Here is a 72,089-nt window from a genome sequence, read left to right as displayed (position 1 = left end):
TTGCTTTAAAACTGGTTCTTATAGGGGTGCCTGGGTGGCTCAGTCAGTTAAGTGTCTGACTTCAGTTCAGGTCATGATCTCACAGCTCGTGAGCTCAAGCCCTGCATGGGGATCTTTGCTGTCAGTGCAGAGCCCGCTTCAGATCTTCTGTGCCCCTCTCTGTCTGCCCCTCCCCCCCCAGCTCCCTTTGAAAAATAAATAAACATTAAAACAACAACAACAATAACAACAAAAACTGGTTCTTATAGAGGAGGCTGGGTGGCTCAGTTGGTTGATTGTTCAACTCTTGATTTTGGCTCAGGTCACATTCCCAGAATCTTGGGATTGAGCCCCATGTCGGGCTCTTCACTGAGCTTAAGCCTACTTGAGATTCTCTCTCTCCCTCTGCCCCTTCTCCCCCACTTACTCTCTTCTCTCTCTCTCTCTCATAAAATAAAAACCAACCAACCAACCAACCAACCAAACCAAAACTGATTCTTATTAGCCAGGAAACTTCAGCCTCATCTCTGAGCTGAGGTTTAGCTCCTGAATGGGTAGCTAGTGACCCTGAGTAAGTTGTAAATGAACATCTTGCTGGGAATGAAGGACTAGGGGAGGATTAAGTGGGAGCAGTATGTAAAGTAGCCAGTCTAGTGGAGAGTGAGAAGCACTGGGGCCTGGGTGTCAGAAATGGGGCAACACTGGCTTTTTAGAGAACCCTGTTCTGTGCTGGTTTTGTTTAAGAATTTTTCCAAAGGCAGTGTAAGTGTTGATGATTGTCAGAGCTGGATAATACATCCATTAGGGTTCATTAGAACATTTTTTTCTAATTAAAAATATATATTTAAAGTTTTTCAGAATAAAGCCTGTTTTAAACAATTAAAAAATAAATATACAAACAAGACTATTCAAAAAAAATAAAGGAGTGGTGCCTGGGTGGCTCAGTCGGGTAAGCACTGGTCTCTTGACTTTGGCTTAGGTCATGATCTCACAGTTCATGAGTTCAAGCCCTGCATTGGGCTCTGCACTGTGTGGAGCCTGCTAGGGATTCTCTCTCTCCCTCTCTTTCTACCCCTCCTCTGCTTGTGTGCTCAGTTTCTCTCTCTCTCAAAATAAATAATTTCAAAAAAATAAAAGGAAAAATACTAACCAATGTTAAAAAATTTCCCCTTATAAGTAACACAAAAATGCAAATGGAAAAAAGATGCCTTTTCACTTATGAGATTAGTAAAGATGTAAAATGATAATATTCAATGCTGTCAGGGATGTAGCATGTTGAGCACTATGCTGATAATTATGACAATCTGTACAATGTGGAAAGCACATATAAAAAATTTCAGGGGTGCCTGGGTGGCTCAGTTGGTTAAGCATCTGATTTTAGCTCAGGTCATGATCTCACGGTTCATGAGTTTCAGCCCCACATCAGGATCTGCACTGATAGTGCAGAGGCTGCTTGGGATTCTCTTTCTCTCCCTGTCTCTCTCTGCCCCTCTCCCACTTGTATGTGCTCTCTCTCTCAAATAAACTTAAAAAAAATTTTTTTTAAATGTGTTCTTACTCTTGATGCAGTAATCATATCTTGTGAATTCATCCCATGGAAAGAATCAGAAATCCAATGATTTATATCCAAAGATGTTCTTTGTAACATTGTTTATGTTATTGAAAATCTGGATAGTCCAACAAAAAGTTAAGTAAATTAGGTCACACATGATTTTTGCAAAATGTTTTCAATAACATGGGAAAATTATTATAATACATTAAGCAAAATAAAAGCATACACTTAAAAGACTAAATGGAAATAAAACAAACTATTAACTGTGATCCACAAGTAACAGTCCCAGGTGGACACAGATGGCACACCTAATAGGGTTTAGCTGAAGAAAGTTTAAAGGGATGATTTATAGAGGTGCGGGAGGGTTAAGAAACCATCCAGGGACTTAGCAACAGAGGGTGGTGTGACCAGCCTTAGTCCCAGGCAGGCAAAAGCAGGGAACAGTAACCAGAGCTGAAGCTGGGGAAGATCCTAACCTCGCTCTTTTCCTATCCTGTGATCTGATATCCCACTAGGCACAGCATATGTGAAACCTGGTAATGCTGTCCTTAGAGATCAGCCTTCTGAAGCAGAGCAGGGCAGAAAATTATGGAGAGTGGATCTAGAGGTCCAAACAGAAATTAACCAGCACAAATATTATCTCTAGTTGGAGGATTGTGGGTGTTTATTATTTTCTTTGTATCTGCTAGTTTATGAAACTCCTCACCCTGGGTTGAACACCCACTGCCCACAGAAGGAGTTTGGAAACAAAAGGCATGCAGTTTACATACTATGTTTTCTTACACAAGCTATCATGTTAAAACAATTTAAAATGTAAAATTTGTGTTAAGAGGCATATGCTTATATTTTTCTAAGTAACTTGTTATAACGTTCTTCAGTAATTAATCTCTCTCCCTCCCCATAACTCCTCTTTTCTGATTTTCTATATTGTTGTGCTTTTTCGTACATGATTTGTGTATTTATTAAGTAAACTTTTTACAACAAAAAAATCTCAAGGACTGTCTGCTTTATGAATAGCTATGACTGCATAAAGCACGGTACTGTCATAGCAGCACGGAACTAACAGCTTTGAAAGCCACTGCTTTCCTTTATCTATCTATCTATCTATCTATTATTTATTTAAAATGTTTATTTATTTGTTTTGAGAAAGAGAGCATGTGTGAGCAAGAGCAGGGCAGAGAAAGAGGGAGAGAGAGAATCCCAAGCAGGCTCTGCACTGTCAGTACAGAGGAGGGCTCAATCTCACGAACCGAGAGATCATGACCTGAGCTGAAATCAAGAGTTGGTTGTGCTTCACTGACTGAGCCACCCAGCTGCTCCTGCTTTCCTATTTTTAGAACCACTGTGACTATAATGCTTGTTTTGTCTAGAGCCGCCCTTCAAACTGGTCAAATGTTCATGCCCTATAATTTGGGAGAACAACTATAAGATAAAACATTCAAATTCATTTCAGCTGAGTTTAAGAACATATTATTGGAATACTTTTATTTGAAATGTGTTGATTTTATATAAAGTAACTGGTATGAAGCAGTGAGTATATTTCAAAATATGTCTTTTATTGAAAAAATGTTCTTCACAAGCCCTAGTATTAATTTAATCAGGTAAATCTGATTTTTATTGTAGACATTTTGTGTTTGAAAAGCAGTCATATTTGAGGTGTGTAACGATATATCATTTTGGCCTTGACAAGCTAATATGAAAAAAAGATTTTAAAAGAAAAAAGGTATTTTATTCACTTAGAATTTTGAATAACTTTTTAAAGTATAATTTGAAATGATTAAAATAACTCATTACTTGCTAAAAGGCTTGGGTCATGTGTATTTTGACTTAAATTATTTTGCACATTGACGTTAATTTTGATCATTTGCTCACTATCGAGGCTTCTCTGTGAATATTATGCAGCAAAGCCATTAACAACACAGATTCCAATTCAGAATGTTAAAATTCATTGAAACATTGTATGTGCATTTGGTGCATTGAGAAGTTCAGTCACGATCAACCTGTCATGGCTTATCTCTTTGGAGAAACACTAATTTTCTCAAATGGTTTGGCCTGTTTGTGTCAGGAACCTGGATTCCAAACTCCCTTTGAATGCATCTTTCTAAGTTTTAGTTCTATTTAATCAAGCATCGTTTTGAAAATATTGTTTTGGAATAAATTAGATAAAAGAGATGCTGATTTCCTCCCTTTTCATTTTTTTCATGTTATCACATGTATTAGTTCTGACCTTATCATTCATTCATCTAACTCTAATCAATAACTTAAATAAATGTGCTGACATAGTGTTTATCAATTAGCTCAACCGATAAAATACTTTTTTAAAGACACAGCATGTAATTAATAGCCATAACTTATGTATTATCTGATAAACATGCACACAAAATCAGAATAAATCAAATGTCTCATCTGACTTCCACAAAAACCATGTAAAGTTGCTTAGTTATCAACATATTAAAAAAGGTAAAAATTTAGCATTTAATTTTATAAATAGATCAAAATAGAGACCTCTAATAAAAATTAATATACTGAATTTGGACACTGGCTAATTGAGTTAAGGATAAACCCAATGAAGAATGAGCCCAGTTATATATGTATATGTGTGTGTGTGTATAATATATGTGTATATATGATATAATATGATACGATATAATATAACATAAATATATGATGTGATATGATATAAGATAATATAAATTACTGACATTTTGCCTTTACTGAATACTTACTTAAGAACACTAGATTTCAACACTTGCAAAAAAGACCAATGTAGGAGCCTATACTTGAGAATGCCCATATATCACAAACATGTACAAAACACATTTAGTAGGGAATACATCATGGAAAACTGCCACTAGGGTCCATTGCTTAACAATAGCATAGCAAATTACATTAGGTTTTAAGTCCTGAAAATAGTCATCTATAGCTTCATGTTCCACGTCTGGGTTCAAGGATGCCTCCTGAATCCATGGCTTTACCCTTGGATCAATTCTTCCTTCATTTCCTTCCAGTGATGTCTGTTTAATCCAAGTTGGTAGTGTTTCTGCTGATATAACATTCTCAAAAACCTTGTTGGTCTTTTGTGTACTTCATAGGGATCCAAGATATCACACAAGAGGGTCTTCTACAAATCTTTCTTGGATAACCCATCTTCATTCTGGACTTCTGTTGAGATGGTTGCTTAGATCCATGAGTTAGTTGTATGTCTAATCTTTTTACCAAAAGTTTGTTTAGCCACACCATTGGTGTTCTCTCCAGAAGACCCTTTCTCATCTTTTGCTCTATGGGTAGTTTGAGAATATTCCAAATCATCAAGTGCTGGTAACTTATGCTTAAAATTTCCTTCTTCAATATATCTTTTCCCTCTTGCATTTCACAACAAGCAGTAAGGAGAAATTAGCCTGAAGTTTTCACACTTTGCTTGGAAATCTTAGGTAAGTATCCAAATTCGTTGCTTTTAAGTACTACTTTCTACCCAACACTAGAACAAAAATCAGCCAAGTTTTCGACACTTTATAACATGGGTCGTCAGTTCTCAAGTGTCCAAAAACATATTCCTCATTTCCTCTTATGACTTCATCAAATCACCTTCAATGTCGATCTTTCTACTAACCATTTCTCCCCACAGCGATCTAAGCTTTTTCTATCAAGCATCTCAAAATTCTTCTAGCCTCTATCCATTACCCAGTTCCAAAGCCACTTCTACATTTTTAGGTATTTATTATAGGAGCGCCCACTTCCTCAGTACCATGTGTGCATTAGCTTCTGAGGGTTCTGTAACGAAGTACTATAAACTGGCTAGCTTAAAACAACAGAAATTTATTCTGTCACAGTAATGGAGGCTAGACGTCCAAAATCGAGGTATCAGCAGGGCTGTGCTCCCTCTGAAGGAAATCCTTCCTTGCCTCTTCCTTAGCTTTTGGTGTTCCCTGGCAACCTCTGGCATTCCTTCCTTATAGCTACATCACTCAATCTCTGCTTTTGTCATTATATGGCTTTCTTCCTTATGTGTCTTCACATGGCCTTCTTATAAGGGTACTAGTCTTTGGATTTAGGACCCACCCTAATCTAGTATGATCATTTTAACTAATTACATCTGTAAAGACTATTTCCAAATAAGATCATGTTCTGAGATTCTGGATGGACATGAATTTTGAGGCGGCACTCTTCAACCAGAGACTCTCAAACATGTTAAACAGCCTAACAATGCACAAAATCAAAACTGTTCATTGTAGTGTAATTAGCAGTAAAGTGAATTAACAGTTGTTGAGTGTCATAGATGCTTATGAGAGAAATTAGTTCAATGTTCCTGGAAAAATAAATTTTACATGTGTCGTTCAGTTTACTTCACCTTTAGCATTGTATTTTTAACCTCCTAGTTGGGCCCATTTTCTTAATCTATTGTAGAAAGACTCAAGCTGGAAAAAAAAGTTGGAGGGGAAAGGTATTTTTAAACATTTTTTAAATATTTGTTTGTTTATTATTAAATTTTTTTTAACATTTATTCATTTTTGAGAGAGCATGAGGGGGGAAGGGGCAGAGAGAGAGGGAAACACAGAATCTGAAGTAGGCTCCAGGCTCTGAGTTGGCAGCACAGCACGTGATGTGGGACTTGAACTCAGGGACCATGAGATCATGACCTGAGCTGAAGTCGGAAGCCTAACTGATTGTGCCACCCAGGTGTCCCTATGTTTATTTATTTTTGAGAGAGAAAGAGAGGGAGAGAGCACGTGCACAAGTGGGGGAGGGGTGGAGAGAGAAGGAGACAGAATCCCTGAAGCAGGCTTCAGGCTCTGAGCTGTCAGCACAGAGACCAACACTGGGCTCAAACCCATGAACCACGAGATCATGACCTAAGCAGAAGTGAAATGCTCAACTGACTGAGCCACCCAGGTGCCCTGGCAAAGGTATTTTTTATTTTTGTTTGTTTTGGTTTATTTCTTTGACTCTCCTTTTATTGTTCGCTGCCCATCTCTCCTCTCTTGAAGTGATTGTCATATTTATGATTCTCCATCTCCTTTTAGGTAGTTTATTTCGTATTTGGGAAAATTCTTAACTTATAAGTTCTGCCCACCTAAATTAGAATTCCTAAGTCCCTTGCCAATTTCCTTTAACCCTGAACCAGAAATTCTAGTCAGGCAAGGAAAAAAAAAAGGTATGTAAACTGGAAAAGGAAGAGTAAAACTATCTGTATTCACAGATGACATGACGATCTATGTTGAAAATACTATGGAATTGACAAAAAAGTTACTAGAACTAATAAGTAAGTTTAGAACAGTTGCAGAATACAGTGTCAATATACAAAAACCAATTGTATTTCTATACACTAGTAGTAAACAATTAAATTAAATTAAATTAAATTAAATTAAATTAAAATTAAAATTAAAATAGTACCATTAGGGTGCCTGGATGCCTCAGTCAGTTAAATGTCCAACTTTGGCTCAAGTCGTGATCTTGCAGCTCGTGAGTTTGAGCCCCCAGTTGGGCTCTGTACTGACAGCTTGGAGCTTGGAGCCTGCTTCAGCTTCCGTGTCTCCCTCTCTCTCTGCCCCTCTCCTGCTCTCATTCTGTCCTACTCTCACTCTCAAAAAATAAAACATTAAAAAAAACCCAAAACATTCATCATAGCATCAAATATATGAAACGCTTAGGGATAAATTTGCCAAAATTTGTACAAGACATGTACAGTGAAAACTACAAAACACTGTTGAGAGAAACTAAAGAAAGCCTAAATCAATAGATAGTTTTAGTGTATTCATGGATCATAAGACTCAACATTATTAAGATGTCATCTATTCCCAAGTTGATCCATATATTCAAAGGAATCAGAATTAAAATCCCAGCATTCTTTTGACAAGCTGATTCTAAAATTTTACAGAAATGCAAAGAACCTAAATTAATCACAAATACACACACATGCACACACACCATGAAAAAGAAAGTTTGACTACTAACATCATCTGATTTCAAGATTTGTTATTATAAAGCTACAATAATCAAGACAGGATGGTATAGGTATAAAGATATACATATAATTCAATGGAATAGAATAGAGATTCCATAGATAGACCTAAATAGGTTTGGTCAAATAATTTTTGACAAATATACTAAGAAAATTCACTGGAGAAAGGATGATATTCTCAACAAATGGTGCTAGAACAGGATAGCTTATGCAAAACAGTGAACCTCTACCATGATCTCATTCTATATACACAAATTAACTCAAAATGGGTCATAGATCTAAGATATAAGAGCTAAAATTATAAAATTCCTAGATGAAAACATTGGAAAAAATGTTAGTTAACTTGGATTTGGCAAAGATTTCATAAACACTACACAAAAACCACAAACTACAAAAGAAAAACAACCTAGAACTTTTACTCTTTGAATGACTATGCTAGGAAAATGAAAATCCAAGCCACAGAATGGGAGAAAATATTTGCAAAACATTTATCTGCCAAAGAACTTATACTAAGAATATACAAAGAAAAGTTACAACTTAATTATATTAAGACAAATAGCTTAATTAAAAATGGCAAAATATTTGAACAGACACTTCATCAAAGAAGATATAGAAATGGCAGTTAAACACACAAATATATGCTCAACATCACTAATCAATTTGGAAATGTAAATTAAAACTATAATAAGCACCCAGTTAAATGACTTAAATTAATAATACTGACCATGTCAGCTGTTAATGAGAATCTGGAGTTACTGGAACTCTTATAGACTGCTTATGCTAACGTAAACTTGTGTAGTGATTATGGAAAACAATTTGGCAACTTATTAAAAAGTAGGATATACATATATTACTTACCCAGACATTCTACTTCTATGTATTTACCCACAAGAAATGAAAGCATACATCTGCACAATGACTTGCACATGAATATCCATAGGAGATTTATTTGTAAAGGCCCAAATTGGAAACAACCCAAATATACAACAACAATGACTGGATAAATGTAATATGCTATATCCATACAATGGAATACTATTGAGAAATAAAAAGGAATGAACTATTGATACATAAAATCCCATGGATTAATTTCAAAATTACTATGTTGAGTGAAAGAATCCAGATAAAAAAGAATAACTATAATTCCATTTGTATAAAATTCTGGAAAATGAAAACTAAAGCAAAAGAAAATAGATTCATGATTGCCTGGCACAGGGAAATATGAGGGAGGCGGAATGAATTACACAGGGTATAGAGAAAGTTTTAGGGGCTAGAGATACGTTCATGATCTTTTTATGGTAATGGTTTTATAGGTGTATACATATGTCAAAATGTATCAAATTATATACCTCTACTATATGCAGTTTACTGCACTATCGATTTACAACTTACTAAAGCTGAAAAAATTACAAAAACCAAAGGAAAAAATAAAGAAATTTTAAAGGAAGAATAATTCAACTTTTTATTAAAGATGAGAGCTGAGATGATGTTTGCATTCATGATTTCATACTTGTAAAGCACTGGGAACAGCCTAACTTAAAAAGCATTTAATACACATGCTTACCATTCTTACTATTAAAAAAAATCCTCAGGCACTTTAATTTAGAAACGAGCAACAAAATAGAATAGCTTCCATTTTGTTTGCTTGTGTCAAAGGTGTCCTGCTTTAGGGGACATCAGTGGTTGTCAGGGTAAACTCCTGACAAAGAAGTGGCAGGGTGATGGTGCAATGGCAATCTTTTTAACTTTAGACCATTTAGCCTCAAGTCTGTTTTTCTAGTTTTCCCTGGTAAGTAACCTAATGTCTTTTAATATATTAATTACTGGCTTAACATAGTGAGAGTGGATTCTAATAACTGCAGCCAAACACCCCCATTAAAACCTCTCAGAAAAAAAATTGCAAAAATGAGACATCTTTTTTTTTTTTTTAGAAACATTGGAATTTGCTTTTACTCTTTTGTTTTAGGGAGAGAGGGAATCTTTTTTTGGGGGAGGGGGAGGGGGAAGAGAGGGAGTCTTTACTTAGCTAAACATTTAATCAACAGGCTTAAAGACATTTATATACTCTGTACCTCCCCCTACTTAATTTTTTTTCATTGTTACTTTACACAGAAATCTATATTTGGATTAAAATAGAGGCATGTGGGTCGGGTATTCACTGGATTTTTCATAAAAAAATTTTGGGTTCTCAAAGTGTAGTGATTTTGGGAGTAGTGGAGAGGTGGTAGGGATGGATGAACTTAAATGTAAATGATATTAATGAGAACATAAATAACATAAATTATGACGCATCTTGATTTTATTGTTTGTTTAAGATAATGTCAGATGTGGCTGGTCTATTGAACATCACATACCAATTTTAGGCAAATGAGTTTTCACTTGATTGGGACGTTTTGCTTAAAGAGGTAACCTGATTTTCATACTCAATTTTCATTTTAAGGATGATGCCTTTGGGCAACAGATACCCTTAGTGGAGGTTAGAGCTATGTGTACTGACACAGAATAGTATTTGTGACAAGTCTTTAAAGCAAAGGAGTAAGACAGAGTAATGTGGATAGTATAACGCCACCTGTATGTTATTTGTATATATATATATATATGATATTACATTATTTATTTATTAGAGAAATTGAATCAGAGAGCGTTTGGACTTTGGCACACTAAGCACAGTGGAATGCTGGGGTGAGATACTCACTGAAAGCACAGAGTCTGAATAAAAGTTTTTATAATAGAAAGGGAGAAGACCTACTCAGCCTTTTCTGTTGCTAAGCTCCAGTAATATTGGCTGCCAGGTGTATATATGCCTGGCAGAAGATAAGAGACCAGTTCCTAAGAAAAGATCTATGAATATTGATATTTGGGGGTCTCCTCAAGAAAAGTCTGGATTTCTGAATAATCACTGAGTTAGCTTTTTATTGTTTCACTCTAAAATATCTCTAGACATGTTGCTGTCCAGTTTTCTCAACACTTGAAGAGACTGTCCTTTTCTCATTGGATATTATTTCATGCTTTGTCAAAGATTAACTCATCATATAGTTGTGGGTTTATTTCTGGATTTTCTATTCTGTTCCATAGGCCTCTGTGCCTATTTTTGTGCCAGTACCATCATTACAGCTTTGTGGTATAACTTGAAGTCCAGAATTGTGATGCCGCCAGCTTTGCTTTTCTTTTTCAAGATTGCTTTGGCTATTCAGGGTCTTTTGTGGTTTCATACAAATTTTAGGATTGTTTCTTCTAGCTCTATAAAAAATGCTATTCGTAGTTTAATAGGGATTGCATTAAATGTGTAGATTGCTTTGAGTAGTATAGACATTTTAACAATATTTGTTGTTCTAATCCATGAGCATGGAATGTCTTTCCATTTCTTTGTGTCCTCTTCATTTTCTTTCATCAGTGTTTTACAGTTTCAAAGTACAGGTCTTTCACTTCTTTGGTTAGGTTTATTCCTAGGTATTTTTATGGTTTTGGTGCAAATATAAATGGGATTAATTCCTTGGTTTCTCTTTCTGCTGCTTCATTTTTGGTGTATAGAAATGCAACAGATTTCTGTACATAAACAGACATTTCTCCAAAGAAGACGTACAGATGGCCAACAGACACATGAAAAGATGCTCATCATCCCTTACCATCAGGGAAATGCAAATCAAAACTACAATGAGATATCATCTCACATCTGCCAGAATTGCTAAAATCAACAACACAGGTATTGGTGAGGATGTGGAAAAGAAGGAACACTCATGCACTACTGCTGGAATGCAAATTGGCACAGCCACTCTGGAAAACAGCATGGAGGTTCCTCAAAAAGTTAAAAATAGAACCACCCTATGATCCAGTAATTGCAGTAGTAGGTATTTACCTAAAGAATACAAAAACACTAATTCAAAGGGATGCATGTACCCCTATGTTTATAGCAGCATTATTTATAATAGCCAAGATATGAAAGCAGACCAAGTGTCCATCAACTGATGAATGGATAAAGAATACGTGGTATCTACATCATCTATATCTATATATCTATCTACATATCTATCTATATCTGTATCATCTATATCTATTTATATATACAATGGAATATTATTCAGCCATAAAAAGAATGAAATCTTGCCATTTGCAATAACATGGATGGATCTGGAGTGTATAATGATATGTGAAATAAGCCAGCCAGAGAAAGACAAATGCCATATGATTCCACTCATATGTGGAATTTAAGAAACAAAACAAATGAAGAACAACAAAGAGAGAGAGAGAGAAATAAAAAAAACCCAGACTGTTAACTATAGAGAACAAGCAGATGGTTAGCAGAGGAGACCTGGGTAGCGGAATGGTAAAATGGGTGAATGGGATTAAAGTACACTTATCTTGATGAGCACTGAGTAACATATGGAGCTGTTGAATCACTATATTGTACACCTGAAGCTAACATATAACACTGTATGTTAACTACACTGGAATTAAAATTAAATTTAAAAAATTAAATAAAAAAAGTATGATAAATATTCCTCCCTAATGATAAGAAAGACAATCATCTAAAAAATTAAATAAAAAAAGTATGATAAATATTCCTCCCTAATGATAAGAAGACAATGAGACCATGAGGTCTCAAACAAGTTTGAGAAAAAAGCCAACATACAGAGGATGGAGTAATAGAGAGAAGGAAAAAACCTGAAAAATCATTGACAATGCTGGTCTGTGAACCAAACCAAGAATTGCCCCCTACCCCCGAATCTCCTCTTATATGAGATCAGTAAAGCTTTTCATTATGGAGGCTTTGTTTTGGGTTTTCTTTCTTTCTTTCTTTCTTTCTTTCTTTCTTTCTTTCTTTCTCTCTTTCTTTCCTTCTTTTCTTCTTTCCTTCTTTCTTTTTCTTTTCCAGTAGAAAGCATCAGGACTAATACACTAGGATTTGGAGTTTCAAAGACCTAACCCCTGAAATACTCAGGGCATGAAGTTTATGCTAACAGATTTAGAAGCAAAGGTCAAAGCCAGCTTGATAACAGCTGTTTCTGGGAGGCAGATAGAGAGAGAGAGAGAGAGAGAGAGAGAGAGAGAGAGAGACAAAGTAAGAAAAAGCTAAGAAATTGGTATTTCTTGGGATGAGGTCCTACTCAGTGCTCAACCCCTGTCCTAATCTCAGGATGGAAAAGGAACAAGAGAAATTCCAGTTACATGTCTCCTGAGAGAAGAAAGTAGTTGAGAGAAATCAGGTCGGTTTGTTGTCTGGATCAGGAAGGTGCAGACATTTGAATGTACATTAAATGGAGACCAGGCAGGAATGGGGAATCACAGAGATGCAGCCTGGGCAACTTGGAACCAGACATGTCCCATGCCCTATCTCCACCAGCATCAGTACTTTATAACCTGCCTGGAATCTATACACAACTCTTTAGGGAGTAGGGGAATGGGTAAAAAACCTGATTGATTAACTTTAGTTTCTGACAAAATGAGAGCTAAAAATAGAAACTTTATAAAAATAATAGTGTCCAGACCTGAGATTATGTTTTGACATATATACTCATTACTTAATTAATTTCTGATAATAATGATATAATACCTGTTTTCACACTTAAGAAGCTCACAGTCTAATAAGCAAGACAAGCAAATAAATAGTTAACTCTGATATATGAAGTGTTTGATAGGTAAATATTGAAGATGATATAATAGCACAGAGCTGGAGTGGGGAGTACAGCTTGAGCTCTGTTTTGAAGGACAAAAAACAGTTAACTACAGGTGCTATGGGGAAATGGTGAGTTCTGTTTTGGCCTTGTTTCATCTGAGGGATGACTTTCGTTTGTTTAAGATCAAGGAAACTTGGACATGTCTGTATGTTAAGAGGAATGAGGCAGCAGAGAAGTAGAGAATGAGGAGAATGGCTACAAATGATGGTCTGAGAGCCCTGGGGAGGGAGAAAAGAGACATAGATCACAGGCCCAGAACTTTGCTTTTGCCAGAAATAAGGAAGGTGAGAAGGAGGCAAAGATAGGAATAGTGAAAATACATATGCACACAGGAAGAGGTGAATAAAGTTAAGAGTGTTCATGCTTGGGGCACCTGGTTGGCTCAGTCAGTTAAGCATCTGACTTTGGCTAAGGTCATGATCTCGCATTGGAGCCCAGTGTCAGGCTCCCTGCTGTCAGCATGGGGTCTGCTTCAGATCCTCTGCCTCCCTCTCTCTCTGCCTCTCCCCTACTCACACTGTCTTTCAAAAAACTAAATAAACATAAAAAAAAAGAGTGTTCATGGTTGATGCCTTTTATTTTATGTGAGAAGTAGAAGTTAAGGGTCATTTTTTTGAGGGCAAGAGAGACAGATCAAGGATTTAAGGAGGGGAGTTACATGGCCAGATTTGTATTTTAAAACACCCTGGTAGAGATTCAAAGAATGAATTAAAGAGAGAAGATCAGAAAACACTGAAGCTGAGAGATCCATTAAGAGATTATTAGAATCATTTAGGGGAAAAAATCATGAAGACCTGAATTAAGACTGACAAAAGGGAATAAAAGGAATGGTCTCCATAGATATTTATAGGCCAAGTTATTCTTTGTTTTATTAAAAAAATTTTTTTAATGTTTTATTTATTTTTGAGACAGGGAGAGACAGAGCATGAACAGGGGAGGGTCAGAGAGAGGGAGACACAGAATCTGAAACAGGCTCCAGGCTCTGAGCTGTCAGCACAGAGCCCGACACGGGGCTCAAGCTCACGGACCGCGAGATCATGACCTGAGCCGAAGTTGGCCGCTTAACCAACTGAGCCACCCAGGCGCCCCTAGGCCAAGTTATTCTAAGAAGTGCCTGTTTATACACAAGCAGTGAAGGAGAGAGAGGAAAGGAGGGTGATACCCAGGTCTAAACATTTGGGTTATTTGAAACCTCAGCAGGAAGGAGAGGTTTATGGGAGAAGATAATGAGCTTAACTTTGAACACTGGAATAAAAAGATATTGATAAAGTTGTGGATTTAGCCAGAAATTGATGTAGATATAGAAGGCAGTTGGATCTGTGGATCTGTACTTTAAGAGGGATGGTCTGACCCAGAGAGAGAAAGTGAGGAGAAATGTGTTCCATTAGAGTGGTGGTTAAAATAATGGGTGAAAATGAGATCAACTTGTATGAGTATGTGAAGAAGAGATTTTATGTCTTTTGTTTTTAGTCCATTCCTGTAGTTCACCAATTTGATAATCCTACACTGTCTTCAGTGATTCCTAAATGTGTATCCTACATTTGCCCTTTGAGTTAACATTATTTTCTCTCATTTAGTGTTCACAGTAGTCAGGGAAGCCCTGAAAAGCCCACACAGGCCATGGAACTAAGATCTACTATAAACATGACATGGTTTATTATTATGAATTCATTAGTGATAGTTGTACAGTGAAGGCTTTAAGACTACCAAATAAGTATCTATCTCTTTAGTAGCAGAAGCCTACTATGTTAAGAATGAACATCCCCTTTTGTCAATTCTGACACTAGTTATAGCATAGTGGACAAACTTATGCAATTCCTTGTTACCAATTTTAATACTCTCATTATGAATAGAGTACAACGTTTCAGTTTGTGCTTTAAAATCATCTTACATACGGAGATACATATACATGTGAAATTACCAAAAATGCCTTTAACCCATTTTAATGCATATATTACAGTGCACAAAATGAATGTATTTCCATTTTTCTCTACAGAAAGGCAAACAGTCTTTTTCTTGTAGTATCTCATAAATGACCTTAGTACTGACCCAAATATAACCTACTAATTACCCTCTGTGTACCTTCCAGGCCCTGATTAGTTGTATTTAACATTTGTGTGAGACTGTGATTCTACTCTGGAAATCTTCCTTATAGCTTGTAATTCCCGGTGGAAAAAAAAATTGCTGTGACCTATACAGTTGGAGAAAAGAAAACACAGCTACACTCTTCCAAAAGCAGAACAAAGCAATGAAATAACATACCTTTCACAAGGGACTTGGTGTTATCTGAAACCCTATAATCCACATCCCATTCTGCTTCTTCAATAGGTTGGATGATTTCAGTGGGTGGGTTGGAGAACTAATCAATTTTGAAACAGCATCTGCAAAAATAGATAATGTTCATCTAAAGGGCAACCTAGTCATAAAGCCCCACTGGGATGAGTAAATAAACACACGTCTTTGTAGAAGGGGGATCCCCTAGATGGAACTGCAATGCAGTATTGGCAATGTGGTATTCCATCAATACCATCAAAGGAATTTTTCAAGCACCAACATTAGGATGAACTATGTGATTAAACTGACATGGTTCCTGAACTCCTAGACTTTATAATGTATTCTAACTTCTGCACCCATAATGGAACACTTAAAAACCTAGATCTCACTGGGTCCTAATCTTTTCTCCCCAATTTCTTTTCTCCTATGTGTCCTATGCTAGTGAAGGAGTCCAAGGCATCCAAGATTCCTCTCTGTCACTTCCTGTAGCCAATTCATCTTTAAGGCTTATTGGTTCAACCTCCTAATTATGTTTTGAAGCATTCATTTCCCCTTTCCTTTATCTCTATAGCCATTGGCCTCTTTACTATAACTACTGCAATATCAGTCGTCCTGAATCCTCTTCTCCCATCTATTCCCACACTGCCACTGGAGTGATCCAACTTTCAAATCTTGGTATATCACTCATCTGTTCAAAACTCCACAAATGTCTCTAATCATTTACCATCTACTTTCTTGATATTCCTACTATTTTAAGTCTCAATTCAAATATGACTTTTAAAGGATTCTCAGAGTTAGTCACTATTCATTTAGTCAATATTTATTAAGCACAAACTTCATGTCATATATGGGGCTAGCATTGGAAATAGAGCAGGGACATAATCCTGGCCTCACAAAGTTTACAGTGTTAGGAAAGACAATGAAATAACATGAAGTATGATGAGTATGGTGAGGAACTAATTTGGGTACACATAATAAGAAGAGAGGGGCGCCTGGGTGGCTCTGTAGGTTAAGCATCTGACTTTTGATTTCTGCTTAGGTCATGATCTTGTGGTTTGTGGGTTTGAGCCCCACATTGGGCTCTGCAATGACAGAGCCTGCTTGGGATTCTCTCTCTGTCTCTCTGCCCCTCCCCGCCTCTCTAAAAAATAAATAACTAAACTTAAAAAAAAAGAAGATAGAGCTCTAGGGATCCCCGATATTTATGGTGTAGAGGAAGTTCTTCAAAGAACTGGCCAATAAGGTGAGAGAGAATGTGTTGCCTTGCAAAGCCAAAGAAAGAAAGTATTTTAAAAAGAAAGAATGATTAAGGATATCAAATTCTGACAAGAGGTCAAGCATATAAGCACTGAAGATTACCTTGGAATTTAGCAGGGATACTTGAAAGCAACTTTGGGGGAGTGGTGGCTGCAAGAGCTACCCTAGAGTGAGTTGAGGAATAAGAAGTAAAGAAATGGAAACAGCAAATGTCAAAATTTGGCTGTGATGGAGAGAGGAAATTTGGTTAACTGGGAGGGAATTGAGGGTTGAAGAAGACATCCCTGAAAAGTTCCATGTAATTTGTGAGTATCTCATAATAGAAACAATTATCATCTTATATAATATTGCTTAGTTTTCTATTCCAACACTAAAAAGCAAGACATGCATCCTTCTATCTTTATATCTCCAGCTCCTGGCACAGGTGCAGGTACAAATAAGCACTCTAAATATTGGTTTAATAGCTGATTATCTAAATGAGTGATTTGCTTTAATCCAAATATGAGATTCATTCTTCAATTATCATCTTCTCTGACTTGTCTCCACATTTGTGTCAACTTCCTTTCCTGACTTGTAGTCACAAGAGTCCCACAAGCTTCAGGCCTTGGACCCCTGTTCTCTCCTGTGTATGCTCCTTCTCTAGGAGCTCAACTCATATGGTTTCAGTAGCTGAATCCCAAATCTATCCCTCAACCCTATAATTTTACCTTTATAGCTACTTCAGGGTCCTTGATGCTTGACTGCTTCACCAGTGCCTGGAACTTACCACATATGCAACTGTACTCATTACTATTCCCCCCTTTAAGTCAGCCAATATATTTTTCCAATTTTATGAAGACTTTTTACCTATAGAGATATTTGAACGTCGTTATGTTATGAATGCTGTGTTCCAATCCTTACTTGTTCAAATGTGCTTATACATGGCTAGATCCAAGTATAGATATTCCATACTCAAAAAGGGCAGTCTTCTACTACCCCAAAATAATATGGGCATTATTAATACTTTATTATATGTTCCATCAACACTGTATACTAGATGTTTGCTTGACAAATTACAACTCTAAATTCCTGGCCCAGTGTTTCACCTGTGGAGTAGACAAGCTGTTGACATGGTTATCTACTATGAAATAATCCACCAACAGCAACATTAGATAATTTATAGCTTTTATTTACTTTTCCTAGTCTTTAAACTGAACTGATTAAAGTCTTAGAGTCATGAGCTAAAACTAAACAGTCTTAACATATAGATACCTTGCCTGCATCATAATATTTCTGCAAAAATTTAGATAGAGAAAATTTCTCTGAACAAAGCCGTTAAAATATTCATTGGGAATATTTTCTTCTTATTCACGTGATGCCACTTTTATTATTATTGTTTTTTAAAATTTACATCCAAGTTAGTTAACATATAGTGTAATAATGATTTCAGCAATAGATTTTAATGATTCATCAGTTACATATAACACCCAGTGCTCATCCCAACAAGTCTCCTCTTTAATGCCCCTTGCCCATTTATCCTATCCCCTTACCCAAAACCCCTCCAGCAACCCTCAGTTTATTCTCTTTAAGAGTCTCTTATGTCTTTTCTCCCTCCCTGTTTTTATATTATTTTTGCTTCCCTTCCCTTATGTTCATCTGTGTTGTATGTTAAATTCCACATATGAGTGAAGCCATATGATACTTGTCTTTCTCTTACTAATTTCACTTAGCATAATATCCTCTAGTTCCATCCACATTGTTGCAAATGGCAAGATTTCATTCTTTTTGATTTCTGAGTAATATTCCATTGTATATCTGTATATACCACATCTTTATCCATTCATCTGCCTATGGACCTTTGGGCTCTTTCCATACTTTGGCTATTGTTGACAGTGCTACTATAAACATTGGGGTGCATGTGTCTCTTCGAATCAGCATTTTTGTATCCTTTGGATAAATATCTAATAGTACAATTGCTGGGTTGTAGGTAGTTCTATTTTTAAGTTTTTGAGGAACCTCCATACTGTTTTCCAGAGTGGCTGCACCAGTTTGCATTCCCACCAGCAGTGCAAAAGGGTTCCTCTTTCTTTGTATCCTTGCCACAATCTGTTGTTGCCTGAGTTGTTAATGTTAGCCATTTTGACAGGTGTGAGGTGATATCTCATTGTGGTTTTGATTTATATTTCCTGACGATGAGTGATGTTGAGCATTTTTTCATGTGTCTGTTAGCCATCTGGATGTCTTCTTTGGAAGAGTGTCTATTCATGTCTTTTGCCCATTTCTTCACTGGATTATTTGTTTTTTGGGTGTGGAGTTTGGTGAGTTCTTTACAGATTTTGGATACTAACCCTTTATATGATATGCCATTTGCAAGTATCTTCTCCCATTTTGCCAGTTGCCTTTTAGTTTTGCCGATTGTTTCCTTCACTGTGCAGAAGATTTTTATCTTGATGAGGTCTTTTTATCTTGGTAAGTTTATTTTTGCTTTTGTTTCTCTTGCCTCTGGAGACATGTTGAGTAAGAAGTTCTGTGGCTGAGGTTAAAGAGGTTGTTGCCTGTTTTCTCCTCTAGGATTTTGATGGTTTCCTGTCTTATGTTTAAGTCTTTCATCCAATTTGAGTTTATTTTTGTGTATGGTGTAAGAAAGTGGTCCAGGTTCATTCTTCAGCATGTCACTTGTCCAGTTTTCCCAACACCATTTGCTGAAGAGATTGTCTTTATTCCATTGCATATTCTTTCCTGCTTTGTCAAAGGTTAGTTGGCCATATGTTTGTGGTTCCATTTCTGGGTTCTCTATTCTGTTCCATTGATCTGAGTGTCTGTTTTTGTGCCAGTACCATACTGTCTTGATGATTACAGCTTTGTAATATAGCTTGAAGTCCAGAATTGTGATGCCTCCAGGTTTGGTTTTCTTTTTCAGGATTGCTTTGGCTATTCAGGGTTTTTTTGGTACCATACAATTTTTAGAATTATTTGTTCTAGTTCTGTGAAGAATGCTCGTGTTACTTTGATAGGGATTGCATTGACTATGTAGATTGCTTTGGGTAGTATAGACATTTTAACACTGTGCTTTGAATCTATGAGCATGGAATGTTTTTCCATTTTTTGGTGTCTTCTTCAATTTCTTTCATAAGCCTTCTATAGTTTTCAGTGTATAGATTTTTCACCTCTTTGGTTAGGTTTATTCCTAGGTATTTTATGGGTTTTGGTGCAGTTGTAAATGGGATCAATTCCTTGATTTCTCTTTCTGCTGCTTTATTATTGGTGTATAGAAATGCAACAGATTTCTGTGCATTGATTTTATATCCTGAAACTTTGCTGAATTCATGGATCAGTTCTAGCAGGTTTTTGGTGGAGTCTTTTGGATTTTCCATGTAGAGTATCATGTTGTCTGCGCATAGAGTATCATGTCATCTGTGAAAGTGAAAGTTTGACTTCTTCTTTGTTGATTTGGATGCCTTTTATTTCTTTATGTTGTCTGATTTCTGAGGCTAGGATTTCCAATACTACGTTGAATAACAGTGAATGTGAAAGCACTTTTTAATGAGCCAGGCATATTGCCTCTATATTAGATAACATAAAGACAAGCAATGTTTCATATATAGATCATATAATTTTTATCAGGATTATCTAAGGTTATCTAGAATCCATCATTTTATTTTATTTTAGCTAAATGTTATCTGAAAGAGGAATTTAATAATTATCCTAAAACTTAAGATATTCTTTTTTTTTTTTTTTTGAGAGAGAGAGAGAGAGCGCACACACACATGCATGAGCAGGGCAGAGCGGTAGAGGAGAGAGAGAATCCCACGGGGCTTGACCCCAAGACCCTGGGTCATGAACTGAGCTGAAAACAAGAGTCCAATGCTCAACCAACTGAATCATCTAGGCAACCCTCATAAAACTTAAGATATTCTTTCAAAAGTTTCCTCATTTACTCTGGTTATGTATAGTTTGCCGATAATTCATATTTAGACAGAAAATAATCATTGTTCAATGGGGGGTTTATTGACATACAGTTTAAGTTTACATGTATTAAAATTTTTCAGCCTACTCTGACCAATTTAGAAATAAATTCTTCTGTGCTGGTTAAGTCTTCTGGGACCAAGATAGAGTTTGAAACACAAGAAATCAAGAAATATGCCAGTGTAAGATAAAAGGGACCGGGGCATAGGCCAAGTTTAAATGTACTATATAAAAGACAGAGGACATGCCAGTTATCCAGATCAAAGAATTTGGAGAGAAGGAGCCAGTAAAGATTATGCAGAGGCTAAAGCCACCCCTTGGCAGCCATTGACTTAGGCACAGAGTGGTTGTTCAATTAATACTAGCTCATTTGAAACTTAGTTGACCAACAGCAGAGTTAAACATATGCAAGGTTACATGTAGTCTCTTCTGCATCATAAAGCACTTTTGAGCACTCTCAATTTAAAGAAGGCAATCTGAGGCACAGTTCTTGGATGGAGCCAGGAACAGAGCCCAGAGCGCTTGCCCTCCAGTTGGTGATCCTAACCCAGTGCATTTATTCTCCTCCCTATCCCCCCTGCTCTAAGCTTGATATGTGTTGAATACACTCAGTAGTTCTCAACATGTTTTTTCCTTACAGTTCTTTATTAGCAACATTCATTTAGGTTTTGGACTCTTGTCAAATGTAATGTGAATGGAGTCCAGATGCCTTTTCTGAACTCAACAGAACAAGAGGAGAGTCACAGAGCCCATCTTGCCACAATCAAAACTAGTGCTTACAACAACACCCACTGTTGGTGACAGGCTGTGTGGAGCAGGGCCAGTGCTGATCTAGCAGTATATGCCAGCTCAATGAGTCAGAAAAATGTTTTAGATGTGCCAGGTTGTTCAGAAATCCCCATCAGTTCCTGGGCAGAATAATTTCTGTGTTCCCCAAGAGCAAGGAATTGAGATGAGACGAAGCAACATCCCTAGGATGGCGTATGTCATTTACATCTCTTGCTGGCAACAGAGGACTACTGTTTTTAAAAGGGTACCACAGACTTTCATGAAGGGTTGCAAAGGCTGGGGTCGCTAGCAGCAATTCAAATGCACAAGGATAGAGGAAGAAACAATTGTGGGTAAGATTTCAAGGCAGACAAAAGGATTAACAGCAAAAGGATTCAGGGTGTAGGGGGACGGATGATTATCATTTGCTGTGGGTTTAGCAACACTGACATGTTTTTATGAATATTTACAGGAACATTTGGAAGCTGTGTCTTTTGCCCACACAGCCTCCACCCCCAGCCCTCTTGGTAGGAACTGCACCATATTTAATGAGGCCGGGGGTGGGAGGGGGAACCAGGTCCTCCTTGCCTTCAGGTTGCCATCACTGTGCCTAGTTGCCAAGACTGCTGTGGGCAAATGGAAGCGAAGAAAAGTTCAAAGAAGAGAAGCCAGGCTTGGATTTCTCTGCTTGTAATGGGAAGCCTGGTGATTAAAGTGAATGAGAAGTGAAAGAAATGGTAGTAAAAAGACACGGAAGGGATGAAGGGAGAGTCTCAGAAGATCCATTTTGATGCCAATGTTCTTGCCTTCTTCAGTAAAGAAGCTTATCAGCATCTCTCCATAAGTTAAATGAATCATTAACAAAATCACACCAGTTCTCAATTTTGACAAATCTGCCTCCTATCCCTCCTGACTCCTGCAGTCTGGCATTAGTTCACTTCATTCTACTACAACCTCCACCAGAGGAGATTTCTTTCCACCCTGATTTCCCAAATTTCTATCACTTTCAGTATTTCTCTAAGTATGTATTTAGGTAGAAGAGAACAGCAGTGAAGAGCACAGACTTTGAAACTACACTGCCTGCATTCTAATCCGAGGCCTAGCAACCTGGGAAAGTTGCCTGGTCTCTTTAAAGTTCAATTTCTTTATCTGTAAAGTGGAGTTGATGATAGATAAGGTTCACTTTCAGTGATAAAGCAAGGAAAACACTTGGAACATAGTAAGAATTCAATAAATGTTAGTGTTATTATTACAGACCATCTTCAACTTCCATACAACAGTCATCTAGCATATGACTCATGCTTTCATACATCATACATTGATACTCCTAAAATGCTGAATATCAAACATCAGCTGACTCACTATGTTGTCTAGTTAATCAGGACAGTTGACTACCAGCTAGTAAGAGAGGACAGGAAGTTGCAATGTATAGACACCTGTGGCAGTATTAACCCCTGAGCTGATGCAAAGCAAACTTTCTGGCAGATCTATGTTGTCTCTTCCAGTCAGATGCCATAATTAGTCAACTAGAAATCATGATTGTGTTTCTTTTCTAATAAAGTTATTGTTTTCTGTAGCATTAATACTCACATTGTTCTGAAATTTCAGGATAATGTGCTTTCATGTGAGTTTTTTTGTTGTTATTCATTTTGCTGTTTTCCACCTTTAGACTTACTTCAATTTGGAAAAAATTTCTTGTTTTTTGCAATTCTACTCTACTATTTTCTCTGTTCTTTTTTTTAATTTAATTTTTAAAATGTTTTATGTATTTTTGAGAGACAGAGACAGTGTGTAAGCGGGAGAGGGGCAGAGAGAGAGACACACAGAATCCAAAGCAGGCAGGCTCTGAGGTGTCAGCAAGAGCCCTACACGGGGCTCAAACCCACGAGCTGTGAGATTATGACCCAAGCGAAGTCAGAAGCTTACCCAGCTGAGCCACCCAGGCATCCCTGTTCTTTCTTTTTGAACTTAGATACAGACCTCTTGGATCAGGCCTCTAATTTTTTTTCATTTATTTCCTATTACACATTTCTTTGTCATTTTATTTTCTGGGAGATTTACTTTCTGGGGTATTTTATTATTTTTGGTACAACTGTAAATGGGACTGTTTTCTTCATTTCTCTTTCTGCTGCTTCATTATTAATGTATAGAAATTCAATGGATTTCTGTACATTGATTTTGTATTCTGTGACTTTACTGAATTCATTTATCAGTTCTAGTAGTTTTTTGGTGGAGTTTTTCAAATTTTCTGTTTATAGTATCATGACATCTGTAAATAGTGAAAGCTTTACTTCTTTCTTACCAATATGGATGCCTTTTAAATCTTTTTTGTTGTCTAATTATTGTGGCTAGGACTTCCAGTACTATGTTGAATAACAGTGATGAGAGTGGACATCCTTGTCTTGTTCCTGGCTTTAGGGGAAAAGTTCTTAGTTTTTCCTCATTTATTATGATATTAGCTGTAGGTTTTCATATAAGGCCTTTATTATGTTGAGGTATACTCCTTCTAAGTCTACTTTGTTGAGGTGTTTTTTTTTTTAATCATGAATGGATGTTGTGCTTTGTCAAATGCTGTGGCAAATGATCACATGGTTTTTATTCTTTCTCTGAATGATGTGTTGTATTATGTTGATTGATTTGCAAGTACTGAACCACCCTTAAAACCCAGAAATAAATACCACTTGATAGTGAATGATTTTTTCAATGTATTGTTGGATTTGGTTTGCCAATATTTTTTTGAGGATTTTTGCATCTATGTTCATCAGAGATATTGGCCTGTAGTTCTTTTTTTGTGGTGTCTTTATCTGGTTTTGGTATCAGGGTAATGCTGGCTTCATAGAATGAATTTGGAAGTTTTCTTTCCTCTTCTATTTTTTTGAAAAGTTTGAGAAGAATAAGTATTAATCCTTCTTTAAATGTTTGGTAGAATTTCCCTGTGATGCTGTCTGGTCCTGGATCTTGGTTTATTGGGAGTTTTTTGATTACTGATTCAATTTCATTACTGGTAATTTGTTCAAATTTTCTATTTTTACCAGTTTCAGTTTTTGTAGGGTATATGTTTCTAGGACTTTGTTCAATTTGTTGGCATATAATTTTTCATAATATTCTCTTACTATCATTTGTATTTCTGTTGTGTCAGTTGCTATTTCTTCTCTTTCATTTCTGATTTTGAGTCCTCTCTCTCTCTTTTTTTGATGAGCCTGGCTAGAGCTTTATCAATTTTGTTTATCTTTTGAAAGAACCAGCTTCTGGTTTTATTGATCTGTTCTATTGTTTTTCAGTTTCTATATCATTTATTTATGCTCTAATGTTTATTATTATTTCCTTCCTTCTGCTGGTTTTAGGTTTTGTTCATTCCTATTTTCTAGCCTTCTTAGATTAAAAAGGTTAGTTTTTTTGAGATTTTTCTTGTTTCTTGAGGTAAGCCTGTATTGCTGTAAACTTCTCTCTTAGAACTGCTTTTGCTGCATCCCAAAGATTTTTGGACCATTGTGTTTTTTTTTTTTAATTTTTTTTTTCAACGTTTATTTATTTTTGGGACAGAGAGAGACAGAGCATGAACGGGGGAGGGGCAGAGAGAGAGGGAGACACAGAATCAGAAACAGGCTCCAGGCTCTGAGGCATCAGCCCAGAGCCCGACGCGGGGCTCGAACTCATGGACCGCGAGATTGTGACCTGGCTGAAGTCGGACGCTTAACCAACTGCGCCACCCAGGCGCCCCTGGACCATTGTGTTTTTATTTTCATTTGTTTCCATGCAATTTTTGATTTCTTCTCTGATTTCTTGTTGATGCATTCATTGTTTAGTAGCATATTATTTAGCCTCCATGTATTTGTGCTCTTCCAGAATTTTTCTTGTCATTGATTTGTAGTTTCATAGTGTTGTGGTCAGAAAGGATGCATGATATGATTTTGATCCTTTTGAATTTGTTGAGACTTCTTTCATGGTCTAATAATGTGATACTTTCTGAAGCATGTTCTGTGTGTACTTGAAAAGAATGTGTATTTCACTGTCTTAGAATGGAATGTTCTGAATATATCTGTTGAATCCATCTTGTCCAGTGTGTCATTCAAAAACCACTGTTTTCTTATTGATTTTCTGTTTGGATGATCTGTCCATTGATGTAAGTAGGGTGTTAAAGCCCCTACTATTATTGCATTACCATCAATTGGTTTCTTTATGTTTGTTATTAACTGGTTTATGTATTTGGGTACTTTTAGCTTGGGTGCATAAATATTTACAATTGTTAGATCTTCTTGTTGGATTGTCCCCTTTATATAGTGTCCTTCTTTGTCTCTTGTTATGGTCTTTGTTTTAAAGTCTATTTTGTCCAATATAAGTATTTCTACCCAGCTTTCTTTAAACATCCGTTTGCATTATAAATGTTTCTCCATCCCCTTACTTTCAATCTACCTGCGTTCCTAGGTCTGAAATTAGTCTTTTGTAGGCAGTATACAGATAGGTCTTGTTTTTTTAATCTATTCTGTTGCCCTATGTCTTTTGATTGAAATGTCTAATCTATTTACATTCAAAGTAATTACTGAAAGGTATGTATTTATTGACATTTTGTTACTCATATTGTGGTTATTTTTGTAGTTCTTCTCTGAGCCTTTATGCTTTTACTCTCTCATAGTTTGCTGGCTTTATTTAGTGATATATTGGGTTCCTTTTTCTTTATTTTTTGCATATCTATTACTGGTTTTTGATTTGTGGTTACCATTAGGTTTGGATATAACATCTTATGCACATAGCAGTCTATAGTAAATTGATAGTCATTTAAGTTTGAACCCATTCTTTATTCCTCTCACCTCAACCCCATATTTAGGGTATATTGTGTCATATTTTGTATCCTTTTACTTTGTGAATCCCTTGACTGATTTTTATAGATATATTTATTTTTACTGCTTTGCTTACTCGTATTTATGGTCTTGTATTTCCACTCAGAGTTCCCTTTAACATTTCTTGGAAGCTGGTTTAGTGGTCATAAACTCCTTTAGCTTTTATTTGTCTGAGAAACTTTTTAACTCTCCTTCTATTCTGAATGATAGCCTTGCTAAATAGAATATTATTACCTGTAGATATTTTCCTTTATACTTTGAATAGATCATTCCAGTCCCTTTTGGCCTACAAAGTTTCTGCTGAAAATCTGTTAAGAGACTTATGGGGTTTCCCTTGTATGTAACTGTCTTCTTTTCTCATGCTGCTTTAAAATTCTTTATTACTACTTTTTGCCATTTCAATTAATATGTGTATTGGTGTGGATCTTGTTGGCTTGATTTTGTTTAGAGATCTCTATTCTTCCTAGATCTGGATATCTGTTTCCTTCTGCAGATTAGGGAAATTTTCAGCTATTATTTCTTCATATAAAATTTCTGCCCCCCCTTTTACTTGTCTTCTTCTTCTGGGATCCCTATAATGCTGATGGTCACTGACTTCCCTAAGTCTATTCATATCTTGATAATTTTTTTTTCATCTGCCCAGCTTGATTACTTTCCATTGCTGGTCTTGGGGTCACTGTATTCCATATAGTATATTTTTTAAATTTCATTTATTGTGTTCATCTGTGATTGGTTCTTTTTTATCTTTTTGTTAAGGATTTCACTGATGTCCTCCACTCTTTTCTCAAGTCCAGGGAGTAGTTTTATAATCATTACTTTAAATTCTCCATTAGGCATATTACTATATCCTTTTTGCTGAGTCTCTTGCTGTGGTTTTGTCCTGTTCTTTCATTTGGGACATATTCCTTTGTCTTTTCATTTTGTCTCTCTGTGTCTGTTTCTCTGTGTTAAGAAAGTCAGCTATGTCTCCGGCTCTTAAAAGCAATGGCCTTATGAAGAAGAGGTCCTGTAGTGCCCTGCAGTGTGGTATACCATGTTCCTCAGAAGCTGGTACTTCGAGGGGTGTCTCCTATGTGTGTTGCATGCATAGGTCATCGTCCTGATCAAATTTTCGTTCAGTCCAGCTGCATGCAGAGGCTCTCTTTGCCTGTTGTGGCAAAGTGTTTGGTCTACAGATGGGGTGGAGCATGCGATTTTAACAAGGTGTGACTCAGGCTTCAGCAGTGTCAGCTGCCCCCCCACCACCATGAGGACTGAGGCTTCACAAAGCATGCAGTTCAGGAGGCAAGGTGTTGGCAAGGTTTGCACAGGTCTTCTGGGGGAGGAGGCCCACAGCACTGGGACTGAGGCAAAAGTGACTGGGAAGAGTGGATCCACCAAAGTGTGAGGGGGTGAGGCTTGATGTAGAAAGTTAGATAGTGAATGCTGGCGTAGAGGTGGCTCCTGCAGTTGGCCATGTGTTTATGCTAGGAGATGGGGAAGGGAGATGGTGTCAGCCAGTTCCTTTGTTCCTGGAGAAGTTCCTCAGCAGTTCCTGCCACTCCATGATGTGCTCCAAAATGAGTCGACTCCTCTCCCTTCCGTATGTCCCAGGTATTTTTCAAACTGCTGCTTCTAGGCTTTATCTCCTCAGACTGTTGTGCTGTCTCTTTAAGGGTGGGGACTCTGCTTCCTCTCACCCTCTGAGCTCTTCCAGATCTGAGTCCACTGACTTCTAAAATCTCAGGCTTTAAGTCCTGTTGGTTGTAAGAACTCACGAAATTCAGCCCCTCTCACTTTCAAAGCAAAATCTTATAGGGGGTTCATCTTCCCCATGTGGATTCTCCAGTTTTATAATCTATTTCTCTCCCTTCTCCATGCCCCTGGATCTCCCACTCCCCGCCCCAAGTCTCTCTGTTCTTACCCACTCTATTTTTAGTTGTGGAGTTTGTTCTGCCAGTCTTTGGGTCATTTTCTGGGTTACTTATGCTGATGTGTTATCTAGTTGTATCCATGGGACAAGGTGAGCTTAGGGTCCTCTTACTGTCATCTTCCCAACTTTGCCCTCAATCTCATATTACACTTTTAGAATAAGAAAATAAGATACTAGAAGACCAAGTCATTTATGGTGTGGTATGTAAACTGTTTCCAACTCTAGCAAACAGGGAAATTAAATGATCAGAGCAATTTCAATATAATAAATGACATTAGCATAAAAAATATTTCTATATTTGTCCTAAATTTGGAAGTTATGTATGAATGACATTATTTAGTTGGCTTAAATAAAACATTTCTGCAAAATACACATATTAATCACATGCTATATATATATATTGGTAATACATAATAGTCAACAAAATCATCAAAGAAAAATTAAAAATAAGGGTAAGAACTTGTCCAATATATAATCCCAAAGCTTAATGCACTAGAAACTCATGCTTCTGTGTAAAAGTTCAAATGTCATATTTTAGCTAAGATGATACTACACTGGTTTTCTGGTGAAACCTTTTTCTGCACCTTCTGCATCACCCTACTTTGGTTATGATAAACTCAACCCCACTTTAGCTCACTACAAAGCATTTTATTTACATTTTTTATATCTCTTAGACTCATCTTTACCTCTCTGATTATAAACTTATAGGTTGCCAGGCCAGGTCCTATAGATCCAAGAATCAAAGCGTCTGTCTTCATAATCATGTCGAATCCCTGGATAGCTGTATATTTTACTCCAGAAGGAGGAGATTGTTTATATCTGGCTCTCATCCTTCCTTAGTTTGCATTATAACCAGAAAATTATGTATTCTTGAGTTGAACTAGCTCACAAAATAACAAATGAGTAATGATACTTGGCTCTTGTTTTCCTTTTTTAATTTTAAAGGACATAATGTGTGTTATCTCAGAGAATGTCAGTTTGCTGATTCAAATTTGGCCATGTGGTTGAATCCAGCTGCCCTTTATAACTCTACTTTTTATATATTTCAAATTTCTTTCACATTCCAAATAGCATAAGTGAATGCATTTTCAAGGCCAAAATTGGCATTCCTCTTGGATTTTTGTTGAGAACTATTCCACTCAGAATGAACTTCTTTAGGCCATGACCTTTTTCTTCCCATACTCCACAGCCTTAAAATCTGAGGCATATGGGATCTCTACATATTACCTGCCAAGGAGATTGTCTAGCTAAAAATGAATTCAAATGCGTGTATTTTTATAAAGTTTCAAAAATGAGCTTTCATTTATTAGATTTCTACAGCACCTTTCTCCAAAGACTCAATGTGTCTTAAACACGCTATAATATACTTTAAACAGGTGTTTCCAAATTTGGCATTATATGTGAGAAATACTGCTAAAATTATGAATTCTAACTGTAAATTATTTAAGGAATGAAAGGAAGTTTTAGCAGCATTTAAAAATTATATATATATATATATTTTTTTTTTTTCCAGGCTTGTTAGCTTTGTCAGAACCTCTTTCCATGAGAATTTCAGGGTTAGCTTTGAAACAGTGAATGTTACCTATAAATACAGGCACTTGACTGTTTTGCAGTTTTCTTGTTTGCAAAGGATCTGATGTTTCCCTTGATTTCTAGAAATACAACAACAGCTATTTTTGTCCAAAAGTCAAGCGACAGACCCAACAGTTCTTGGATGTTTATTAGGTCGGACTTATAGGGGTTCCCAATTCTTTTGCAGTTAATATGCTATTTCTTTTATTTTTGCTGTCAGTGGTGAAGCAAGATTGAGCACAAGGGAGTTGTCATCAATAAGCTCTTATTCCCTTGACAGCAGAGGGAAAAGAGCATGAGGGTGAGGGAGGCAATTACTATCCTTCTCTTCTTAGATGAGGAAATAAACACATTATAATCTTTAAGTTAGAGGTAATTCAAAAAGTCAGAGTCAGGCAATGCCTTCCAATTTAGAGACATTTTCTCTTTCTTTGCCACTCCTTCTTCAAACTACAACAATAATAAAAGAAACCCCATAATCAAAGAACCAACTCCGACCTCCCCATCCTAGAAATCCCAAATTGTGGGCTTCAGTTGCATTCTGCTCTGTTCTTTTCTTTCTTCTCTTTTTTACTCAGGTGGATTGCTTTCAGCTGGGGCAGTCTTCATTCCACATGAGCTTTGAAATCATATCCCTGGATCTGTATAGAACGGCAGTGGTTCAAAGTATTAGTAGCAGCCTTCCATAGTAATGCTGCCATTAGATCATTATGACTATTCTAAGGTTCTGCCTGTGAGCATGGCATGAATTTTATATTTGGAAATAAAATCCTCCCGGGATACCACAAAGCTGCACGCCAGCTTTGCCCCTTCTTGAAGGCCATTAGGATTGGCTGCCCTGCCTTGGTCTTGTGTTTCGCAGGAATAAGTCCTGCCGTGTTTGTTTCACATAAGAACCCCTTCAATTTGTTTATAATGATCTGAATGATATTATTAGCTGAACAAAGCCACTCAATGGTGACATTTATTAACCAGTCATATCATCTGTGTTTAAATCTCATATTACATTTCAGGGAAATAGTGTGAACCTAACTCCAGCATAACTTTTCTTTGGGGACCATTGCTTTGTATTGAGTTTGAAATAAAATAGAAGAACATAGAGAGCAGGTTTTATTTCCAGGAGAGCATTTCACTTAAGAGGTTTACACTGAGCCAGATTATGTATAGAGGCTCACAGAAATGTAGATGTTGGAAATTTTCAACCTAGTGCTGGCTATAGGTCTTTCTGGATAAGTTAGGGAGTATGGTTCATTTTAAAAGGGGGGTATGGGAATTGGAATGAACAGTGCCATTAAAGTAGAATAGAGGTATAAGGAAATGAATGGAAGAAAATCATGTCTATAAAAATGAAGTCTTTGTGCATGAGCTTGGAGAGTGATGGTTTTCTTATAATTCCTCCATGGGGATGAGTGTGCATGTATGGGATAATGCCCACTGTCTGGGAAAAAGGTATGCAGATATCACAGACTATGGTAGGTATGTGGGTAAATTACAACATAGAGAAATTAAAACATGATTGAAGAATGACAGTCTGTTTATGTGAAAGCAAGAAAGGATGGCATGTGTATATGATTTTGAATGATAATGGAACGATATACTTTAAAAGTTTATTGTGGAAAATCTTAAATATTACCCAAGATTAGAAGGAATAGTATAATGAACCCTCATATACCTATTGCTCAACTTCAACAATGAACTCATGGTCAATCTTGTTTTACCTTTACTTCCCCTCTCCTCTATTACTGTTGTATTAAAGATACCATGTCTTTGCATCCATAACTATTTCTGTATGAATAAAAGATAAGAAATTTAAAAAAATCACAAAAATGATAACATTATCATCCCAATAAAAATAATAATTCCTTACTATCATCAAATATCCAGTCCGCATCCCAATGTCTCTGTCTCCTATTTTTTTAATATGAAATTTATTGTCAAATTGATTTCCATACAACACCCAGTGCTCATCCCAACAGGTGCCCTCCTCAGTGCCCATCACCCACTTTCCCCTCCCTCCCACGCCCCATCAATCCTCAGTTTATTCTCAGTTTTTAAGAGTCTCTTATGGTTTGCCTCCTTCCCTCTCTGTAACCTTTTTCCCCCCTTCCCCTCCACCATGGTCTTCTGTTAAGTTTCTCAGGATCTACATAAGAGTGAAAACATATGGTATCTGTCTTTCTCTGTATGACTTATTTCACTTAGCATAATACCTTCCAGTTCCACCCACGTTGCTACAAATGGCCATATTTCATTCTTTCTCCTTGCCAAGTAGTATTCCATTGTGTATATAAACCACAACTTCTTTATCCATTCATCAGTTGATGGACATTTAGGCTCTTTCCATAATTTGGCTATTGTTGAAAGTGCTGCTATAAACATTGGGGTACAAGGGCCCCTATGCATCAGCACTCCTGTATCCCTTGGGTAAATTCCTAGCAGTGCTATTGCTGGGTCATGGGGTAGATGTATTTTTAATTTTTTGAAGAACCTCCACACTGTTTTCCAGAGTGGCTGCACCAGTTTGCATTCCTACCAATAGTGCAAGAGGGTTCCCATTTCTCCACATCCTCTCCAGCATCTATAGTCTCCTGATTTGTTCATTTTAGACACTCTGACTGGTGTGAGGTGATATCTCAGTGTGGTTTTGATTTGTATTTCCCTGATGAGGAGTGACATTGAGCATCTTTTCATGTGCCTGTTGGCCATCTGGATGTCTTCTTTAGAGAAGTGTTCATTCATGTCATGTGCCCATTTCTTCACTGGATTATTTGACAGGAAACCATCAAAACGCTAGAGGAGAAGGCAGGAAAAAACCTCTCTGACCTCAGCCGCAGCAATTTCTTATTTGACACATCTCCAAAGGCAAGGGAATTAAAAGCAAAAATAAACTATTGGGGCCTCATGAAGATAAAAAGCTTCTGCACTGCAAAGGAAACAATCAACAAAACCAAAAGGCAACCGACTGAATGGGAAAATATATTTGCAAATGACATATCAGACAAAGGGCTAATATCCAAAATCTCTAAAGCACTCACCAAACTCCACACCTGAAAAACAAATAATCTGTCTCCTATTTTTTATGATTGGTTTGTTCAAACCAGAATGTCAGCAAGATCTGCACATTACCGAATGATTGTTATGTCTCTTAAGAATCTTTTATTTTTTTATTTAAACAATTTTTTATTTATTTTTGAGAGACAGAGTGTGTGTGCAAGTTAGGGAGAGACGGAGATAGAGGGAGAGAGAATCCCAAGCAGGCTCCACACTGTCAGTGCAGAGTCTGATGCAGGGCTCGAACCCACAGACTGAGATCATGACCTGAGCTGAAATCAAGAATCAGATATCAACTGACTGAGCCACCCAGGTGCGCCAAGAATCTTTTAATCTGTAAGTTATACCTCTATTTTTCCTTGCAATTTATTTATAAAAATTGGGTCATTTTTTCTGTAGAGCTTCCCACATTTTGGATTTTGTTGATTGCATCTCTTTTTTATTTCCTGTGGAATAGTAGTTAGACTAAGAGGCTTGATATGATCCAGGTTTGATTATTTGACAAGAATACTTCATAAGTGGTATAGTGTATTTCCGTCAAGAAACACATAATGTGTGGTTTTTATTTTCTGGGATGTAAGCATCAACTGATGCTTATTGCCTAGATCTATTATTGCATTAAGGGTTTGCAACATGGAGTTTTCTTCATTTCTTTGCTAGAAAATATCTATAGTGAGAAACTTTTCTTTAACAACTATTATTTTTCCCTGAGGCATAGTTCTTACAAGAAAGTCAAATTAAATATTTGTTTCTCTTTATTTAGGTGGTCTCCTAATACTCTCTCTGATCATTGAGGTTTATTTCCTTTAGTACTACTATGAATGCATTGATTTTAACATATGTGATCAGTTTAAATCTATAACAATAATTAATAATAATTAACTATAATAATATAATAGCTATAAATTATTGTACTGTTAATATATTATTATATTTCATTTTATATATGATAATAATGGTAATACTGATTATTATTATTTGATGCTCAAGCTGTCCCACTTTTGGCTAATAGGAACCTTTTCAAATTGGCTTAGCATAGTAGCTTCTGAGAACTTTCTTGCCTTTTGACCTAACTAGATATCCTAGTCTCAACTTGTACCTTTCCTACACAAGACCTGGAATTAACCATTTCTTCAGGAAGTCTTGATTTCTTTCAGTGGGAAATGGAAATTAGGAGTGTTCATCACTTTTGGTTTGTGGTTTGTTTGTGGAATGGTTTGCATTAGGGCTTGCCAATATTTCTGAAGTACATAGTGCTTGTTCAGCTCACATCTGTTCAATGGCATTATTTACAATTGAATCAGGATGCTTTGTGTTGTAAGAAACAGAAAATCTGACCTAAGCTAACATGAAAAATAAGGGAATTTTCTTTCCCCTTTGTTTCTTTTTTTGTAGCTGAAAATTCCAGAGATAAGATTAGGTTCAAATGAGGCTTCTAGTTTCTTTCTGTCTCTTCCATATACCTTTCTTAATGTTGGTTCTATTCTAAGACTTGCCCTCATGCTCCTGAGGTGGCTGCCATCAGCTCCAGGGCTGCATGCCTCCACATTTGCATCCAGCAAAAGGCATCTTTGTCTCTTCCTTCCCAGAAATAATTCTGAGATTCACTCTGAATGAAAATCTTTAGTTAGGTCATGTGCTCAAGGCAGAGCCAAAAACTTGTTAGATGGATGGAATGTGCTAATTGGTTTAACCTAGATTACATATTCTACTCCTGGAGTTGGAGATAATAAGAGGCTCTCTGAAATGACTTGAATCTTCAAACAGAAATTGGGACTGTTGGAAAGGAAGGGAGGGAGTAGATACTGGAGATGGTCCAACAAATATCCATTATTGCAATATAGTATTTTTTTCTTTTTTCTATCCATCTATCAATTCAACTATTCGTGCTACCCTAGGCCCTATTTTAAGCATTAGGGAGAAAAAGAGGAGTAAAGAATAATTTCTGGTCTTAAGGAATCTGTAGACCAATATAAGTAGGCATATTATCCTTTTAATAACCATAAGAGAAAGCTACACGGGGTACATTAAAGTCCAAAGAATGAAGTAATAATTTCTATTTAGGTAGAGGTCTTTCCAATGCAAAGATTTCATGATTCTGTGGTTATATTGTGGTAGATTTGCTATTGTCCTTGGAACCTACAATGGAAGATAGAAACACTGAAACATCATAAAAATACTATTTTTTCTCAATGGTGAATTCATCCAGAAAACTCACATCTCTAGCATAAAGGTATCAGCTGTATAAGAACTACTCTCTGGATTAGTTGGAAGAGATATGGTTGGAAGAGACAGAATATTAGTGTTCTTTCAGAGATAAGAGAAACTTGTGTTGTTAATGAAAAGCTGTTTGATCTTTCTGAGCTGGTTCAGATATAATCAGAACATTATATATTTTTAATTTAAAAGAAAACAAGGTGCCAAATCGAGATTGTTACTTTGGGCTGACCATTTATTCAGGTGTAGTGTTTTGGATTATAATATAAAATTTCTTTATCACACGAATTATAACAGAGCAGAATTTGCTAAGTGAATACCTCTTAAATCCCTTCCAGGCAAGTCTCATTTTAAAGAGCAAAAGGTATACCTTGTCGAGAGAGAAGTCCCACAGCAGAATCTCTGGTTTGAAAGTCACAGACACAGTGATGAGATCATCAACTGAAAAATAAATTAAAAATACCCTGATCCCACTTGTTATGATGAGCATTGGCTGTTATATGTAAGTGATGAATCACTAAATTCTACTGAAATCAAAATTACACTATATAACCAATTAAAATTTAAATAAAAATTTGGAAGAAAAAAATAGCCTGATCCAACCTGCATACATGGTATGGCAAGGAAACAATTAATTTAAAGCCTAACATACCTCCAATTTCTTCTTCTTCTTTTTTTAATGTTTATTTACTTTTCACAGAGAGAGAGAGAGAGAGAGAGAGAGAGAGAGAGAGAGAGAGTTCAAGGGGCAGAGAGAGGGAGACACAGAATCTGAAGCAGACTCCAGGCTCCAAGCTGTCAGCACAGAGCCCAATGTGGAGCTGGAACTCACCAACCTGTGAGATCATGACCTGAGCCAAAGTCGGATGCTCAACCGACTGAGCCACCCAGGCACCCCCTTCCAATTTCTTTAATACTATTATTAAAGACACTTTTCTATTTTGTCAGCTGGTGTGAGAGTCTAGTAATAAATTACAATAACAATTTATTCTATAAAATATCAACTTAATCTTTTAAACCCATGGAATGTCACCTATGTTTTTTAATCATTAAAGTGACCCTTGCATTCCTTTCACAACCTACTTTTTATCATTAAAATGTTTGGTACTTGTTAATTGACCATATCCTGCCTTGGTCTCCAATTCCTGCTCACTTTTATTACCAATTTCTTGGAGACCTATCACATTGTACTGCAGAAGGCTTACTGTGGTCAAGTTTGCCTTGGAAAAGTGTTTGGGGAAAAAACAAACATCCAGCCCAAACTCAACCATCTGTGCTGTTTGATGGGGCGTTCCTGATGCAGGCATCAGTCCTGGCTGAGAGTTACCATAGAGTACAATTGTTTATGCTGTGCCACAGTGTAGAGCAGACAATACCACACAATCAAAGCCTTCACACTCAAACAGACATCACACTCTGTAATTATATTTGTCTGACAGATTATTATAATTGTACATGGCAGGTAGTGTAAAGCAGCTCCTTTTTACAGCTTAAATAATGTGGCATATTCTGCATACTCTAAATCAACCTTGCAGAAGGTAAATTATGAAAGCTAAATGCATGTTGAATGTTTTTATTTACTCTTTTAGTTAGCATCTTGTGTGGTGCTAGACAGCAAAAGAGTATTACCTTTTTTTGTCTGGTAGTATTTCATTTAACACTTTGTTGTACAAAATTCCTTTCTGGGTGGCAACTTCTTTTATTTTGGTATACTCAGGGAAACTCCAGCAATGATTATTTGTAAGGTTTTTCCCCACACCCAAAATGACCAAATAGCATGCTAAGTCACAATGAAGATAAAATGCATTTCTTAAAAAACAAAACCTTATTATAAACTCAATTATATGGTTCTTTTTTGATAGTCTTCTGAACTAAGGAAATGCTTTTGGTAGGGTCTTCTAGTGTTCACCATGTCTGATTCTCCTTGAATCATATGAAAGGATTACATTGCTCTGAGACCTTGCAATTAGATGGGGCCATGTTGACTACCTTTTGCAATTGGTTGTGGGTAAAACTAATACATATCGTTTCTAATACTGATATATGCTTAGCAGTTGATACCCTCTAGTGCCTTTCTACCCTGCTAGTGACTGAGGAGTCTGCATGTTGCAGAAGGGGTAGCTGTTAGAAGGTAGTATCTTTGTCAGCCCTAGTCCCTGAGTAAATGAAGCTGAGACACTGCCAGGTTTTTCATTCATTAATTTAGCCTACCCTGATTGATACAGAATTCCTCAATATTTGATTTGTCTATGTTGGCCACATTTGCATTTAGATATATCGGTCTGTTGTAGTTTCTATACTGTGATTCTCCTCCATAAATATACATGATGAAATACTAAAAGTTACTTTACACGTATTAACAAGTGCTGGCATTGTACGTTCTTTACATAGTCTATGGTTAATCCTCATAAAAATTTATAAGATGAGATCATTCAGGTTAAAGCACTGTTCACAATCAGTCCTGTCTAGGGGCATCTGGGTGGCTCAGTTGGTTGAGCATCCAACCTCGGCTCAGGTCATGATCTCACAGTTAGTGAGTTTGAGTCCCACATCGGGCTTGCTGCTGTTAGTGCAGAGCCCAATTTGGATCCTCTGTCCCCCTTTCTCTGTCCCTCCCCCCCCCAAACTGCCCATGTGCTCTTTCTCTCTCATTCTTTCTCTCTCTCTCTCTCAAAAATACATTTAAAAAACCCCAGTCCTGTCTAGCTCCAAAATCTATAGCAGTTCCATTTCTTTTTTTAAGTTTATTTATTTTGAGACAGAGAGAATGAGTGCATACAAGCAGGGAAGAGAGAGGGAGAGAGAGAATCGTAGGCATTTTCAGTGTGGACCTGATGTGGGGCTCAAACTCACAAACCAGGAGATCATGACCTCAGCCAAAGTTGGATGCTTAGTCAACTGAGCCACCCAGGCGCCCAGTTCCATTTTACTATGCAGACTTATATTATTTTTTCCCTGAAATGGAGAAATGAATTTAAAAATAAATATGAAAAATAAAAATATTTCTATTTCCCAACACTTTATAGTGTTCTATTTATTTATTGCCTGGATTGATGTGTGGGGTTAGATGCTGCATAAGGCAAATCTTAAATAGCAAAGCAGTGTCTTCAGAAACTTTTATTCTAAAAGGACATGAAACCGACATAAATGCATTCAAATAAAATGGTTGACATTCCAACTGTGAAATATTATCAAGTGTGTCCATGAACTTCTTGGATGTACTTTTAGGGACTGAAGTCAGTCTTATATGTTCATATCTAGGTGTTAATAGTGACTGGCAGGTCACATGTTCTAACTCATTCATGACAGTAGATGCTACTGAAGTCTTCTTCAACATTTTCCTGATGACATTTTCCTGATTTTTCCAAGTTTTCCCACTGTTCTAGTTCTTTATTTAGAGGATAACACTCACTGAGTAGTTTTTAAAAACCAATTTATTTCTAATTAATTCACAGAGACTACCCTATTCCAAATTGTTTCTGAAATACATATCAAAGTATAAAAAAAATTCCTTGTTCTGCTTATTTATTTCACTTTCCAATCTGTTCCATTTATATGAAGCTTCCCTAAACTGCCAATATCTCTTTTATGGGTCTCTGCCCCTACTATGGATCCTTACCTCTGTAGCCTGATTAGATTATAGACGGATCTTTAATTTAAGGGGAATTAGTCCATAGGCAGCTAGACATAGGTGATTTGGGCCTGCCTAGAAAGATTATCTGGGCCAATCAAATTCATTTCTAAGAGTTGAAGATTAAGAAATTAAAAAACTAAGCTAATATCAATGGTAACCAAAATGGTAGTATTTACCTGACTCACTGATTTTTGTTGAGAAGCAAGTATTATAAACTTCATCATCAGGGAACTTCCTGCAATGTGAGAATTACCAAGGTAACATAAAATCAAGGAAGGGATGGTCTTACTAAGAGAAGAAAGCTTTAAGACAGAGAAAAAATATTCTATGGAAGATAAAGCAACAACTTAACATTCTGTGAAGTATTAGATCTTTTTATGAAGATAATCTCCATTGTTCTGGGTTATGGAATCCACTAAAGTATTACCAGAACCAGAAGAACAACCTAGAAAGTGGTCCAGGAAAGGATCTGAGAAGATACTCAGATCTACAATTTTTGGCAGAAAATGAGCAGTCTGGTAGCATATAGTTATAGTTCATAATTTTTCTAATAGTTTGGAAATTTGACTTTGACCCACCTATGGAGATTAAATAATTTGGAGAAAAAAATGTCTATTAATGTTAGAAATTATAGACAGGTACCTTTTACATGTGCTTGATTCAAATATCTTTATCACCTGCTTTAAAAAAATTGTTCAATTGGAGAAAAATCAACAATTGCTCACATTTAATTTGATAAGCCATCAAAGAAAGCTTAATATTTAGAGGTATGGGGGAACTGTACTAGATTGAGAGTCAGAAAATCAGGATTCTGGGTTCAGTTCTGCCTAAAACTTTCAGTGTGGCCTTAATAGTCATCCATTCCTGGGGTGCCTGGGTGGCTCAGTCGGTTGAACGTCCGACTTTGGCTCACATATGATCTCATGGTTGACGAGTTCGAGTCCAGCGTGGGGCTCTGTGCTGACAGCCTGCTTCGGATTCTGTCTCCCTCTCTCTCTGCCCCTCCCCCGCTCATGCACGCGTGCTCTCTCTGTCTCAAAAATAAATATAAACATTAAAAAAAATTTAAAAAATATTCATCCATTCCTTCTTTCAAGTATTCATTTAATTATCTATCTCCAACCAGGATGCTTGGATTTGAATTCCATCCCTATTACTTACTAGCCGTGAGACCTTAGGCATATTATTACTTCATCTCCATTTCCTCATTTGTAAATGAGGATACTACTACTTATCTCATAAGATTGTTACATTAACTACATAAATATGCTTAGAGCAGTACCTGACATACAATAAGGTTTGGCTAGGGCTGAGACTAGGGTGAGGCAATAGAGGTATGTAGAGGTTCAAATTTAAGGAGGTGCTTTACAACTCTGAAAGAGCAAGCCTCCTTAAATTTTGCTTCCCTGGTGCCTCTCCTATCTTATTCTAGTTCTCAGCCTATGTTAAGCTATTACGATTCCTTCATTTATATGTACTTTATTGTGAAAAGGTGTAAGGAGGGTTTTGGTATGCACACAAAAATGGAGATATTTAGAGTTTCTACCATATCAGTTTTTGTGAAGACTGAGATAATTCACATAAAGAGATTAGCATAGTATCTGGCATGTAATAGATCCTAAATAAATGTGAGCTTTAAAAAGAAAAGGAAGGTGATGGAGTTGGTAACCTCTAACATTGTCTCCTACTTCTAAAAATCTGTATTCTAAGATCTAGCTAGTTAAAATGTTTTGATTATTGATAAATGCTTTGAAGAAAGGTGGCACCAACATTTAGCAGTATAACTCTGTGGGGGTGGGATCATTACAGAATAGAGAGAAAACATGTTCTTAGTCTTCAGGGGCTTGCAATCAGGCTGAAAAAAGGCAGGTGAATAAGTAAAACATATTCTCATACATATGTAACAACGCTATCTATATCCAAATACACATTCCATGGGGAATAGCATGCTGTTGAGATGGAACTCTTTGGAAACTGCTTTATCTTCCAATCAGTCAGGAAAGATTTTGAGAAAGAGGCCAGCTTTGAGTGTTCTTTGAAGTATTCACTAGAAAAGGGCCATTGTTTAGTTTGATGGGAGTTTGGGAGGGTGTTCGAAGGCTGGGAGATAGAATCAGTGAAGTCTTAGGTTTAGAGCTGAATCACTGAAGAAATGATAAGGTAAAGGTAGACATTTTAAAAAGTGAAATGATGGGATAAAGGAACATAGTTTAGCTTGAGGATAGCCAAGAGAGATATTGGATGATCTTGATGGGTAGGTTCTAAAACTTAATGTGGACGTGATGGGACCCTTAAAATTTGTTACTATAACTGCCCATCACACTTACCAAGCTGAGTCTCTTGCATAACATATCTATTGGCCGTTATCTAAGGGCCACAGAAGTATAGAACTGCTGAAAATCCTGGTGATTTGGCTAAAATTGGTATAGATTACATTTCTGTCAAGAGAGATGTGTTAGAATTTATGATTAATTAACTGGTCAACAAGCTGAAAAGGGTCTACATGCTACTCAAAAGTAGGGTGACATCTTTTTATAATATAAATTAAGTATTGCTTCTGATATTTGAGGAAAATATAAGAAAAACAAACATTTCCTAGTGGCTTTGACTTTGAAGTAAAGACATACCCAGTGTAGATGCTTAAATATTTCTTCCATGGCTCATGGCATAGAAGTTATACAGTAGGTGCTCAATAAGTACTTGGTGAATGAATCAATAAATAGATGAGAGTTGTCTTTGGATTAGGTGGAAGTAATTGGTGCAGTGCTTCTTAAGTGTGCATATTATTTCATACACTTATTCTAAGGATGATGTTGCAGAAACAAATATATACAAAGTACACAATACTGAATTGTAGAAGTAAAATGTTAATTGAAGCAGATACAATTATTTTGACAAGTCTGGAGACAAAAGCGATGTTTTGTGTAATATATCTTTAAAACTAAATGGAAGTCAATAGAAAAGTTCAAGTCACTAAACTCACAAAAGCCAGAGGCTTTAAGAGCTACAAAACATCACACGAGGAGTGCAGATGGACAGGCTTTGGTATTCAAAAAGAACTTGCTATAAGTTCAGTACCATCTTAATTGGGTTCTCCAGGCAACCTAAATATCCAACAATAGGCAACACAGTGTTCCTTAATGGAATACTATATGGCTATTAATGTGTTACTGTAGTTGGAGAGTATTTAATCACATGGAAAAATGTTAAAACATTAAGTGGAAAGAGAAACACCAACTTAAAAATCAGTTTGTTTCAGATTCAAACATGTACAGAAGAAGCCTGGAATAATAAGATCTAACATCAGTAACAAGGATCATTTCTGAGAGATAGAATCATTGATTTTTTTTTCCTCCATGCTTGTGTATATTTTTGAATTTTTTAAAAAACAGATCTATATTTTAACAAATATTATGAAATTATTTCTTCAACTAAAGAAGAGACCAAAAGCACCTGCTCATAATGGGGACAGGACTCTGTTTCAATACTGAACTCAATGTCAATATCCAGCTGTCTCTGATCTTGAATTTACTTATGCCAATGATTTTCCCTTCTGCTTGCTGCATGGATTTAATGTTTCCTGCTATTTTAATACATCCATATCCTACCGTGTCCTAAATTTCATTTCATAAACTAGATTTATGAACGAGATGACACACTTGCTTTTTGGTACCTGAGCTTATTTTTGTTACTATGAATATTCAGGAATATGGCTCATAGTGGCCCCACTCTGCCCCATAAACTTCAGTAGGACAAAGACAGTTTCTGGAGCGATAAGGTCATATGGTCTATGAGGACAGTACCTTTGCTGATGGATGGGATAAAAGACAGAAAAGTCAGAAAGAAGACTATTATCTGAACTATTTCTGATACGACCAGGGCCTGTAGAAAGGTCAAATTAGGCTGTTTAGCATTTTAAAGGAAATGAATTGATTTGTTTCCTTAATACAGTGTAAGTACCACTGTCAACACATATAGTGTTTTAACATTATGAGCTTATTAAAATAGTAAATCTGTGGAGAACATTCAAATCTTCACACAATTATGCTTGAACCTAATGTACAAGTGAAAATAGGCAATGGTAATAACATCATACAACACTGGAGACAATTTCTCAGCCTGCAGGTACAAAAAATGTTACTGATTGCCTGAGCTCTGTGCCAGCTCCTTTTTATCTGTCTGCTTGCTGTTTTTCATTCAAATTATAACACCTTTTCCTGCAAGATAAATTAACAGGTTTTTCTCCCCCTAGTTTTAAGTTTAGATCCTTCGAAAAGCTTAACATAAAGTAGAGTCATTAGGCTTTGGTAAGAGGCCAAATTTAGGCAAAGCAGATACAAAAATACTTCATGTAAAATAAAAATTCAAATATGGGATGCATGCATGGAGCTGCCTGATTGCTGTATTTATGAGGGCCTGCAGGTTTGTTTTAATTTCTTCCTGCATTCATGAATCCTTGTTTTTATTTTTTTGCCGTCCTTTCTCTTACTGTAGGGGGTTTGTATTTGGCTTTCATTTCCCCTTCCTGGCCCTTTTTTTTAATGAGGAAATTAATTTTTTTCTTACCATTCACTAGAAGATTTTTTTTTTTGAAAGGTAAAACATGTCCTCTATTCTTGAGTAATCATTAATTTATTAAGGCAGAGTTCCATCTTGCCTGAGATATAGGTGAACATTTTGGTTTGGAGGCACCGATTGAGGACTGAGAAAAAAGAAAGATGATAGATAATGACAATCTGGAGCCTGTTCAGAGACTTCCGTGACTTTTAAACAGGCATTGTCTTTAAAATGTATCCAGGTGGGAGAGGAGGTTGGGAGGTAAATGGTATTCCAGGTGGAGGACATTTCAGTACTTTTCCTGACATTTTAGTTGAATATGCTTTATTTCTGTAAGGTTCTAAGACATACATGTGCAAATCAATAACCACTATTAAATATCCACTATGTGCAATCACTTAGTGTGTGTGTATATATATATATATATATATATATATATATATATATATATATAGTCAAGATGCATTGTCCTGCTTTCAAGGTGTTTCTGATCCAGACACGTTTAATACCATATCATTACATAATACTTTACAGACTTAGTCATTTGATTCTTACATTAATTCTAAAATGTAGGTAAAGCAGATACATAGATTTTCAACTTATAGATGATAAGAGTGGGTCTCAAAGGATCACACAACTACTAAGCGGCAGAGTTGAGACCTGATTTTTTTTTTTTGAGAGAAAGAGAACGAGACAGCATGAGTTGAGGACAGGGGTAGAGAGAGAGAGAATCTTAAGCAGATTCCATGCTCAGCACAGAGCCCGTTGCAGGGCTTGGTTCCACAACCCTGGGATCATAACCTGGGCTGAAATCAAGAGTTGGATGCTTAACTGACTAAGCCATCCTGATGCCTTGAGCATCCGAGTCTTGATTTTGGCTCGGGTCATGATCTCACAGTTCCTGAGTTCAAGGACAGAGCCTGGTTGGGATTCTCTCTCTCCCTTCTCCTGTTCTCTCTCTCTCAAAAAAATAAACACACACACACACACACACACACACACACACACACACACACACAAAGAATTGCTCAATTGACTGAGCCACCCAGGTGCCTGGAGTCAAATCACCTGATTTTCAGTCCAGCTAGCTTAATTAATTATTCTTACCTGGGATGGGGTGGGAATTAGGACCACTGAGGGAATATTAAAAGACGCTTATGGCTGGTGCCTTCACAAGTGCTGGCATGCATTCTTAGGGTCTGGATAACTACCCTCTCCTCTAGAACAGACTACTGAGGAAGGCAAAGTGATGTGGGTGGGAGGGCAGTCTCAAAAATATAAATATTTAAATATATATATGCATATTTTCTCAGATGTTTTTGGTATTCCTGCTCAACTGACCCAACCAATTAAGAAGCACTGAGGTCAACATTTGCATGAGGAAAGAAAAAAAAAAATAGAAGCCAGGGTAAAGTAAATGCCACTTGGGTAACAGACAATAAGAGTGCTGTGAATTCAGGGACTGGAAATCTCATTTCTAACTCATGTGGTCAGGAAAGTCTTTTACAACAAATTGGGCCTTAATAATGGCTAAGAGGAAGGTGTGATGCAGGGAGTTCCTGAGACTAAATACTGACAAAAGCTCAAACATATTTTTCTCCTGAGTGCTACTACATGCTAGCTATTTAACCTTAGGCAAGTTTAACCTTAGACAATCTCTCTGAGGCTCATTTTTCTCATCTATAAAATAGGGATAATAATAACCATCTCCTTGGAATGTCGTGGGGGCGGGGTAAATGAGAAAATAGATGTAGATGACTCGTATAGTGTCTGCTCAACACTTTGCTCAACAAAGAGGCATCCCCCTTCCCTTCAAGTTGTCAACAGACTTTTTCTATTTTTTGGAAAACTTTCTACCTTTTCCAATCTTAGCAGTGTCTCCCCATCTATGGAATCTGTCTCTCCTTGGAAGCCTCTTTTAGAAGTTACATCCTCTAAGAAGTGTCAGTGTTTCTCTCCCTGGAATGTGATTTTTGTCCTTTCTGAATTCTCTTAGGGGCTTCTCACTTCTGCTCTTGCCCTCATTCCACTTTGTCTAGCGTTGCTTTATGTCTCATCTGCTTCCTACTTGAAAACTTGTCTTTATAGTGCTGACTACCTAGCACAGGACCTTATTTTATTAGCTTATGAACAAAATTTGGACAAACTGAATGCAAGAGTCTTGAGGTTCCTTTTAATTCTGGCGTGATCAGGCCTGGACCCTAAATTAGTTCCCTTGAGCTGGGGACTTGCTCCAATCACTTGGGATTTTTCTCTAATCTGTAACAGTTACACTAATCGGATTTAAAACTGACTAAACACTTTTAATATAGCCTGCCAGAGGTATGCATTAAAATTTAACACTGTTTCCTCTTTGAACAGAAAGAAAGTGCTTATGGTGTGATTATATAGGATTAGAATTTTTCATTAAAATGGGTTTTAAACACTTTGGCAAAGTAAAAGGCAGAATCGTATTTAATGAGTTTTAAAGGTAGTGAAAGCAAGCAAAGTTTAACAGAACCGTTTCCCTGCCTCACATAAAGCTCCCCTTTCACCTCCACGTATCAGGCCATGCACAAATCATGGCCTGATGACTTGTAAAGCACTGGTATTTGCACAGAGCAACAGAAGACAAAGAATGTTATAAAATGAAGGAGAGATTATACAGAAATCTAAGAGCAGATCGGAATGCTTCGCAGCCTCAAGTTTGGAGAATATCTGAATTATAACTAAAGTGATTTTATAGACTCCACACTGAAATGAGGCGGTACTTTGCGGTCTGTAGTCATCCTAAGAAGCTTACAGCCTGGATTCCTGAAGAAAGCCAAAGGTCTGAGAATTTAAAGGTGGTTATTGAGATTTGGCGTTGTCTTGTCCTTGTGGCTCGCAGTGGTAATGGGTGCCTGGGGCTTTCCCTGTGGGGCATAGTACTTATGGAGGTTGGCAGATGTGGTGCCATTTAATACCGCCCACATCACCACATGGCAATGCAGAAGCCACAGAATACAAAGCCCAGGTCTCTGGAAACAGGAAATCTAGCCAAAATATTTAACCAAGTAATTTTATCACTGCCTTTGAAATGGCTATGGTATGCATTTTAGTTGGGTTCAGGAGCACACATATCTCAAATAAAGGACTTGGGTTGAAATAAATCTACCTCAGATCTGTTTACCCAGCGAGATCTAAAGATTCAATTTTCTAAGCATTTTTGAAATAAGAGTTGTTGGAATTGGGGCAAGGCAGCTCAGTGGCAACAGTTTAAATTTTCTCTGATGTGAACTTTGATAGGAGCAGAGTAGCTATTGGAAATGGTGTGTGTACATTCTCATTTATGGCTAATTAGAAGTATTTTTGTGACTGAATAAGGGGAAATGTGTCATGGGTGTCAGCACATTGCACTGCACACTTAATAAGAATTGGCACTAAAGCCACATGTATCATAGTTGCAAGCAAACTTTGATGAAGACACAGTTTTAGAATTATTGTATGTACATTCTCATTTATAACTGATTAAAACTTTTTAATCTAATATCTAGGAATATGACAAGAATGTCAGCAATATGGACAATACTAACAGTTACATCTCCATTAAGAAAATAGGCCACCAACATGAATTTGCACACTTCTTGAAGAATTGGGATTACCAGGAACCTGGGAAGAGAATCCTTTAGAGCCAGTCCAGAAACCTGGGAGGAGGGGAACGTTTGCCTTGTCCCACCAGCATCCAAGTGGAACATTTGGAACTATTCTGTTTCTTTCCTTTTCTTCCGTTCCTTGTCCCTGTCCTCCTCCTTCTTTTTCTTTCTCCTTCTTTTCTCTCCTCCCTTTCTGTCTCTCTCTCCTTTCTTTCTTCCTCTCCCTTTTGTTTTCCCTTCTTTCTGGAAGCAGAAGCTGCTGACCTACAGGAGCAGAGTGGCTGTGTGTAAATGGCTACCCAGGCCATGATGACAGTGAAGGCTATCTTTTCTCACTGCGTAACCAGAGGTGCATCTAAGTCCATCAGCTATTTTTCTTTTCAATGAATATGAAGAAATAATACTAGCTAACCTGTATGTAGCATTCACTATGTTCCAGGCACCATTCTGAAAGCTTTACCTCTATTTCCCTTTTAATTTTTTTAACAGCCTAATGAAGTAGGGACTATATTATCTTCATTTTACAGTTGGGGAAACTGAAGCCCAAAGAAATGAAATAACCTGTCCAAGATCACACAACCCTAAGTGACAGAACTAAGATTTGAATGTAGTTATCAGGCTCCAGATGCTGTACTCTTCACCACTATGCCACACTGCCTCTTTATATTTTGTTTTAAATCTACAATTATTGAAAAACTTAGAACAAGAAAAGTGTGAGGAAGAAAGTAAAAGCCTACCTGAAATCCCACATTCCAGAGATGATGATCATTAGCATACTGGTGACTATCCCTCTTTCATCTATCATAAGCACATACTCATATTTGTATGATTTTACCTGAATGGAATAATATGTCACATATACGGTTTTTAAATAAAGACCTCTTTTTGTTTAACTAGCCTCCTCTCTTCTACTCCCAACCCCCAAACACATTTGACAAACTAGCACATATCCTTTTAAAAGTTTATATATATATTCATAATATATTAATATAATACAATAAAAATAAATGTTTACATTTTTATACATTTATAAATAAGTATATTTACATGCAGAGATAGAAATTTTTGAGGGTTTTTTGTTTTTTTTTTTACAAAATAAGATATTACATAAACTGATCTGCATCTTCCTTTTCTTAACAGTATATTTTAGAAGTTTCTAACATTAACTGGATTGGTTTACCTCGCTCTTTTCAATGGCCATGTATTATTTCATTGTATAGTCATTTTTTTAATGGTTATTTTTGAAAGAAAGAGAGAGAGCGTGAGCAGGGGAGTGTCAGAGAAAGAGGGAGACATAGAATCCAAAGCAGCCGCCAGGCTCTGAGTCATCAGCACGGAGCCCTCCGAACGCCCCCAAACGTTCCCTACTGAGGGAGGGGGCTAAGAGGGGATTGGAGGGGCTCAAACTCACAAACCTTGAGATCATAACCTGAACGAAAGTCGGCCGCTTCACCGACTGAGCCACCCAGGCTCCCCTTGTCTTTCTTTCTTTCTTTTTTTTTTTTAGTTTATTTATTTTAAGAGAGAGAGCGAGCACTGAAGCAGGGGAAGGGCAGAGAGAAGGAGAGAGAATCCCAAGTTGGCTGGGTGCCATTTCCCCACAGCCGGAGGCCGGCTGCAACTCGCGCGAACAGTGAAATCAGGACCTGTGCTAACATCAAGAGTCCGACGCTTAACCGAATGAGCCACTGAGGCACCCCACTGTATAGTGATTTTCACACATTCCTCCAATAACAAAATTCTGTTAATATTTTCCTTCTATAGATAGTATTTTACCCTGGTTTTCCCTTTAAGGCAAAGCCTGAGACAAGGGGTTGCATGCCTGTCATTCATTAGGGAAGTGATGGCGGATGTCAGGACAGAGACCGGAGACAGTCAAACAGAGAAGGCGGGAAAGTCCATACAAATGTGCTTCGCTGAGTTTGCGCCCACTGTGGGCCTGTGGGTTCTCTCCGTCTGAGAGGTCTTACCGACAGAGCCGTAGAACTCCGGGCGTTTAAGCTCTAACCCATCTCCCTGGGACTCAGGAATCGCCCCTCAGGGCTAACAGCCGGACCTAGACCTTCGCAGGCTGCGCATGCGCCGGTGTAGAGCCCAGAGGGCAGATGGGAAACCGGCGTGGGCCGCCGGCTTGGTCCCGCTCCTCCAGCGCTGGCTGCTCACCACAGCGATGGCTCTAGTGACAAGTGGTCTGAGAGGAGGTGAGGATCCCGGGGCAGAAGGCCACACCTGCTTTCCTCTGGCTTTCCCCATCGTGGGGGTCGATGGTCTTTACGCAGGGTACGACCTCTTACCCTTTGCCCTTAGAGTCACAATGATAGTAATATAGCTTGTTATACAACTTTGTGTCAGAACCCTATACAGTACACTCCTGTCCTTGTAACAGTCATATCAGGTAAGTATGTATGTACTCCCCTATATAAGGGGAGGCCCAGAGAAATTATGAGGGAGAACCATTTGTACCCTGTTCTCTTTGTATTTTCAGTGGTTAGCACAATGCCTGCTGCTTAAAGAAAATTCAGTCTGTACTTGAAGAGAATGCTGTTGAAGTAACTTGCACGCTAAGTTACACACCCATGGTGTGGCAGATACGGCATTGAGACCCAGGACTTTAACCTCCAAAACCTGTTGGATGTCTTCTGTTAAGCCAGTATAGCCTAAAGAATTTCGTAAAACTTCTTGCACTTTTTATTTATTCGTTTTTTAATTTTTTCACCAATACCCTCTTTATTAGCTTCCTCATGTTTTTAGCCTATTATTTTTTTATTCTTATTTATTTATTTATTTATTTATTTATTTATTTTGAGAGAGAGAGACAGCCCGAGAGAGGGAGAGAATCCCAAACAGGCTCCACGCTATCAGTGCAGAGCCTGAGGTGGAGCTCCATTTGAGGAACTATGAGGTCATGAGCTAGAATCAAGAGGGGATGCTTAACTGACTGAACCACACAGGCACCCCAGAACTTCTTGCACATTTTAAAGCAGGCCATGCAAAATTGTTCATCCTAGATTTTTGGAAAGCTTATTATTTAATAGGAAAATACTAAACATTTCATAAAATTGAAATAAGATGAAGATAGGCTGCATTTAATACACTTAGGTCATGTTTGTGTTCTGTTATAATAAAAAGAGCTTTAACTAGTTATGGAATAGCATTCACAGACCATAAAGTTTTTATTTGTAGATTTTATCCAATTTGTCTTGAAAATCTTGAAAACTTTACAGCTACCTGTAAAGGAATCAGCATCATATCCTAAACTATTTTGGTTGTTTTGAGTCCAGAATATTATAACAATGGCCAAGCTTCCCCCATACAGAGATATGGGACATAAAATGGGAGAAATTGGGAAGCCCCATGGGTATAAGGTACAGCAATTAATCATTAAACAGGGACTTTTACAAACCAGTATTTCCAGTCATTCTTTGATTTGGCTCCTGGTAGGATTCCCCTCCACCTAGCAAGGTACCATCAAAAAGTTTAGGATGGATGAGGGGGTACTTGTATTTTGAAAAGCCATTGTCTTCTTGGGTCTCTGAGCGTCTCTAAAACCTCTTGACTACACTTCCTTGAAATATTTTCTTTTCCTGATTTTCTAGTTGGCTTGTTATTTTTTAAAATATATGACACATGTTAATGACAAAAAAATTAAGCCATATAAAATTACAAAGAATACAAAAAGCAACCCAAATTCCACCACCCAGATAAAAGATTGTTATCCTCTTCCTTAACTTCTATATGACATTGCCTTTTGGTTATTCTTCCCCACCCTTCCTTGTGTTTTGGCTAATTCCTCTTCTTCCAAAATATAATTCCCAAAACAAAACCTATGGGTTGGATATTATCAATCTCAATTTACAGATTAAGAGACTGATCTCTCCATGCCAGCAAAGAGTTCTGTGTTCTGTGATTGTCAGGGTAAGTCTGAAATAAAAGGTTCATAAATGTCTCTTCTTTAAGCTTCTAGAGATATTAACCTGCATGTGGAAGGTCAAGGATTAACACATCTTTGTGTAGAATTCTGGGATGGGATTCTCTTGAAGGAAGTTTTCTCTTCAGCTTTTGTTTTTGTGTCAATTGAACAATAAACCAAACAAACCAACAACAAAAACTTTAGTATAGAAAATAAGCACATCCATAGTAAATTACTTCACTTCAAAAAATACTTTGACCAAGTGTAGTTTGTGCATAAAACCAAACTGACTACTTGTCAAGTCTCCCTTATTTCTCTCTCTTGGGTTGTTTTTCTTATTGATTTCATTTCCATGAAAGTATATTATGGTTTGACAAACTGTGGATACTCAAAAAAGTGCATTATGTTTCCAGAATATGCTGTCTTCTTTCTCACAGTCATTTAGAGTATACTTTGAGATACATATAATTAAATAGAAGAATGAAATTATATTTGGAAGCCATTAACTAAAAGTGCCTACCTTTATGTCTTTCACCATAATTCTTAGGCCTTACAACAAAGAATGTGTTTCCTTATCTACCTGGGAGCAGGGTTTTCTTCCGAAGTGAAGAGATTTACCTTCTGACTGTTGAAAATAATGTGGCAGCTCAGGAAATTAAAGGGAAAAACAAAGCGTAGGCTCAGTGTGTTTGGCTTACACCTGGGTTCCAAGTGGCCCATGAATTATGAGATGCTAATATACTAAAAGATTAATACTTTGTTAACAGTGTGTAATCAGTTGAGAAGACTTGCTCCACAGGACAGCACACCAGTGTTTGTCTTGCAGAAATGGTATCAAGTCACAAATTAAGAGCTATTTGGGGAAAGCAGCATGTTTTTCCCTATGCTTGAATGCGTTGAATTGGGCTAGATAGAACAGCTTTCCATCTGTGAGTGCATGCCAAAAGTCCAGGAGCCTTAAAAACTGAAGTGGTCCATCTCAGGCACCTACATGCCTATACATGTTCTCTTCTGCTGTGTAAACCACCACTGCAAAACAGCTACTATATTATTATATCTCATAATTTTGTGGATCAGGAATTCAGGTACTTCTTTTCCCTGTGCTTTGATTGGCATCATTGGTGACATTCAGCTGGTCTCTGGGATGACCTGGAGGGTTCAAGACAGATTTACTAACACGTTTGGGTCCCTTGGCTGACTCAGCTGGGTCCCTCTCCCTGTGGTCTCAGGGTATCACCATATGATTTCTCCATGAGAGTAGTTGGGACTTCTTCTATGAGCTGGATGCTATCAGTTGCTTAAGGACTTTGCCCACAAATGGGCTCAGCATTATTTCCACTGTATTCTGTTGGTCAGAGCAGTCACAGAGCCCACCTAGAATCAAGGGGATGGGATAGACATCTCGCCTCTTAATGGAAGGCATGTCAGAGAATTTGTCCTGATCTTTATTTTGCCTTAATACATCTCCCCCTCCTCCCCCCTTGTCAAGATCTAGGAAGAGGGAAGAAGGAAATTATCAGGGAAAGGAGTTCCAGAGAGATTCCTCACCTGGTCTGTCTCAGCCTGGAGAGAGGAATGGAGGCCTTTAGCACACAGGTGAGCTCCAGATGCATATTTAACTTGGGAGATAAAGTACCCAAGTGTCCTCTGTCAGCCTCTGTCAGCCTCCTGTCATTGTGTAAATTAGTCTCAGCAATGCTAGATACAATGAATTGAGATTCCTCAAGGTACAAAGGCTGTGATCTGTTTCCTCAACTTAGAAGGCCATGTGGCCCCTTTGTGGCACCTAGTGACTAGGAACATGGACATACAGCTTCAGGAAGAGCTTTCCACCATAAAGTGATGAACATCCTGGGCTTCATCTTCCAAAGAGGAATTGTTCCAAGGTGAGAGAGAGAGAGGATCAGTAGAGCAGGACACACACACCAGTTGCCTACCTCTTCCTCTTATTCTTATTTTTTTGAATATATTTTTTTTAATGTTCATTTTTGAAAGAGAGGGAGGGAGGGGGGGGAGAGAGAGAGAGAGAGAGAGAGAGAGAGAGAGGACAAGTGGAGGAAGGGCAGAGAGAGAGAGGGACAGGGGATCCAAAGTGGGCTCTTTGCTGACAGCAGACAGCCTGATTCGGGGCTTGAACTCTTGGACTGTGACATCATGACCTGAGCCAAAGTTGGATGCTTAACTGACAGAGCCATGCAGGCACCTGCCTACCTCTTCTTAAGAAAGAAAATGGAGTTTGGGGATGAATTCTACTATTTTGCTTCAAGATCAGTTTGTATCAAAATATGAGAACAGAGAATGTTAAGCGAAATGTGTTAGTATGGTTGGTACAAAAATGTCACTTCCCTATTTTCTGATAAAGTGCTTTTTATAGCATTGGAGTTGAACGTGTGGGCTCTAGTGGGGCTGGAAGAGTGGGGTCAGACTGCCTGGGATTGAGTTCCAGCCTCAAGAGTTATAGCAGTGGATAACCTTGGGTGTTCCTTGATTTTTTCATCTATAAAATGGAAGTAATAATAGTATTAAATAATAATAATGGTAATAATAAATACTTCATAGGCCTGATGTAAGGATTAAATGAGATGATGCATGGAAAACCCTTAGTACAGTGCCTGATGCTTATTAGGTGATTACCACATAAAAATATTCAATAAATGTCAGCTTTTATCACTATTATTATAGCACTAGCCCCCACTCTGGTGGTGGAACATGAGGGCACTGGGGGACTGAAGAAAGGGAGGGATGAAAATCCAAGTAAGACTTCTCATTCCTTTCTCTCTGGTTATAGTCACTGGGGTATAATGTGATCTATAAACGCTTCTGTCTGTTGACATGCCAGCAAATGATATGTCTCTCTGATCTCCTTAGATTTTCAAGCTTAATGAAAGGGCCCAGGTGCTGGAGGCTCAGAGCACAGAGAGAGCTGGGGGCTGCAGGCTGTCCTGGCCTTTACAAACGATTGCCACTCTAATAAATAAAGCATTCACTCAGAGAGTCTGAAAGCCAGGGAGCCACATTGCGTGCAAATCCAGATCAGTGGCTAGAGCTTCTTCCAGGTTGAAGCTAATCATAACTGACATGTTAGAGTAAAACTACTTTATAAAATCAATATTAAATTTACAACCTTTGACATCCTGGGACATCAAAGATAAGGGGGAAATAAGCCATAGAGTAAACAGTCCTCCAGCTATGCCATCTGCTCATGGAGATGGGGAGATGTGGGAAATCAGGACCCTGAATCGTACACTGTTAGTCTTGTTTTTGTACCAACTTCTTGACATCAATAAAAACATTAAAAAAAAATCACACAGACATTTACACACAGAGAAGAAAGAGAAATAACCAGGAGAGTTCCACCAATCTAACAGACTCCCAGAATCATTCCAGAGTGAAGTGATTGGATTCCTTATCTGACAGTGAGACTTGATTTTCCTGGACAGTGGGATGCTGCAATTATGGGGCAAACATCACTTTGTGAGGCTGGCAAATCCCCTGCTGAAAACGCTAACCTATCTAACCAGGGACCATGCTCTAATAAAAGTCTGCACCTCTCTAGTAGGTCTCCCTGTATTCACTGGGATTCAAATATAGCAGAAAGGGATACTTGGAAGCAGAGTAAAGCTATAAAGGTCATCACAAAGTGAGAATGTGTTTCTCTGAGTGCTCTTCAGGGGGTACTAGCTCTCAGCTGTTCATGTATGGGGTGGAATTCTTACCTCTGGAAAGAGAACTTTAAGTTTGACTTCTAGAAGCAGAATCGCCTTAGTCTTACCAGGAGGAGTCATTCTGGGACAGAAGCTACAGCATCCAGCATGGGCAAGATAATGAAGGACTTCTTAGTCCCTTGCATTCAAAAGCATTTTGTCCCAAGAACTGGTCAGAGAGTTGTGTCACCTCCACTGTGGTTCTGGGCACTGGATTTATTGTATAAATTTGGAAGTACTCTAGGAAGGGTGGAGTGGGGAAGGCCAGCCAGGCAGTTCTGCTGGTCTAAACAGACTCTTCTGTAGTGCTTCCTCTTTTGGGTCTTGGTGAAATGTATGAGTGTGAATGTGGGAGCCTGTGGCATAATAGTTGAGAAAAACAAATGTCTAATTAAGGCTGGTGTGTGTAGAAAGTGAAAAATTACCCCAGCATATAAAACGATTTTGTTTTTTTTGATTAGGGTATAAATTCCATGAGTTTCTGGAATGGTGTCTGGCACATAGAATGTGGTCTTGGGTGCGCGCGCGTGTGTATGTGTGTGTGTGTGTGTATATGTGTGTGTGTGTGTGTGTGTGTGTATAAAAGGATTAGAATTCCCAGGGGGCTCCTGGGTGGCTCAGTCGGTTTAGTGTCCAACTTCGGCTCAGTTCATGATCTCGCTGGCCGTGAGTTTGAGCCCTGCATTGGGCTCTGTGCTGACAGCTCAGAGCCTGGAGCCTGTTTCAGATTCTGTGTCTCCCTCTCTCTCTGCCCCTCCCCAACTCATGCTCTGTTTCTCTCTCTCTCTGCAAAAGTAAATAAACTTAAAAAAATAAAAAATAAAAAAAAAAGAGTTAGAATTTCCTAGGTAAATTGTTGGAGGAAACTAATACTCGTTTAGGGCTTAATCTGTGCCAGGCACTAAGGTAAACCTTCTGCATATACTTTCTTACAACACTTCTGTATTGGTTTCTTATTGTCCCTGAAACAAATTACCACAAACTTAGTAGCTTAAAACAGTACACATTTTAAATCTTACGGTTTTAAAGGTCAGAAGTCTGACACAGTTCTCAGTGAGCTAAAATCAAGGTGTCAGCAGGGTTGTGTCTCTGAAGTCTCTTTTGCCTGTACAGTAACATTCACAGATTCTGGGGTTTAGCATGTGGACTTCTTTGGTCCCCTTATTTGGCCTACCATAACCTCTATACAGTGCATATTATTTAATTTTTAAAAAAAAATTTTTTTTTCAACGTTTATTTATTTTTGGGACAGAGAGAGACAGAGCATGAACGGGGGAGGGGCAGAGAGAGAGGGAGACACAGAATCGGAAACAGGCTCCAGGCTCTGAGCCATCAGCCCAGAGCCTGACGCGGGGCTCGAACTCACGGACCGCGAGATCGTGACCTGGCTGAAGTCGGACGCTTAACCGACTGCGCCACCCAGGCGCCCCTTTAATTTTTTTTAAAATTTTTATTCATTTGAAAGAGAGAGAGAGAGCGAGCGAGCATGTGTGAGAATGCAGGGGAGGGGCAGAGAGAGAGGGAGACACAGAATTCCAAGCAGGCTCCAGGCTCTAGGCTCCAAGCTGTCAGCACAGAGCCCGATGTGGGGCTCAAACTCATGAACTGTGAGATCATGACCTGAGCCAAAGTCGGATGGTCAACCAACTGAGCCACCCAGGAGACCTAGTATACAGTAGGTATTATTAACCCTAATACAGAGATGAGGAAACTGAGTCTCAGAGAAGTGAAATAACTTACTGTAGATCATACAGTATCTGACAGAGTTAAGACTCCAGCTTAAGTCTGTGTCCAAAGCCCATGCTATGTCATCTCAAGCTGTAAAGTAGCATGCTGCTGGATGGGATTGGGTTTAGGATATGGTGAGGTGGGAGGTGGAATAGAAGCATGAAGAATTCTCACAAGAGGTTGGACAGAGAATTGGAATTGAATTCCATTGGAAATGCTCCCTTAGAAGAAGAAAGAGATTTGCATTTGAGAAAAAGAATAAATTCACCTCTCTGAGGGAAAAGTTAGTTTAGGGGCAGGAAATCAAGTCTGTGACTTAGATGGAGCACCACCTTCTTTCCTAGGGCCTCAGGAACCTTAGAAATCCCATATCCTATGTTGTCCTCTACCCACTTGGGAAGAGATTTACTAAACCACTTCCTTCTAAATTGTAGGGACTCAGTGTGCTACCCCTCCCAAGAATTTTGCATGTAAAAAGAGGGTGGTATTACCCAAAGGCATTCATAGAACCACTGAATTTCTTAGTTTTTTGAATTGAAAAGAAGCTGATGAGGGCAATATAGGTTGAAATTTGTCATCATGAGCTAAATTAGTTTGTTTTGGTAATAGTAGACTTTTTATTACTATAGCACTTGAGTCAGAGATATTTAGCACATCAGAGTCTTCTAGGTGCCAGTTGGTTATCACCTATTAGTATGCTTGAGGAGAATAATATGTAGATAATAGAAAAATGAAAAAAGATTGGTATAAAATTTTAAAAAATTGTAGTGGATATTTGTTCATAACATGAAACCATTAGGGAACATACATGATTGTATGAAGAAACGTGGTTTGGGGAATTGGGTTTGATGGGGCCTTTGTCAGAGATTAGGCAGGGAGCTACTCTAATAGCTGATGTCCAATCCCTTTTCCATTTTTATAAGGAAAAAAAATGATAAAAAACAACCTTTCTGAATTTCATTGTCTGGTGCTAATACGACAGAACAGCAATGACATACCACAAAAAATAAGGATAGGATTTACAAGTGAACCAGATGGTTCTCATCTCATCTCACCGAATTGTTATCCTTTGAAGATTTCCTTTTTGTAGATTACAAAGAGAATGTAATCACTTTAGGAATCCCCAGAGAGTTTCTTAATGAACCCTACTTACATTGTGTTGACACTAATAGTAAGTATAACCATGATCTTCGAATCCCTATGTGTGAGGCAGCGTTATTGAAATTATAGCACAGGCCAGTAATTCATTTAAAAACATACTTTTAAAAGTGAGCTTTATGCTGACCAAAACCCACTTATACCAGTTTCACTTACAAATATGAGATAGTATATTAATAATGAAATGAATATAGTTTAACTCATGAAAAATAACATTTTACTGTCAAGTTTTGCCCAGTTTAGTCTCATATCAAATTAAGAAACTAAGTAAACCAAACATTTATATGACTGACTCATACTGTGAAAAAAATGTGATCACAGCTTCATATCACAAAACTATTAAGTTCTGTTCAAGTAATTTCCTCTCAGCATTTCCTTTCCTCACTTAAGGTTTCCTTCTTAACCAAAAAGCATCAAATTAGGAAGCTTAAATGACTGAAGTATTAACACTCTCAGGAAAAAAATGATTGCCTTTCAGAATGGGGGAAAAACCCCTCACTAACCTATCTTCCAAGGTAAACAGTTATGAAGTCCCGAGAACAGAGGGGTTGTTGTTGTTGTTGTTAACGTTCTTTTCTAATACGTTGATTTTCCATTTGAAGTTTCTTTAAAATTAATCCTTTAAAATCATTTCCAGCAGTGAGCAATTCAGCAAGTTGAGAGAACAAAATGGCGAGACCTTTGTGTCCTTGAAGATTGGATTTAGAGTAGAGGGATTGTATTGAGGTAACTTTTGCTGTTTCGAGTATAATAAATTGTAACTTGTGTATGGTACAATTAGAGTTCCTGTGAACAAATCCAACATTTCCCTCTATGTAATCTGTGTTTAATTTGGTATGCCTAGTTCATTTTCACTATATTTCTATTTGAATACAAATGAAATTTTGTAATATTACCTATCTTTTCAAATTTTATGTTTATTCATGTAGACACAACCTCCCTCCTACACTCCTCCCCTCACACCCACACACTCAGCAATTTGTTAAGTAAGTGTATATTAAGGTGGAAAAACCTGTAATGCTCCCATTCTAGGTATAAAACATATTTTTCATGGAGCTTGGGCCTCAGTCTGAAAATTCTTCTAAATACATTGCTCTAGGCAGCTGTTACCAACTAATTGAATTAGGCATCTGAGTCAAAACCTTCATCATCACTGGTTAGTTCATAAAACAGAGACTGCTTTAGCTATTTTTAGCATAAAGGGATATGATAACAGGGAATTAGGTGCTTACAGAATTGCTGGAGGACTGGAGGACCAACTTCCAGCAATGACTCGCAGAACACTACAGAACTGAGCCTCCACTTATGCTGCTGCAACTGGGAATGGAAGGAATCAGGAAGCTGCAAATGAAATTCTGTAGTTCCAGAACACACTGCTGCAGTCGTAACCCAGGGATCAGAAAGCTGGGATCTGGAAGCCACCACCACCCCTCTCAACACACAGGAAGCTGCTAATTGGACAGGGAACACAGAATATTCAGAATATTACTGTTCCTACCATTGATGCTGCTGCTTCTTGATATCCAGGAAGCTGGGAACTGGTACTGGACATAAAGCTGAGAAACCCCATGCTTGCCACTTTTCAGATCTCATCTAAGTGATTTAATTGGAGAGATTTAATTTGTATCCGGAATCCTAGCTGCAAGGCAGCCTCAGAGATGTAGTTTTCAGTTCAGGAAGACATACAAAGTCACAATTTATGCTGAAGGTATATGCTTGGCAAAATCTTGCTCTGTTCTTATTGGAACCTCACTGTAGGGAGATGCAGAACTTGTATACAGAATAACAAGAAGATTTAAGGAATGGCTTTTCTTAAGGAGATGCCAAGATGCTATGGGATTTGATCCCTAACTTCTACTTAGAGGACACAAGTAATGATAATTATAGCTTCTTATATTTAATTTCTCCTTTCTCCTTAGCAATTCATTTTGCTTAGGAAGTTAATTCTAGTTCTTGAGCAACTTGTTGCCACTGAATTACTTAAATCTTTGCACCTGCTGATCCTGCCTTTCCCTCTTGCAGGAAAAGAGAGTATTTCCTATCTTAATTTCTTACCTGGATTAATAGGGACCAGCTCCGTGTATTTCATGTGGCAGCTTACTATGCTAATATCCAATTAATTGTCACTTCATTTAGGGTGAAAAGAAAATGTATATAAATATATTATCCAAATATTATATATCTAGGTATGAAATGTGCTCTTAATGTTAAGTTGATAGCCACATCCAAACCCTCTTGAGAAAAAAAAAATTGATTCCTTGGGAAACCAAAAGTACAAGTACAGCACTCAAACTATTTTGACTCTGTAATCCATCCATCATGGCCGTGTGGGTAAGTTATCTAACTTTTCTTAAGTACCCAAAGCTTTATGTACTAACATCTTTCATTTGTATAATATCCCGCAGAGTACTTGTTTCTCAAGGCATCCTTATACTTTGCAACCAAGTCTTTAATGTATCTAATGAATATGAAATGTCTGAAAACAAATACCCAGAGAATATAATTTGATATGCTAAATGTTAAGAATTTAGTTTCACCTTTGCAATTTTTAGAATTTTTAATTAATTATTTATTTTTTGAGAGAGAGTGCATGTGCATGTGAGTGGGGGAGGGTCGGAGGGAGGAGAGGGAATCCCAGGCATGCTCCATGCTCAGCACGAAGCCCAACATGGGTTTTGATCTCACGACGGTGAGATCATGACCTAAGCTGCAATCAAGAGTTGGATGTTTAACCGACTGAGCCACTCAGGTGCCCCTCACCTTTGTAATTTTATATAACTGGCAGAAGATAGTTGTGTGACTTCAGCAAATTTCATGTGTGGGTTTTTATCTTAAAGTGTAATGTTTGTTTAGATACTTCAGTTTAACAGCCACTTTAGATCAACTGTTCATTCCTATGAAATATATTTTTTTTTCTAGGAAAAACTTATGTGTAGGAAGAGCATGACCCTGAAATTGTTATTTTCTATCATAGCTGTCATTGTATTAAGCTCAGTGCCATGTTTTCACAACCATTCCTTTCAAGGCTGTGTCAAGTGACCATTTCCAATCCTGCCTTCTCTCTTTGTTGTCACTGTGAGAAGCTTCCTCTGTGGTTTCTTTTCACCTGCCACATCTTGCAAGACTAAACTGCATTTCACTAGGTTCTAACATCCAATCTTGCTTATCACATACTTTGCTTGCAGGGTAAGCACAATGATATGTTGCATATCATACCTATATCCTTTCAAAGTGACTCCCTTTTGGAAGCAGGTAAGGGCCAAGGGAGGCTATCCATTCTTTCTGACCCTAAACTAATTAATATGAGAATAAAATACATACTGCCTTGTTTAAGCTATCAGGCTTGTGTGAAAAAAGGTACAATTTTTAAGCCTAGGGAAGTTGGAAAGCACAATGGAGGCAATCTGAAAATTTTTCACAAGGCAGGGCTAGGCCTTGAATATAAAAGGTAAATCATAGAACTGAAAAAAAAAATCTTTCAGGAGTATTTATATATTAAAAAAAGTGTATGTTATTTAAGTTCTAAACTATTATGTCTGCTCTGTCACTACTTCTTTGTGGGGGAAACTCCACAAAGAAAGTGACTCAGGTAAGTTACTTAGAAAAGTTCCTTTGCTTTCTTTTTTTCATTATGTAGAAGCCAGCTTGTTCACGAGTACTTTCTAAAAAAAATACATGGTGCATATAAAGAAATAGGCAGGATATTTCTAAATATGGCTAAAGTGTAGGTCAGAAGTCATTTGCATCCAAAAACCCTGTAAGTGCCTGATTCATTTAGTTGATAGAAATGAGATTCTGGGAGATATAATGAATGGATCAAGGAGTGCTCTCAGGTGAAAGTTTCTGATGGGTTTTAAGATCACATCATGCCCTACTTTTTGGTCTCTGTTAATAATCTGTTGTGATGTACAGCAGGTTCTGGTATGCAGAGTAATTCAAGTGCTCTTCTGTTGGGCATATGGTGCTTTTAAGAACACCCCAAGGGTTGATTTGACTGCTCCGGTTGATAAAGGATGGCACAGTGGGAAGGAAGAGAACAAGCTATGGATGGTGCGTGGGTTTCAGGAGAGGAAGGGATTCATCTGAGAGCAGAGCTGCTGAGAAAAACAACATGCAGTGACTTAATTAGAAAACTAATTTTGCCGTCATTTAAGTTGAATTCCTGCAAGTGTCATTACTTCTTACAGTAAAATTTAATGATATATAAATATGTGCACATGTGTATATAAAATATGTATATTATGTACATGTATGTTTATATATGTAAGCATGTATGCATATATACATATATGTTAAACAATAAAGTCATATGAGGCAGCAAAAGGACGAGATTTAACCTCAGCTGCTGAACTAGGGACAGGTGAGATATTTGAAAAGAGCAAAAAGGAAATAACTCTAGAGGAAACTTTTTGAGTAACAGTGGAGAATCTTCCAGGAAACAGCTTGGTACTTGTTCTTTACTCCATTTAAAGACAGCGAAAATAAAACATTCTTCTCATAGTAATATCTAAAGATCTCATTCATTGGCGAAAGGAGTGATTTTGCATATAAAATTTACAGGAAAAGCTTGCACTTGAAGAATGTTAGGCCACCAGAATTTTCTGTTACATAAACTTAGGTAACAGTAAATAGGATCAGGAATTGTCAGAACAATAGCAATATGGCTGACCATGTCTGTGCAGTTGTAGAAAGCCCTGATGGCAAATTTGAGTAATTATGGGCAGAGAGCCCAAGAACTCTGCAATCAGGAAGTCAGCTCTGATACAGAAAGTGACCAAACACCAATAGTATGGAACAGAGATGGAGGTCTCAGAACCTTACAGAATTAAGAGGTCAAGGAAGAATCTGCTTAAAGCAGGTCCATGATAGACATTAACTAGCCACGTTCAGCACAGAGTTTTTGAAAACCGTACCTGTCCATCATATGGCCTGTGAATCAAATTAATTGTATCTGAAACTGGGTTGTAGTTCACCTGAGATTTTGAAGAAAAAAAATTGTTTTCCCTAATTACCTAATTTCTCCATCCTAACCAACTGACACTCAGCTAAGAGCTGGCTGCTGCTGGGTTTTACACAGAAGGCTTAGATCAATAATTGTAATTGAAGCCAAAGCCATCAGTTATGTACTTGTGAGTTGTTCAGGTTTAAATCCATACTGTCTTATCTTGAAACTTGGATATTATAAATGATTATGAAATGAAGTAAAGTTAGCAGAAATAGATCTTTGATAGAGACTGCCCATGCTTGAGTTGAATTCAGTAATCACTGGACTTACTAGCTAAATAATTAAGTAAGTAAATGTCCTCTACTACTGAAGACATGAGTGTGCTCCTAGCCCAATAGCACAGAGAGGAGGAAGGGGGAATGCTAGGAATAGCTCTAAGGATTTTTCATGTATCCCTTCTTGTAAGGCCCCGAGACACCTACAGCATAGATTCTCACCTTACAGACAAGGAATTTGAAGCATAGAGAGCTTACTTAACCAAAGTTCTACAGTTTGGCAAAGACTATAGCCAGCTCTGTGAACCCATGATTCTAAAGTCCATATTCTTAGTTATGCCTGTATATTTTTCATATGTAGTTGCATGTATATATTTGTTGCATTTGTATGGATTTATGAATATTTCCTACACCTTTGCATGGTTAATTTATTACTGTGAGTTCAGATCTTCTCAACTATAGCATAACATTAAAATATGTTAATAAGATTATCAGTTAAAAATATGGTACTCTACGTAATATTTTGGTCACCTAGAAAAATATAAGTTAAAAGAACTCAGGTAAATTATTAAGAATGATTATTTTAGGGAGATAGGATAATGGGTGACTTTGGTTTATCAGTTGTACTTTTTTGTATTTCCTATTTTTCAACAATGATCACAGGTCACTTTTTTTCTACTCTAAGCCAGTATTATTAAAAAAATAAAACCATGAGGTATCATAATAGAAATCTACCTAAAACAGGCAGATCCAAATATAATATGTAATGCCTTTCTTGAATATCATTAGTAAACCAAGAAAGCACATCTTGCTTTAGCAGTGTTCCTTTTTCATTCCTTTTTGAGTATGTTACCTCTTAAATTTACTTGGTCAACTTTCTAATTTTCAAATTTATTTCAAAGACTTTTGTAATCAATTTAATTTAAAATACCTGCTTGGAACAATCTATGTAGAAAGCTCAAAATGGTAGGTGTATATTTGGGCCCAGTTGTGAATCTAAAGCTGAATGTCAAAGAAATAATAATTAGACCTGCTAAAAGACTTTTGAAAGTTATACATATGTGGTATTCCAAAGAGAGGCTGTATAGTGCAGTCATTAATGCAAGAGCTCTAGGGCCCGATGGCTTAGGTTGAATCCTAGTTGCAACGTTGCTAGGTGTATAATCCATGGTAAATTTTAAAATCTTTCTGTGGCTTAGCTTACTTAGCCTTCTGTGAGACTGGATTAATAGTACCTATACCTTATAAGTTTGTTGGGAGAACTAAGTGAGTTTTACATACAAAACGCTTTAAAATAGTGACAGATACTTCATAAACATTCAATAAATGTTAACTGTCAGTTAGCTCCGATGGGCATATATCACACTAAGGAAAAAACTAGCTCACAGATTTCTACAAAGACTTGTATTATATAAAAACTAACTAAATAAAAAGTAGATTTTCTCACAGAATACAAACCAATGCTCTTGGAACGAAATAACTTGAAAGCACAGTATATAACATGTTTGAACTCACCTGATATCTGTGTCTTATCTCCAGGCAGTGGTGTCTCTATAAGAAGTCTGTCCTGAGCTCCAAGAGGTTATCCTAAAATTGCACTCTGCTGTCCCCCTTTTCTGTCAGATAAGCTGCATTGGTTATCATGAAATTAGTTTTACATCCTCCCTTTCCTTATTTTATCAGTAGGGGAAGGTACAAAGTGTGTGGGAAGAGTGTAGGCAGCCCGAGGTTTGGCCTTTAAATGCCTAATAATAATAGCTGCCAATAATTGAGTACTTTACCATGAGCCAGCACGGATTAAAGCACAGTCCAAGAATTAATTAGTTTAATTTTCTCAGTAAACCTATTATAGATATGTATATGATAATGACATATATTATTGCTTCTATTTTACAGATGAAGAAACTGATCTCCAGAAATTAGTCATTCAACTAATTAAGAATTGGAGCTGGGATTAAAATCCAGGCTGTCAAAGGTAAGTCTGGCTTTTCTATCAGCTCCATCTGGTTCAATAATGAACACAAGTAATAGAAAAAATGAACATAGATACTGGCTTTAGGCACAGAGGGATGATACTCAAAATATCCACCAGCTGGTTAACTCAGACACTAATTCTGACTAATCAGAATGGATGCCACTGGTGAACAACTGGTATGGCTATACTGGTGTGAACTGTTTGAATACCAGCTCTGATTTTTTGGGGGAAAAATGATTAATTGGCAAAATATATCACTCAACATCTTCAAAAAGAAAATTGATTAAATTACAAAGGATCAGTAAAGACTATATCAAGTGCAATATGTAGGTGAGTTCATGCTTGTGACACACACTTTACTCAACTTTCAGATACTCATCAGCAAAATGGCATATTTTAAAGAAGTTGGAACTGTTTGCCTGTGTTATTGCCCCAAACAATGCTATTTGATTTTTGGTATCATAAGCCAGTGGTGCCCAGGCTCAGGATGGAAAGAGTGGTCTTGAAGTGGCCCTACCTTTCTCTAAATCCATTTTACTACCTGTCTAGCGAGAATTAGAATAGATTTTTAAAAATTCATGTCATTGATTTGGCATCTATTTGATATTATGTAGGAAATAGGATAATGAGTTTAATGTTACCATACTGAATGGCTAAAAATACTGTCCACCTAGAATCAGATGACAAATAAGTTAGGCGCTCCTATTGGTGGACTTTGACACATAGGCCCACATTTAGTGCTCCCACTTTTACTGTCTTGCAACAACAGTACATACATCTCTTACTAAGGTTTTCTCCTATCTCTCCTAAAGTTAAGAAGCCAATTGCCCAGGCATTTTTAGCCTTAAATGTAATATTAAGTCTTAAGAGAAAAAATAGCTGGGTCCTGGTTCTGGACTTGCTTCTGATAAACCTTAGGCACGATGGCTACTGTAACAAACAGTCTCTACCCTGGAGTGCTGTGAGAGGATTTACTGAAAGCAAGCACATAAAGCCACACTTCCTTTTTGTAACAACAAGAATAAAATATTAAAATATTTGGAATTCCTATATTCTCTTGATTCTAGAAAGTTTTTGAAAGTATCACAGCCAAAAAAATTACTTATTTAAGAAAAAAGTTTTAGTTATCATTATTTCCTTGGAGAGTGGGTCACTGTACTGAACATGTCATGAACATGACCGCTAAGTAATTAAGATAGCCATCATGATTTGCTTTGCTGCTGTGTGTCTCCTCTCTATTTTGTCTGCTCAGATTTGTATGTGAGGGCCAGTTGGGCAAGCCCCCCAAACCCTCATCCTGTCATCATAAGGAAATTATATTTAGGGTCTGAGAAGCTTGTTCTAGGTACGTTTCTTTGTTTCATTAAAGATTTTCCCATTCAGATTTTTGGTTCCCAAATTTTTTTCCCCCCAGAATGTTTATTTATTTATTTTGTGTGTGTGTGTGAGAGAGAGAGCTCAAGCAGGGGGAGGGGCAGAGAGAGAGGGAGACAGAGAAGGTCAAGTAGGTTTTGCACTGCCAGCTCAGAGCCTGATGCGGGGCTTGAACCCAGGAACCTTGAGATCATGACCTGAGCCAAAACCAAGAGTTGGAGGTTTAACTAACTGAGCCACCCAGGCTGCCCCCATCCCCCAAATGAGTTTTTAGTAAAGTAACAAACCCCTGCTTTTAAACTTTCTTATTCTTCTGGCTAGTTTTCTCCCAACTTGTCATTTTACATGGAAACTTGTAGAGGTTTTGATTTCTGACAGTTTCACCTTCCAGGTCACAAAGCACCAACAACCACAATAATCTACTTTACCTAGACTCTAGCAACAGAATAATTATACTTTTTTTTTTTTGGTATTACTTCTCTATGTATTTTAAAGTCTTGAATTTCACATTTTGAATGCTCTTTTTTTTATTAATTAAAATTGCTCTGGGCTTACGTGTATGATGATCTGGGCTTACCTAGGGTATAACATGCAATGAAAGCAACAAACAACAGGGGAACCTGGAGGGACTGAACAAAGGCCAGAAAAGCTCATAGAAGATAAAACATAGGAAAGTGCACTGGAAGGACTATTTAATTTTTTTAGGTTCTTGGCACCTGGTTTTCCATTAATACTGTTTCTTGGATTTTGAAAGAAATCACACACATTTTTGCTCTAGGAGCACTTAGAGCAGGAACAGCATCACCTATTTCTAAAAATATTTCCCAGTGGATAAACTGTTAAGAAAACATGTTTATATTCACACTTTGAGTAGAAATATTTACTATTCAGACTCTGTGCTTGAATTTTTTTTTTAAATCAAGTAACTAAATTGACTTTTTGTGAAATGATGACCAAAATCAGGGCCCTGGGTCACCACCTTTATAGCCAAAGCAAATATTCAAGGATTCCAGAGCCTTGAAAAAGCCTCCACCGAAGCAGCTTACATTATACTGTTTTGTTTGGTTTATTCAAAAGCACAATATTTCAAGAAAAGAACATATTAGAAATTAGTTCCTAAAAATCCAAAGGGAAATGAATATTTGATGGTATATTGAAGCTTTATTAAAAGACTCTTGTATTCATTAAAAAATGAGCTCAGACAATTCTAGTTCTATGGATGAATGTCTGAGCCGATGGGCTTAATGTCACTATTGTTTTTCCCTACTCAAACTTACTCATATTCTGTGTATATTTTATATAATGCTTGTTCTGAAAATAGTTTTTTTTGGGGGGCTTAGAACAACACAGTTTTATTATCTTATTTTGGGGGGCCATTTTTCTGGAGGTCAGAAGTCTGAGATGAATCTTGTTGGGTTAAAGTCAATGTTTAGCCTTCCATTTGTGTTCTTTCTGGAAGCTCTAAGAAACATTCCATCTCCTTGCCTTTTCCTCCTTGTAGAGGCCATCTGCATTTGTGGATTTGTGTGCTGCCCCCCTTCGACAACTGTATCACCTGTCCTATGTTTCTGTCCCCACACCTCTTTGTCTGCCTTGGACCCCCGTCAAACTCCGTTTCATAAGGGCAATTTTTTTTTTTGAGTGTAGACCAGATATTTAGGAGTCTTTAAAATAAGGTAACTTAATGCCTCAGCTCAGTATGTCTTTACCAGGTATTAATCAACCCTATATTTCATGTTCTATCAAACCTTGAATCTTTTGACTTCTTTTGTAAATGATCCAACTTCCAAATAGGAGAATTTACCTATTCTTGTGTTAGAAATGAAGGAAAACATTGTAAATAATTTTGTTTATTCTTTCGTTGCAACTTTTAAGTAGGGTTATTTAGAATAGGGTCATTTAACAAACACACTCTTTTGCAGTTTTTTTTGTTTTTATTGTATTTGCTGTTTATTTGTTCATTGTCTAGCTCATTCAGTGATGCCTGATGATAAACCTTTATTTCATTTCTTTTCATTTGCTGTTATGAGATTATTTCTGAGGATGATAAAACCAAGGGATTTGAGAGGCAAATACAGGTTCATAATCTAGCCTACTTTGTGACACTCAGCACCTTCATGCGGTTCCTAGGTAACAAGCTTCTTGCAGAGAGTCATTCTTGTTTCCAACACCTGTGGTTGGGGTGGGGCAGGGCTCTAACACAGCACAGGCTGGTCAGAAAATTAGAAGCAAGTCACTGAAATTAGTCATCATTTACTTTTTGTGTTGTTTTGGGGGAAGAATTTTGTTTCAGTTTCACAGAGTTTTAGAAAAAGGATGATATATTTCTGCATTATGTAGCATAGAGAACCTGTTGTTGACATAGTTTATGTTATTGCATAAACTATTTATGCAATATGTATTATTTAAAGTTTCAGATAAACTTTAAACTTAATAACTTAAGTTATTTAAAACTTTATATGCTTCCTTATATTATTTTTTTCCTAAGACCGGATTGCACCAGAATTTGTGCTAAGTTCTGGGAAACAGGTGGAATGTTCCTTTACTGGTTTACATATCATTTGAAAATAAATTTCTGAAGGAATGAATACTAGACTTCAAGATATCATAATCAGAACCCTTTATGATGTTTTTAAATGGCAAAGGTCCACTCAATATGTTTTCCTTCATTCTTATACTTTCCAATCTCTTCTTACCCCCTTCCTATTTTGAGGCCCAAATTGAGGCTGTGGAACAAGGAAAATAACGATTGGATTAAGTGTTTAGCAATACGGCTTCAGCACTCTGTATAAATACAATAATAGACAAGCAGAGAGCCAGAGGTCCCAATGGCTACTTACCAGGACCTCAGCCATTCTTATCAAGCAATGCCAGAAAATCCAGAAGCACAGTCAGTATTCTTAACTAGTCACAAGAGCCACCAGAAACAAGCTTTCAGATCTTTTCTTCCACTTCTGCTTCTTTTCCTTTTTCTCTCCATTCCTCATTTTTTTAGCAGGTGCTCTTTATTTCCCTTATTCTGTTCTGGCTACTTTGCAGGTTGCTTGAGTTGGAAAGGGTTGAAAAAGGTCAAGGTGAAATTTGGAGAGAGAGGAAATGAAAGGGATAGTCAGAGACTAGGAAGAGGTAACTGGAAGAAACACAATTCATGAGTCCCTCTTAGGCTTTGGGAGAGTCCTCATCAGGGAGGAAAAAGTGGCTTCACTCTGTGGAGCAATTTTAGTTAAGACTTTGGGGGTAGCAATAATTGTAATGTTTGGAAATCATTGGAAATATTCTTCATAAAAATTAAAATACTATATTTGTGTATATTAATATGACAAAATGTGATAAAAACATCTATTATGGATAGGGCTAAATGGCATGAATTCTATCATAACATAAGCACCAGAGATTTTTTGAGTAATCAGAACAAAAAAAAATTAAAGGGCCTTAATAGGACAACATAAGTCTCACAAAAAAGAAATAGCTTAGAAGGATCAATAATCCAAGCTATTTTTATGCTGTCAATTCAAATTAAGAGCAAAAATAAAATGAAGCATTTGTGTTAAAATACATCATTGCAAAGGGAAAATGATTTACCTCCTGATTCCTGGCCCTCCAGTAACATGGATAGCATTAGCTTAGAACTTTGCTTCTTCTTTTTCTCTCATGTCTTTATGATGGTATCTGAAACTTAATAGGACCTTATAATGAGAGAATAATTTACTGATGGTGAAACACTTTTCATTTCACTAAATAGATTTGAAAATAGAAATTCACTAGAACTGATAATTTCAGGGATCCTGATGCCAGGAATGGGTGACATCAGCCAGGTTTTTGTGTGAATATCTTCAATGACTGTTCAAGCTTTTGGGGTTTAGCCAAAACCAAAACATGTTCTCCATGCTGTTGCATTTTACATTCTGGATGCTTTGGTTAGCATGACTACATGCTCTATAAAAGAAGTAGAGAAGGCAAGGGAAAATCCAATCAGGGAAAATAAAGTACTTGACCACTGTTCTCTGTGTGGTCACATCTTCAGAATGTCTGGAAATCTTAGAAATGTCAAAGCAAAATTAGGGTGAGGAAATCCAGGCAATGTGGGGCTTTCTGTGCATTGTGGGTAATGATGTTTAGTGTCAGTCAATAATGTATTGAATGAAAGAAATGAATGGCCAAGCCAGGACACAAGCTTGTCTAACTCACTAAAGCAGCTGTTTGTTGAACCAAATGTCTAGAACTATAGGGAAGTGAAGGAAGTAAATGTAAGACATGGTATCTTCCTTTTAGATATTATCTACCTCTGAGGATTTCACCTTCTTTTTGGGGTTTGCTTTCTTGGCTTGATTTGATTTCTCCCCACTTTGCACAATCCCAATGTATTTGATTTATGCTAGTAGTAGCAATACTAGTGCCAAAGGACCATTTTTATACATGTAGTTTATTAAGATAAAATAATAAATGCATAATTATTTATAAATACTAAATGTATTTATCAAGATATTAAGGATGATTTCACAACATATCACAGCTTTGCAATAGCCTAAATCTTCACATTATGTGGATGTGAAACTGAACTCTCAATTTGAGGTTTGAAAATGGATTTGAGAAACATGGGATGTACTTTTTCCCAAGCACATTGTTATTTCATCTGCTCTTGCTGTGCATTATTTTCCTGATTTAAAAGGACAGCCTTCCATTGCTTCTATGTATTTTATTTCATAGGAAGACAAAGGAGGGAATCAAAGGGAATGTTCCTTGGTGAGGAAAGAGTTTGTACCCCTTACATGACTTACCATTAGTGACTTTAGGAGTTTTGAAAGTATAATACATGTTTTGAAATGGGTGCCCTGCTCCAATAACTGCTTCCTCCTCTCAGTTCTTTCAATTGCTGCTAGAATCTCAAACACATGGAATTGATCACCCTTTACGTGGTCTCCAACTGTAAGTTGTGTGATTAAATAAGACACTACTTACCTTACAGCTTTGAAGTAGCATTTTGGAATTTGGGAGGACTCAAAAGGGAATTATGTTAGATATGGTTACTATGAAAAATTCTGCACAGTCAGAATGACAAGGCTGTCATGCCAGTGAATCTGAGTTAAGAGTTCACATTTATAGAGAGTCAAACACCTATCAAGAGATACCCCTAGTTCTCTATGGCTAAAGGCATCCTATTAGAAAGTTATATTTAAGTCAAACTATGCCTTGGGTTTGAATAGCCACATTATTTGAGACTTTTTATTCCCTTACTTGGTCAATGTGCATTAGAATGCATTTTGGAGTAACTTCTCATATTGAATCATTTAGCAGTGTAAACCTTTTCTTTTGTTAGGATAACATTGAAACTTTATTTTTTTCTTTAGGATGTGTAGTGTCCATAGAAGAAGGTAAATAATGCACTCTGTATGAATTATAAGCCAATTCAAAGTCATGTGAGTTCAAGTCAAATCCCATTATTATTCTAAGCAGATAAAGTGATAGGGTGGGCAGATGGTAAGTCCAAAGACTATAAAACCTTCAGTGTGAGGAGCCTAGAGGGCTTATAAATAACTAGAGAAAGTAAACATTTTATTCATATAACAGAAAAAAAAAGAAGGAATAAACAGAATAGAATACAAAATGGCTCATCCGCATAACTTTGGCTACAGTATTGTGTACATTGGTTGCTACTTAAGTTTTGATCACAAGAACATAGCCAGGGATACATATGAGCTCTTTTGACCTGTGCAGGAATTTTGATAAATTACCTTCCAAACACCTGATCAGAAAAGTTTGTTATTGTAGCCTTAGAGGTAAAAGCCAGACGAGGAACTAAAAAGACCAGAAAAGAGCCCTGAGTGGATGGGGGTCGGGCCCAGTTGTGGATGCAGAATGAGGTTAATAGCAGAATGCCCTGGAGATCTGTACCAGAAAAGATTGTGGTTGTTTAATATATTTATTAACCATTTATAAGATGAGGTGAATAAAGGAATGATATTATTCGATGACCCTAAATTTTCAGTCCAATAAGGACCACAAGGGACTCCAGCAAGACTTAACAAAACTAGGTAATTGGACAATATGATGAAGATGAGATTTGAAACAGGCAAGTGTGAGGTGATGCACATCTGAAAGAACAATTTAAGCTAATCATACACAGTGATGGATATTGAATTAGCCCTAACCTTCCAAGAAAAAGATCATGAGCTTTGCTCAATGTGCAGTGGTGCTAAAAATAAGTCACTGGAAAAG

The 72,089-nt window shown here is 37.2% G+C and overlaps 1 long non-coding RNA gene across 2 annotated transcripts; it reads right to left on the bottom strand.

Moving 5' to 3' along the window:
• Positions 1–15,432: 15,432 nt before the first annotated feature.
• LOC122467726 lies at positions 15,433–64,181 on the bottom strand. 2 transcript variants are annotated; one of them, XR_006293049.1, is made up of 4 exons: positions 64,040–64,181; positions 47,542–47,639; positions 35,370–35,440; positions 15,433–15,546 (listed from the first exon to the last, which is right to left on the bottom strand). It is a non-coding gene; the product is annotated as an uncharacterized LOC122467726 (long non-coding RNA). The 2 variants fall into 2 exon arrangements; XR_006293050.1 differs by lacking the exon at positions 64,040–64,181 and adding an exon at positions 48,775–48,877.
• Between the last annotated feature and the right edge of the window lie 7,908 nt (positions 64,182–72,089).

The sequence above is a fragment of the Prionailurus bengalensis genome, chromosome B3 (assembly GCF_016509475.1).
Source record: "Prionailurus bengalensis isolate Pbe53 chromosome B3, Fcat_Pben_1.1_paternal_pri, whole genome shotgun sequence".
NCBI classification, from domain to species: Eukaryota; Metazoa; Chordata; class Mammalia; order Carnivora; family Felidae; genus Prionailurus; species Prionailurus bengalensis.
Note: the sequence above shows the minus strand (reverse complement) of the source record. Positions and strands in the feature narration are given on the sequence as shown.